We start from the raw sequence: 70,786 nt of genomic DNA, 5'->3' as shown, positions 1-70,786 counted from the left end.
AGATGACCCGGTCCACAGCACTCTAAGACCAAGCTGTCTTAGTCTAAAAACGGGAAAGCCCAGGTGTGTCCAGGTGCCAAGTGCCCCTATTGTTTTTCTCAGGAGGAATTCATAGGGAACTGACGCTCTGTAATTTGCAGACTTCCTAAGGGAACCACAGATAGCCATCGCTTTATAATTACCAGCCACCACTCCTCCATTGGGCTGCAAGCTTCCTTCAGTTCTATTCTTATGGTCCTCCCCAACCCTGCAAAACAAGACAAGATGCTTTAAACGGCCTCTTGATGAACGGTTTTACCTTCCAAGGACCCTTCCCTATGCCGTCTTTTGAGCGCCAACTTTAGCTCCTCCGCACATGAGATCATTTTGCTAAGTGAGGGAAAGGAAGGGAGCAGAGTTACTTTCCTGTCAGGAATAGACCTGAATGTCATCTCCTGACTTCATTCTTCAAAATGACTATGGGTACTTAAGCTTTCTCAGGAAGAGGCAGCCTGGAGTGTTTAAAAAAAAAAACAACACAGTACCGTCCTGATGTCTGGGCTGGCAGGAGGGGCCACACCTTCCCTGGAGATGGAACCCGCTGGAGAAATAAGGTTTAGACTAAACCAGCGTTTGACTTGGTGCTGCCGCTGTGCCACCAGGGATTGCAAGGTAGCACTTGGAAAGAGCGTCAACCAACCTTGAAGAAGGCAGTGAAAACAGCTGTTCCCTCTGCAAATAAATACCTCTTGGTCCTTAAAAATCATAAAGGGTTGGAGGAGCCTTCCATGCCAAGCGAAGGAGGATTGAAAACATTTTAAAATCATATTTATTTATTGTGGGTAGATGAGTGTGTACCTATGTGTATGGAGGTCAGATGATAACTTTTAGTAGCTGATTCTTTCCCTCTCCCATGTAGGCGCTAGACAGCAAACTCAGGCTGTCAGGCTTGACAGCAAACTCCTTTATTAACTGAACCTTCTCACCCGTACAATTAAGATTTTTTTCTACTTTCTAGTTATTTCATGTGTAACTCGTTTTCTGTTTATGACTTTTTGTTTGTTTGTTGTTTTTGTTAGTTTCAATGTTTTCTTTCTTAAGTTGGAGCCAAAGAAGGGGAAGAGGAGGAGGAGAAGAGAGAGACAGAGAGAGAGAGAGAAAGAAAGAAAAGAAGGAAAGAAGCAGGTAGTGAGGACAAAAGCAGGTTTTAAGGAAACCCATCTGATTAACTTCTCCAGGTATGTAGAAAGACCAGGAGCAAGGAGCCCTTGGGTACCTGCAAAGGCTGCTTGCTGGGTAGAAGATGGTGGAGTGTCTTGTAAATGACTGCCACAAATTGCTTTGTTATCCGTCCAGAAACATGTCAGAAACAGCCACATTCACATGACCACTTCTGCTATTTGAAGAATTGTGATGGACTTCTTTCTTTTTTAAAAACAATTTCATACATACATAGGCTCTAGGATTGTTTACTTCAAAAAAAATGGTAGCGTTTTTCATACCTACTCTCCTGAATTTTCTTTATCTGTTTCAACATGCTTCCAGGAAGCCCTTCTAAACCCACTACTATCACTTTTTTAAGCATTCATTTGCTTTTGTGTGTGCACATGTACATACTATGTGTGAACACATTTGCCAAAGCAACAGTGAGGAGGGCAGAGTACTGGATCCAGCTTTTACTTGGTTCTGTGACTCAAACCCAGCTTGTCAAGCTTGCAACTCCAAGTGTTTTCCTTTGAATTCCTTTTTTAGGTTCCTTTCTCATTCATTCATTCATTCATTCCATTCATTGAGAACAGAGTCTCATGCTCAGGCTGGCCTCCAACTTGCTTGTAAGTGAGGGTGACCTTGAAGTCTTCTTTTTAATTTTTAACTCTTAAATGTTTTTTATTGTACTGTGTATGGATGTTCTGCCATGCATGTATGTCTGCATATTGCTTGCATGCCTGGTACTCATAGAGGCCAGAAGAGGGTACTGAATCCCTTGGAAGTAGAATTACAGCCACCATGTGGGTACTGAGAATCTGGGTCCTCTGGAAGAGCAGCCAGGGCACTAAGCTGATGAGGCATCTCTCTAGGCCCAGACCATGTCCTCTTGATGCTCCTGCCTCTACCTCCCAAGTGCTGGGATTAAAGGCCCATGCCACCATGCCCAGCTTGTTTTATTTTTCTATCACTATTTATCAATTTAGCCTATTAATATATCATACCTGTTAAATACATAATAATATTTTAGGACACTTTATAGTTATAATGATATAATCTGTTATCTGACATGTATTTAGCCATACTAAATCTTAATGGTTTGTTTGTTTTTTTTAAATAGTAAATACATTTATCTTTGGGGCTAAAGAGATGGCTCAGAGGTTAAGAGCACTGGCTGACCTTCCAGAGGAGCCAGGTTCGATTCCCAGCACCCACATCTAGCTCACAACCATCTGTAACTCAAGTCCCAAGGGCTTCAGCACTCTTCCAGCCTCACAGTCACTCTGCATATGTGGTACACAGATGGGTATGCAGGTCAAACAGCCATATTCTTAATAAATAAATTTTAAATTTTAAAAAAGAAGAAGAAAGGAAAACAAAATGAACTAGAGACATTGGCTCAGTGGTTAAAAACACACATTCTTCTTACAGAGGACCTGAGTTCAATTCCCAACATCCACATCAGGCAGCTCATCACTGCCTGTAACTCCAGGTGATACTTTTCTGACCTCCTCTTGTACACACACACACATAATAATTGAGTGATTTTTAAAAAGTAAATCTGTCTTTCCTAGTTTTCTCTGTTTAAAAGAACCATCTTTCTGGGCAGTGGTGACTGCAGCAAAGGTGGTGCAGGCCTTTGATCCCAGCACTTGATAGAGAAAGAGGCAGGCAGATCTCTGTGAGTTTGAGGCCAGCCTAGTCTGCAGAGCAAGTTCCAGGACAGCCAGGGCTACACTGAGAGACCCTGTCTAGAAAGGAAAAAAAAAAAAAAAAAAAAAGGTCACACTTTACATAAAGAATATTCCAGATGTTAATGCTAAAGTTTCTTGTTTTATTGCTTTTTAAATGTCTGTGTGAGTGTGTGCAGGTTTATGGTGGGTGGGGGGAGGGTACACGTGTGTGGAGCCCCAGGGATAACCTCAGACCTTGCTCCTGAGGAGATGCTCGCCTTGCCTCCTGGGACGAGGTCTCTCACTGGGCTCCTGAGACACTGATTCAGCTTAAGCAGTGAGCCCCAGCAACCTCGTCCTGCTTCCAGCTCTCCCTGCTGGGATTACGAGTGTGCACCACCACACCTGATTATTTGCCTGGATGTTACCTATTGCACTTAGGTCCTTCCTTACCCTTGCATGGTAAACACTTTATCGGCTCAGCTTTCTTCCCTACCCACCTTGCTTTGTTCTTTATGGTTATCTTTGAGCAATCTGGTCTTTTTTAAAGATTTATTCTTCCTTTTAATTCTGTGTGTTGTGGGGGGTGGTGCACATGAGTGTAGGTGCTGGCAAAGGCCAGAGGTGTTGGGCCTCACGGAACTGGAGTTACAGGAGTTTCAAACTGTCTAACAAGGGTGCTGAGGACGGAACTCCAACACTAAGCCATTTCTCCAGCTCCCCTAAATTCATTTTATAAAGTATAAGAGATTGTGTCAATTTTTCACTTTTTCCTAGTATATGGCCTGGGCTATCAATAACATATTCCATAAGCCACTGGATTAGGGATAAGCCTATTTAATCATAACGAGTTCTCATGGGATCTGGAATCTATTTACAGATTATCTAATCTGTTTACAGTTTTCTCTCTCTCTGCCTGTGCCTTGATTTTGGTGAACTTGTACTGTTTTGGTATCTGTTAAAAACAGACTCCTTTCACTCTTCGCCTAGTCTTTTCTTTTCTTTCTTTCTTTTTCTTTCTTTTACCAATGTTCTTTTTCAATAACCATAGTTGTTCTGGAACTCTCTACAGTCTACATAGACCAGGCTGGTCTTGAACTCACAGAGATCCACTTGCCTCTCTCTCCCTAATGCTAGAATTAAAAGTGTGTGTCACCACACCTAGTCTATTCTTTTATACATTTCATTTTCTTGCCCATTTGACGGGGGTACTTATTATTCATTGACATTATTTTATTCTAATAAAATATTCCCATAGAGATATATTCCATCATATGCATATATTCATTTAGAAGCAAATTGTTGTTTATGATATCGTATCCCCCAAAAAGAAAATTATTTTTTTCAATACGATTTCATAGCTTTCTAAAAAAACGATGTGCTTTCTTTGTGCTAAATTTATTTTAGGCACTCTTTAATTTTTACTGGCCTTATAAAGTAAATGTCTTCCTGCTTCCATTTTTAGGTGCTTATTGCCAAAATAAGGAGAAACTATTTAGATACACAAATCATCTATCAAGCAGTTCCCAAAGTAGGTTTTGTTGTTTGGGATTTCTGTTGTTGTTTTGTTTTATTTGGGGGGGGGGTAGGGTCAAGACAGAGTTTCTCTGTGTCCTGAACTAGCTCTGAAGATCAGATGGGCTTAAACTCAGAAGTCCACCTGCCTCTGCCTCCAGAGTGCTGGGACCACTACGCCTGGCTCTAGACTATGTGGTTAATTGCAACAATCCTAAAATTGTCTGGCTCTTGTTGGTGAACTATAACACAACCTGTGTTGTTGCATTGGTTGTACCCTCCAGCTCAGCACAGTGGCACACACCTATAGCCTCAGCACTAGAGAGGAGGAGGATTAGGATTCAAGGTTGTCTTCAACTCATAGCAAGCTCAAAGCCAGTTATATCAAGGCGAAATAAATAAACAAAAAAGGGGCCCCCAATGTGAAGCTGGATAGCTGTGGTGTCAGCCGGCATCCTTGTCAATTTGCTAATTTTAATTGAAATTATTTTAATCTCTCACATGGTTGTCTGAACAAGACCGACATGAGACCACCAACTGATGTGTCAACCTGGGTAGGGGACTTTTCACCAAATGCCACCCCTATATAAAGAGCTACAGGCAAATAGAAGGCGCTAAGAGAGGCAGAATCAGTTTTCTCTGCTGACAACCCCCTCCTCCCAAATTAGGCTTTCCAATCCCAAGTGGTCAGTCTTAAACACACAAGCAACAATAAATGGACTCACTGAGTTGTATGTATCACATGGAAGGAAGTAGGGGGACAGGGGAGGAGCCGGAAAGACAACAGGGAGAGATGGGTATGGTATAAGCAGTGTACCCATATATGAAATCCTCGAAGAAATTAATTTACCAAAAATGTTTTGCTAAGATGTATTTGCTTGCCTTGTTAGCAACTTAGGATTACTCCTAAAGGTGTTAGATCCTGACACTGTGTAGTCAGTTATAGGTGATGGGTCTGTGGGGTCTGACAGCCATTTCTGGCCTTCTCGGAAACCGGGCATACACATGGTGCACTGCATGCTGGCAGGCAAATCACGAATACACATAAAGTAAGAACAAATAAATCTTTTTTTAATTCAGTGATTTTCAACGTCAGGCTGTTTATTTCTTGTTCTGTAGCTCGCTCATGGGTAACCCACATTTACACTTTCTTCTTCTTCTTCTTCTTCTTCTTCTTCTTCTTCTTCTTCTTCTTCTTCTTCTCCTTCTTCTTCTTCTTCTCCTCCTCCTCCTCCTTTTCCTTCTCCTCCTCCTCCTCCTCCTCCTCCTCCTCCTCTTTCTTCTTGATATAGGGTCTTACTGTGTAGCTCTGACTGTCCTGGAACTCACTATGTAGACCAAACTGTCATTGGACTCATAGAGATCTGCCTGCCTCTGTCTCTCAAGCACTAGGATTAAAGGCATGCATCACCACCCAGCTTCTAGGCTTATTTTTAACAAGTCAGGGAAATGATTTGCTGTATTAAATTTTATGATGCAAAGCAGAAAATATAAGCCTATGTGATTTTAGGTTTTTTTTTGTTTTTTGTTTTTTTTTTTTGTTTTTTGTTTTTTCTTAGCCACCACACCTGGCTTTACATTTCATTTTCTAGTGTATACTATTATAGACTTTTTATTTAAGAACAACACCTAAAGAAAAGAGCACAAATTCCCAAGTGAGCAAATACTTATATAAACAAAATGGAGGAGGATTCTGTTTGTTGTCTGAGTCTCATTTATGTTGCTATGATAAAAAAAAAAAATAACATAAAAAGTGGAAGGCTTTATTTAGCCCACAATTCTTGGTTATGGTCATTCAGCAAGGGAATATGAAAGCATCAGGAACTTGAGGCAGCTGGTCATACCACATCCATAGACAGCAGAAAGCAATGAATGCATACATGTTCACTTACTTGCTGGACAGCTGGATTTCCTACCCTGATACCAGTTAGAACCATCTGCCTAGGGAATGGTGCTGCCCACAGTGGGCTAGATAATCCCACATCAATTCACTTGACTAGGACAAGCCCCTCACAGACAAGCTCACAAGCCAACTCATTATAGATAACCCCTAATTGGGATTCTTTTTCCCAAGTTATTTCAAGTTGCCAAAGCTAACCAAGCACATAGTTCACATCAGGGTTGCTTTTTTGTTTTCTTGTTTTTTGGGGGGTGGGGAGGTTGTTTTGTTTTTGTATTGTCATCCAAGTCATAGAAGTTAACAAATGGGCACATCTGCAAATGGTTATGATATGTTCCCACACCTGGCCCCTGCTTTTTCTATGGCTTCTCTGAGGATGGAGTATATATTCCCCATCCCATTGGCTTCAGACCAAATGAATTGCTTTGACCAGCAAAATAGGAGCAAAACCATTACCTTCTTGCGTAAACTGATGACATGGCTGTTCCATGGTATGGTTTAAGGGGAAGGTTTTTCTAGTGTATATATGAGAGAGAAAACAACCAGAGGCGTCTAGAAGAGTCCAGAGCAGGGAGAGAAAGAATTAGACTGACTATGGCCAGCAGACTGAACCTGGCCATGAGAGAAGTAGGGGAAAAGCAGAAAGAGAGCGAATGGTGGGTGGTTGGGGAGCATATCAAAAATAGCAGGGTCATAAAGAGAAATGAGTAGCTGTGGAAAGGAAGCTTGTAAATTGGAGGGAATTTAGGGTAGGGGAGGAGGTGAGAAAGGCTAAAATGCTAGCATGGACTTTGAAATGTCTAACAGGTATTTGTGGCGCTGAAGGATCCTGGAGGCTGGCATGGGTTTTGATATGCTAATAGAAACCACAGGTAGCCGTATATCCTTCTGCCAGTGATAAGGGAAATGACTTCATTTGGTAGAGGGGGACCAGTTTCACAAGTTCCTGGAAAATGCTGGCTTTTATCTGACCACCAAAAATCCTCCTATAGTCTAGTTAGAGGTCATTTCTGGATCTTTGGATGGCCTTTTGGAGTTTGGGAAACTGGAGTCTCCTTTGGACCTAACTCCTCTGCCAATGGTTTATTGTGACTTCTTGGTTTACTATCCTCTTCCAGGGCCCTACATTTTCTTGGAAGCAACTTGTTCAGGTCAGTTTTCTGTCACTGTGACGAAAGACCCGAAACAAACATATTATGAAAAGAAAAGGCTTATTTTGTCTCATAATTTCAGAAATTTCAGTCTGATCACTGGGTCCTGTAGTTTTGGGGTGTTTGGTGGCTCAGTTCATAATGACAGAGCATATAGAAGAGGATATCTTTTTACCTCATGATACCCAAGAAGCAATGAAAGACATACAAAAGTCCTAGGCTATCAATATCCCTTTCTAAAGCTTGATTTGTTGACTGATCTTCCACTAGGCTGCAGTTCTAGAAGGTTCTATCATGCCCCAATTACAAAATAGCCTGGGGAATAATCCCTTACTTAAAATGTCCTTTAAAGGACATTGAACCTACTGGGCAGTTGTGACCCATGCCTTTAGTCCCAGCATTGGGAGTAAGGCTAAAGGACAAAGACAGGCAGATCTCCTTGAATTTGAGGCCAGTCTGACCTACAGAGGAAGTTTCTGGACAGCCAGGGCTGTACAGAGAAACCCTGTCTTGAAAAACAAGTAGAACACTCATGATCCAAAGTACAGCAGGGGTAAAATAAAGCTACCCCCATCCCATATCCTTCAGCCAATCTAACCAACCCAGACCTAACCTGTGCCTTCAGCCCATATGATTGCTGACATTGATTATCACCTTGTTTGCCTAGGAGACTGGTGAAACACACCAGTGGATTCATCAATGATGATATTTCCAGACATGATTAGATCATGAAGGCTATGACTAAATGAATGGATCAATCTCTTGATGATTTGATGATGGTTGAAAGCAATATGCATTCAGTACAGACCCTGTTTCATATTTTGATAATCCCATTGCAAAGCTGGTCAACAACATGGAGTTTCAGGTCCCAGTGGGCTTCTGGGTGACTCCCCAGTGCCCACCTTCCATCTGGCCCATAGAAGTGCTGAGGTTACAGATGCAAGCCCCGCCCTCAGGCCCTCTTCTTCTGGTTCACTAGCTCTACCTTCCTACATTGAACTTCTCTTTGGTTTCTGTCATTAGTTTTTGTGTTGTGCTTGCAGCATAACTTGATTACTGATCCAGGTCATCTTTGTTACTGAGTCATATAATGATGATTGTTTCCTCTCTTTAGCTGCATAATTGGGAAACCCACTTTTTTACTTCCGGATCCCACCCCCACATAAGTCCGTTTGTCATCTGCCTCTTTTAGAAGCTTTATATCACTGGGGATGTTTGTCCCTCCTAACCACCCCCCCCCTAAGCTCACTGAGGTGCCTGTCTGAGCTCTGGGCCCTCTAAAGGATGGCTATTCTATCAGTGCTGAAAGGGGCAGTCTCTGCCCTGACTGCGGCAGCTGCGAGCTTGCGAGACCTAGACGCTGGCACGCTGCCCATCTCCCACAGGGGCATCTGGAAGATGTTCCCTGGCCTGGCCTCTGCAGACTCTCCCATCCTCAGTGACTTCTTAGCACTCTCTCGGTTCTGGGATGAGACATGGAGTTGCAGATGTCTTCAAGGAATGCAATGGCAGCCTTTCCCTAGGGTCCCAGATTTCTCCACATTTCTAAAGCAAGCCCTCCCTAGGATCCCCTTTTGTTTGTTGGTTTGCTTGCGTTTGTCAACTTGGCAGACCTTAGGGTCATCTGAGAAGGAGAAACATCAGTTGAGAAAATCCCCCAGCAGACTGGCCTCCAGGCATGTCTGTGAGCCTGGTATGGAATGGTCCAGCCTACTAAGGGCAGTGCCATCCCTGGGCAGGTGGTCCTGTGTTGTATAAAAACCAGGCTGGCCTCAAACTCACAGAGATCCACCTGCCTCTGCCTCCCAAGTGCTGAGGTTAAAGGCGTGGACCACCAGGCAGGGCTCAGTAAGATTGGTTTCGGCTTCAGTTCTTGCCTCCAGTTACCTGCACTGAGTTCCTGACTTGGCTTTCCTCAGTGGGCTGTGGCCACATACAACCCTTTCCTCCCCAGGTTGCTTTTGGTCATGGCAACAGAAATCCTAACTAAGACAATCCCACTTCTCAGTGCTTGCTTAAGGCTAGACTCCTGGGTGAACGGTCAGCCCTAGCCGCTTCCCCTATGAGCGATTTTTTTCTCAAAAGTGGCAAAAACTCTCCTGGAAGCTTAGGAAAAGGAAACCATGTTATTGAACTTGGTGGAGACAACCTGTGCCCCGGGTCTCACTACCGGTCATCAATAATCCACTGAAAAAGAGTCAAATTAATAGTGTGCTTCTGTTTGTTGTGTAGTTTTTACTTGTCACCATACCCTGGGGGGCTGGGAGAGGTGCTCAGTGGTGCTCACTGTGGTGCATCCAAAAGACTCAACCAACACAAGTTGGCTTCAAAGTTAGAGCCCTAGGAACTGCGTCCTAGGGTCTTCACCAACAATACCATCCTGTCCCGCCTTGACGCGATCGGACTGACGGATGGCTCAGCATCTCCAGAGGACTCTGTTTAGGGCAATTGGCTCATAAAAATGCCTTCCTAGCTCTATGAAAGCCCCAGTCTCAAGGGATGGTCGGAGGGTGCCTGCCTTATGCTATCTACCTTATGCTATCTCTGTAGATACAGAGCAGAGGGGTTGAGCTTAATAAAATAGTGCTGGGGCCAACCAACCCAGAATACATCCTTTCCCTCCCCTCCAAATGGCAGAGCCATGGCCGAGCTGTAACCCTCCCCACTCTGATTTCAGGGTGCTCTGCCTCTGCCCCACCTCCCCAAGACTCCCAGGCTCTAATGGCTTAAGATGCTGAATTCTTCGCTCAACCCCAAATGCTTGCTAGAGCTCCTTGGAAGCCAGGTCGGGTCCGGCTGGATAGGGGCGAACGGTCCTCCGCGCCATGAAACAAAACATCGCCGCCTCCTTCTGCAGGAGTCTGCCTTGCCACTGCCGCCTTCCCCTGCCCCCGGAGTGTGCTGAGCGTGTGCACGAAGGTGCCCAGGAGCCCAGAGCTGGGGGATGGGGCGGGGGGTGGGGGGCGAAGGGGGAGACCCCCCCCCCGAAGGGCGCTGCGGGAGACCAGCAACGCACAGTAATCTGCTCTCTCCCCGCTGGCACGTGGCCGAGTACCCCCCTCCCTGGGGTGGGGGGGGCGGTGCGTTCCGTAGCGGTGGAGAATTGTCTCATTGTTCCTGGACTCAGAGGCCCCCCACGGGCTGAGGATCTTTTCACCCTGGCAGCCGGGCGTCCCTCGCTCCGCCGCCCCCCGCGCACCTGCCCCCCGCCCCGCCCGCTCGCCCGCCATCTGTCGTCTGAACGCCATTGTCAGCAGCCACGCCTGGCGTCCTGGACGACACCCAAGGGGATCCCGGGTCTTAGGCCCGGAGAGAGGCAAACAAGGAGGGTCTATTCCAGTCCCGTTTAGAGGTGACCTTGAGCAAAATAGACAAGTCTGGGGTGGCGGGGCGGGGGTCCTGCTCTCCCTTCTGCTGGCGTTTGCAAGGGGTTTCTTTGGGGCCTCTCCTGGACCTGGGGGCTGAGAGTACCCTGGCCTGCCAGCGCTGTCTGAGATGCTATTCTTTCCCGAAGGAGCTTCTCTGCAGGCTGGTCTCGCAGCAAGCTTCCCAGTGGAGACCCGGGTGGGAAGCCGGTTCAGACGCAGATGTTGGTTTGGTCTGCCTGCAAGTCTGACCCTCCGGTTTACCCCAACCATCCTAGTCTCTGGGGATGCCCAGTTGAAAGAAGAGCTTGTTTTTTCTGCCGTCATAGGTGCAACTCTTTCTTGTCCCACTAGCCCGCCCGCAGCTTGGGTCGCCATACTTAAACCATATATTTACACCGCCCCCCCCCCATCCTGCATTACTGGTGGAGGAAATATCAGGCATTTCCCTATATCCCAGCTAAAGGAAAACAATTGCGAACAGACCAAACCAAAGTTGCAGACACTGAGGTCATGGTGAGCTCACCTTTCTAAACCTCTGTGCTCACTCCTGGGCACCTCCCCACCCCGGCATAGGGACTTTCCGAACACTCACGCACATGCACACGCACACACACACACTCCTCACTCCCATCCAGTCTACCAACTTTTACCCTAGCTGGGAAAAGAAAACCCTAAAGACAGGCGATAGTGTAGACGGATGTGAACTTCGCCTCTATGCCCAAAAGGCCATGGGGACCAGGCCCGCTGCTCAATTTGGATTACTATTAGTAACCTACTTAGTACAGAGAGAACGGCAGGGATCAAGGCGGCCTTCGAAGCTAGTGTTTCCCTGCAGACACCTCCGTGGGAGTTATGACTCCCTTCCTGTGGGTCTCTCTACTCTGCACCAAGAAGGAGTATGCACCTCCGAGTGCCCAGACCCCCAGGAGACCCACTTGCACGACCTCCAGCTGTCTCCACTGGAGCACTCTGCCTCTCCTCTGCTTTGCTGCACCCCGCCCCCAAGACCTAGCCCAAAGCTTGGGGGTAAATTATTTACCAGACCAGAATGCATATAAAAGTTTTAATAAGCGGTATACACTGTGGGAAACAAAGCTGGCGGATTCTCAGAGAGAGGGGAAGTCGTAGCAGGAAAGTGAAGGGGGGGCCTTCTACAACAGACAAGAGAAGTCTCACACAGTTTTATCCACAGAGCCATTTTCGTGGGGATAGTATTTGCATAGATAAGAAGGAGGAGGGTTATTTTATAACACCCTTTGTCCTACCTGAGGCAGACTTGGGGTGGGGGAAGGTGCCCCGGGACATTCTGAGACAGGCTCTAGTTGTTTAAGGCATTATTGGATCAAGGCTCCAAGCAATGGGATCAGATTGTTTAAAAGTAGGGAACTTTTCTATGCATGTATGTATGTATGTATATATGTATGTATGTATGTATTTATTTATTTATTTTTGGCCTTGTTTGACCCTAAATCCTCTCCTAGAATTCCCATCTATAATTCTTCCTCCAAAGGGAGTCCCAGGGAGGGCATGAAATCAGACTGGAGGGGAATATTGGGGAATGCAGATGGCTTGGTGTCATACTGTACCTCAGATTTCCCTCTGTCAGGACTGAATCCCATTCAGACAAGTGTTCTCTCCACCTTCCCAGGCTGCGCGCACACGTGCACGAGCGCCTTGAATGTGTGCAGATAACAGGTACACCCGGAGTGGAACTCAGAAGGAACACAAACCACTCTGTGAAAAAACAAGTCTCCCTCCCACGGGCTTCCAGATGGCAGGGTTTGCTCTCCTTCCCTGCTTGTCCCCAAGAAGGACAACCTTTCCAACTCAAGACTCACTTTCTCCCTAAACCTGGCCTTCCTCCTCAGGAAAACAAAAATGGGAATGCTTACCTGCAGAAGGATCGAGGACCCAATGAGGAGGTGTCAGGCCTCGTAAGCGTGGAGCGCCCTGAGTTACCAGCGCTGAAGGCAAGTCCCAATTCCCTACCTTGTCTAGTGAGATCTGAGGGGAGAGGGTACTGCATGAAAAAAAAGGATGCATTCTTCTTTCTTTCCCCCTCTTTTCTTCCTGCCATTTTCATTTTTTGTTTTCTTTTTGAGACAGACTCTCTGGTTAACCCCAGCTGGCCTTCAAGTCTCCCCCTGCCTCAGCTACCCAAATATAGGGATTACAGGTTTGAGCACTGCACCTGGCCAAAGCCTTCTTTCTCGTTCTGCGCTGCAGGCCAGCTGCCGCAGCCTGAGGCTGGGGATTTGTAGGACAGCTGGGGCACTTCTGGTCCCTGTATCTGGTTCCTGGAAGAAGGCCCAACTCCCCCTGAGGATGTTCTTCCAGCAGAAGCGTGAGATGCTGAATTCACACAAACAGACTCTCCTCGAACTAACTCCTCAAGTCACATGGCCAGTGCTATGCTCTACATCTGAAATGTCCCCCAAAGAGGGGTGTGTGTGTGTGTGTGTGTGTGTGTGTGAAGAGCTTGACTGACAGCTGATGGGCTCTGGAGAACTGACTGGAGCAGGAGGACTTGGACATTAAGCAATGGATTAATCCTCTGAGAGGTTCAGAACTTGACCATTCTGTTAAGGGATGGGGACTAGTTCAAGGAAGTCAATCACAAGGGGATTATGGGCAAGTGTAGGGCCTCGGGGTAGGGGATTGTCCCAAGCCCGGGGCTCTCTGTCTGCTTCCTGATCATTAGAACGTTCACTTCCCCTCTGGCCCAAAGCAACAGAGCCTGCCAACTGAATGAGACCTCTGAAACCATGAGCCAAACATACCACATTTTAGATCACTTTTTGTTGCATGTGTCACCATGATGAAAGGTAACCCCCACATAGCCCAATCCAAAGTCAACTGGGCACTGTTTACTCCACCTGCTACAAAGCAATGACAAAGATGACCCCTACCAGAAAGCAAAAAGAAACAGTATTTCTGCCTCTTCTCTACATCCTCTTTTGAGATGACAGCACCCATCCCCGGATCCTAAATATTGTGATGTAGTTTGGGTCTTTGGCCATAGATTCACTGGGTAGCCTTGGATGCCCTTAAACTCCTTAACCTCCTGCCTCCAACTTGGAATGCTGACATTGCCAGGTGATTGCCACACCAGGGTTATGCAGAGTTAGAGAACTGGGCTTCCAGCATGCTAAGCAAACCTTAGCCCTGGGTACTTTGAGCCTTGACTCTTCCCCAAAGGCTCTAGTGTTAAAAGCTTGGTCCTCAGAGTGGTGCTGTTAAGGAGGTGGGCTCCACCTCTCCCTCACTCCCTGCTGCTTGGCCCTGTTCCAGCAACACAGCCCTCCCTCCTGTTCTGTGTGAATGTAAGTTCCCAGAAAAAAGGGAAAAAAAAAAAAAAGCTACACCTGTGTTTTAAAATGCTACAAGGCTGATTGTCCGATTAGAACGTCCTAAATGCGCAGAACTGGAGTGTTGCAGATCTGAAACCAAAACTACCCATATATATATGAATCCTTAGCCACACACACACCTAATAAACCATTGCATTTGTTACTTTGCTCTCACTGTGATTTAAAAACTATGACCAAGTCACCTTACAGAGGGAAGGTTATTTGGTCCCAGAGGAGTCAGAGTCTTCCATGGCGAGAGAGGCATGGCAGCAAGCAGCAAGCATGGAGGCCAAAGCAGGAAGAAATCATACCTTCAAATGCAAGCAGGAAGCAGAGAACGGGAGCTGGGGTAGGGCAAGGCCACGAACTCTCAATGCCCATCACCACAGTGATCCACCTCCTCCAGGAAGGCCCCACCTCGCAAAGGTTCTACAACTTCCTCCAACAGTGCCACCCACCAACTGGGGACCAAGTATTTAACTAGGGGAGCCTAAGAGGGACATTTCTCATTCAAGCCATCACGACCATTTATGCTCATCTTCTGTATCTAACTAACATTATTTCAACTATTAGGAAAAGCCTTTGGAATATATCAGCTTAGCGGGCCACGGATTTGCACCGAACCCTGACTGAAGTCTGCTGTCTGTTCTAAAACAACGCCTGAGACCTGGGGCCAAGACTTCTCTCAGGGTGCTTTGTAATGCGGTGCCCCCTGTCAGCCTCTATCTCCACTTCCATGTTGGCACATGTTTTTCAGAACACCTGTGTCTGTGTTGCCAGGCCACACCTACTCACATTTGACTCAGAATAAACTCCCTCTTATTACCTTTGTGGAAAGAACTGTGCTTTACATTGACATCTGGAAACTCTGGGAATCATGGGCCTTTGCATGAACTGTACCTGTTCCCTGGAGAGCCCTGCCCCAAACATGTGCAATGCTAGAGCCTCACTCTCTCAGAAGAACTTTCCACAGACACCTCATCCAAAACTTAACCGAATCCCAACCTCCATCTCCCCTTTCTTCTCACTACCAAACGTATGAAATAATTTCCAGGTTGTTCTGCTTCTTTTCTGTCTTTAGCGGGGACAGTATGTTCCTGTCCTATGCTTATCAGCCATCCTTACAGGCTAGTCTCAGAAAGGCAATTATTTGGAAAATGGGGCTGGCCAGCCACCCATGCTGGCAGATTTTTTCTATGATTTGTATACTGTATCTATTCCTAGGGCCTTAATGCAGTGTCTGGCGCCCAATAAATATAAATTGAATGAATGAATTAATTAATGAACAACTGGAGTGATCATTTCAACATTTAAATCTTACATTTAATATCACTTTTTAAAAAATAAAATCAGTGTTGGGGGCCTTAAGAAATGGCTCCTCAATTAAGCACATAAACTGCTCCTCCTGTGAGCCCAAGTTTGATTCTCATCACATGCAACAGGCTGCTCAGAACTAATAAAACTCCAGCTCTAAGAAACAACCTCTTCTGAGTTCCATGGATACACTTGTAACAGGCTCCTCTTCTTCCTCCTTTTCTTTTTCGTGCTTTCTCTTTCTCTTACATACACACACATTCACATAAACCTGGCATTTAATGGACAGAGGCAGATCTATATGAGTTTGAAGCCAGCCTGGTCTACATAGTGAATCCCAGGCCAGCCAAACAGTGGCTCCATGCCTCACTTAAACCAAAATCCAGACTTCCAGCCTTCCAGCCTCCACCTCTGGATCCTGCCTCTTCTGGCCTCTCCCAGATGTCTCATCCCTTCCTGCCTGGCTCGCTGAACTCTGCAAGCCCTGACCCCCTCTAGCCCCTGGGACACCCGCTCACCTCAGTTTCCTCTGGTCTTTGCTGTTGCTGCTGCTTGCTTGGCTTTCCTGGAAGGCGCCAGTCCCTCCGGGAAACTCAGTCCCAGAGGACCACTTCAACAAGGCCTCCCCAGGCCACCTTACGAAAGGGGCTTCCATGAACGCTCCAGCCCATTCACTCCCTGCGCGGTGCTGGCCACTGGCTTTAATTGCTTCTGTTCCTGTTTATTTGCTTACAACTCGTGGCCTACTACCACAACACTGCCCAGAACACATGCTCTCCAGCATCAGCTGAGGGACATCTCGTGGCCGGGAGAGGAGAAAGGAGAGTGAGAAATAGTCAATGCCCAGGGAGAGGAAACTAATTTTATTGTGCACTGCACAGGCTTATTGAACAGTGAAGACATTTCCTTGGACCTTGTCAAGAAAAACACTGACTGGAGGAAACACAATGTATTGCATCTGTCCAGCGTTTAACCTGGCCAGGGACAGTCTTGAGCACTGTCTATCCCTCACCCCATTGGATCCTCACAAACAATCTTAGCATTCTTTCTCTTTCCGGTGTCTGTCATGACACCCATTCTCCACGGCTTCCTTTCTGACAGGACCAGGTTTTATGCAGAAGGAGAATGCATTCAGCCCTAGTGGATGAATCAGGATCCCTTGCAGCTAGGTGTGGCTTTGTCACCCTGTTATGGACAATGTGAGCTGGAAGCAGTCTGAGAAAGCTTCTGCTCCACTCACATCTGTCTTCCTGCCTTTAAAGTGGTGTGTTGTCCAGAGCAGCAGCACCCAACTTCTAACTACAAAAAAGCAAGCTGAAAAGTGAAAGCCACCTGAGTAAACATTAGAGGACCAGAAAGACAGAAGCATTTTGGAATTATGGGCACATTGTCAATTAGAGGAACTAAAGCCACCAGCAACTTGCAAAATAAATGAATTAGGCACCTATCTGTCTAAGGAACAACTACCAAATTTGCTGTCACTTGAAGCAGGACACATCTGAAATTAATAAGGTATGGTTCAGGTGACATATGTATGTGTGTGTGCACATGTGTGTTGTGTGCGAGAGTGTGTGCATGCATATGTGTGTATATGCATGGGCATGTTGTGAATGACAGAGATCAATCTTTCATTGTTCCTCAGGAGACAACCACCTTATTTTTTGAGGCAGGATCTCTCACTGGGATCTGGATCTTGCTTATTAGGTTAGACTGTCTAGCATACACACACAGGATCTTCTTGCTTCTGTCCCTTTAGTGTTGAGGTTACAGACTGACATCACCACACTCACCATTGTGTGTGCGTGTGTGTGTGTGTGTGTGTGATGAAACTTGGGTTCTCACATTTGGCCAAGAGTTCAAAGATGAGAGTCAGGACCTTTACCAGGCCTCCAAAGCTCAGAAAAGCGAGCTTTCTCTACCCCAGAGGCTGTCTCCCAGATGGCCAAGCCCAATGGAAGAAGCTTTGAATATGAAAATTATAGCTGGAATAGCTAGAATTCTTCATATAAATTCCAGGAAATCCAGGGGTTCTGGACACCACATGGAAATAGGAAAGGGGGATCATGGCCCTCTTTCTGAGCAAAGTGAAGCATGTTTCTCTTTCCTTGGTGCTTGATAAGGCTGAAGTTGGGGATGGGAAGGGGAAATACTAGTTCTGCCCACCACTCCTGCAAGGTGGAGGTGGTCATGGTGCCCACTGAGGCTGGTAGAGTGGCACAGAGGAGATGAAAAGCCTGTGGGTATGCCAAGATGGGACAGACAATCCGGCACAGTGCTCTCATTCAGAGATGTGGGGAGTTTGCCTGCTCGAGTCTGTTACCTGTCCTTTTTCCTGGCACCAAGGAAAGAGGTGTTTGTATGTCACAACTCCCATTCCGCAACACATATATACCACATAGCTACCCTCTCTGCGGACAAAGGAGCAAGCCAACACCACTGCTCTCCTGATCCAGACAAGCTGTGCGAGCAGAGCCTGCTGGTTTGAAACCAGGCCTCAGCCATGTTATTGACTCCTTCCAACACAATGAATAGCAGCTGTCCGCTGCATGCCAGGGAATCTTGTAATCTCTAGGAGTCTTGGCCTTGCATTCTAGTGCGGACAAAAGCTGGACATAGGACAAATACGTGTAATATTGTGTGTATCGGGTCCAGCCACAGCAGATGGAAAGAAATGGAGCAGGGACTGGGAGCTGGAGAAAAGAAAAGAAAAGAAAAGAAAGAAAGGAAGGGAGGAAGGAAGGAAGGAAGGAAGGAAGGAAGGAAGGAAGGAAGGAAGGAAGGAAGGAAGGAAGGAAGCGAGCAGAGGTGGCAGGAGTCAAGAATGGAGTGACTGTCACGCTTTGTCACCTACAGTGGGTGTCCCCCTGATCCTAAAGTCGACCAAGAGTCATGGTGAGTTGTCATTCTCAAAGTGGCCATATTCAAGGCCCCTGCGTATTCTTAACAGCTTTTCTGGTCCACAGGAGGTCAGATGCAGCCTCCCCCACAAGGCCCCTCATGGCTGCCACTGCCAGCTGCTTAGCGTCGCTCCCAGGAGTAAGGTAATTTACCCCTCAGAAGGGAGAGCTTTCCTCAAGTTCCCTCCAAGAACCATTACCCACTAAACATACCCCCTAAACTCGGAGAGGTCTGGGTCAGTGTGCGCTATTTTCTGAGCGGACAGCACGCACCTCCATTTGTTAGGATCTGTTTCTATACCACCAGTTGTGGCTTAGTCCCCCTTGTTCCCCCGATTACTGTACCCCCTTCTCGCCAATTCCCATCTACGACACTCCATACAGTTCTAACATGGCTCATGCTCACGGCCTAAGCTCTGGCCCACCTTTCCTCCCTAATCAGAGAGTCCCAGGAATGCCCCCTTTCTTAACCTGAGACGGCACACCCCATGCACCCCACAATCAATCGAGGCCAAAGTGCATGTTCCACCGTCATCTCCAAAGGCCTCGGGAGTCCCTGCAGCCGGCCTAGGGAGAGTATCTCATGTTTTTATTTCTTCTGGCCAGCTCATGCTTGAGCACACGGAAGGTGTGCCACAAACCTACCTCCTTCCTCCCCGAGAAACAAGCCCCTGCTTTGTCCGCACTGCCGCCCCTCTGTCCGGGGAAATGGAGAGGGGCAGGAAAATTCCAGCACAGGAGCGTTCAGCCTAATTTCAGCTGTGTGAGTGGGAAGAAATATGTTTTTCAAAAAAATTCCTCAGCTTTTCCTCGGAAAGCAGTTCACAACTCCCTGAGCAGGCGTCCACGGGTGAACGGAGGAAGATGGAGTCACAGCGGAACCTGAGCCTTCTGGGAAATGATGCCGTGTCAGTGACATATGGGAAGCTCAAGGCCTGTGGGCCCCGGCTTGCTGATTTGCAAAGAGAGCTGTGTATCTGTTCTTCCTTAATATCTACCCAAATCACTCACTCACTCACTCACTCACTCACTCACTCACTCACTCACTCACTCACTCACACACTCATTGACTCTCTCATGCTCCTGGTGAAAAGAAGGCAGTGAAAGTACCAGATCCATGGCCAGTGCTCATTCAGAAGACGGTGTGTGTGTGGGGGGGGGAGGCAGGGAGAGAGGGAAGGAGCTTTGCATCTAGCCCATGTTACATCCATTTCTCATAGTGTCCCTACCTGGAGCCAAGAGCACTCTGCTTCTTTGCAAGTGAACAAACACACAAAGGCCACTGGGCTTAATCCTATCTGAACTGATAATTTCATTTACACAATTTGGAGAGATGGCTCAGTGGTTAAGGACCTGGGTTCAATTCCCAGCACCCACATGGCAACTCACAACTGCCTGTAATGCCCAATTCTAAGGGATCTGACACCTTCGCACTAATGCACATAAAAAAAAAATTCCTATTAAAACAAAGGACTATCAGGCTGTGTGTGTGTGTGTGTGTGTTTGTGCATATCTATGTGTGTATGTATAGCTATGTGTGTATACCTATGAGGACCTTAGAGGTTGAGACTGGGTTTCTTCTTCAATAGCTTCTCTACTTCATATTTTTTCATTTATTTTTGCTGTTTTGGGGACAGGGTTTCTCTGTGTAGCCCTGGCTGTTCTGGAATTTGCTCTGTAGACCAGACTGGCCTTGAACTCACAGGTCCCCCTAAGTACCAGCATTTAAAGGCATGTGCTACTACTGCCGGGCTTAATTTTCATTTTCAAGAAGACTGATTTAGAGACATTTAGTCATTGTTCTGCCTGGTTCTTCTTAGCCCTGGCTTCTTGCAATCTGAACGGTACTGTGTAGCTGGGGCTGCTGTGTCTATCTTAGAGCAGCGAGATAGTGGTTAAGGGATGAAGAAGGAAGATTAAAGAAAACTAAGGTGCTGTATAACCTGTGGGGCTTCTAACCACCCCTAGCTTACCCATCTGCTGACTCCATGCTCCACCTAAGAAAAAAAAAATATATCTGTCCCTGGCTTGTTTAAGTGTACAGTGCTTTTGTGTGTGTGTGTGGTGTCTGATTCCCACAGACAAATGCAATTCTTGAGCTAGAGGATTTGGGCTATCCATCAGCAAAGGCTAATGAGTGTGCCAATTTCAACTTAATTAAAGCTACAAGGCTGTGTATCTCATGAAGCCAACAATGAGGTTGTATGGCCTGACAAGAAAAGATGCTATGGGACCTACCCACCTCACAGGAACTTAATAGGTTCAGACCCATGTCTGAAGCAACTACTTCTCGCACCTAGGACATCCCTGTATATTCTAGAAACAACTTAATGAGATTTTCCAGCTTCCCTCAGGCAGCCACCAATCACAAAAGTCCAAGCTTTCTTCTCGCTCATTCAGCGAATATTCACAGAACACCTGCTAAGTGGCAAACATTGTTCTAGCTGTTAAGGATGGAGCCAATGATAAACAATAGACAACACTGGTCATGTGCAGGTTTATGTCTAAGTCGGGAAGAAAACAACCAATGAACGGCTGAGACAAACAGTCTCAGGATGGCAGAGAGTTGACATAGGAGAAAGTCAGTGACACAGAACAGGGACTCCTGGTCACGCTGAAAGATAATGGGTGATGAAAGATCAAAGGGGGATGGGGGATAGCAGACAAACAACTGAGCAAGAGCTTCAGTCAATTCACACCACAGTGAGAGGAGCCATCTGAGGACGGAGCCTGTCCTCCTGAACAGCTCACTCAGAGCCACCCTCTGAATCTTAGGAGAACTTGGCACATGGCAAGTCCCACCGCACAGCTGTGGGGCGGGGTGGGGTGCAGTGGGGTGAGAAGTGGTTGCTTTAGAAGGATCCATAAGTGCTCACAGTGACTGCACCTTGAAGAAGGCACCGCAGAATGAAAAGGAGGCTCACCATTTTGTCCAAGGTACAAAGGCAAGAAGCCAGGAGGGAGGGAGGCCATTTCAATGAGCAAGTCCTAGTCACCTTACCGAATACCTCTCCTATCCCACCAGGCAGGGGGCCAGCTGGAGCTGAAAGGGCACCACAGAGGGCCCAGAGGACCCTCCTACCTCACCCCCTCCTGCCTTCCCCCAATTCCCACCCATGCTGACACCAAGGAAGACTCTGCCCATGTGATGTTCTGGATTCAGCAGGCCCCTCTTCTAACTGTGGTCTGGGAGGGGCTTTGTGGTGGCAGCTTTTATGGAGAGCAGTGAGAAATGACATCTCAGCACTGAGAGCTTTGCAGTTACAGAGAATGAGAGGGCTTCCGCTCTAATCCCCTGGCAGGCATTCTTCCCCGGATCCTTCTTTAGCTATTACACCTCAGGGAGACAGATGGTATCCAGAAACCACTCCCAAAGGCAGGGCCTTGATATGTGCAGGGAGAATTAGGTCTCTCAGGGAACCCCACCTGAAGTCAGAACCCATCAGCCCCGATAGCCTGTTCCCCCCCATAAACAGAATAGAGACAAGGACTAACTCTGGCAAGAAAAATTGTCTTGACACAATGCGTTTCACTTTTTTTTGGGGGGGGGATGTTTTATTTTATTTTGTTTGTTTTGTTGAGACAGGATTTCTCTGTGTAGCCTTGGTTGTCCTGGCCTTGCTCTGTAGACCAGGCTGGCCTTGAAATCACAGAGATCCAACTGCCTCTGCTTCCCCGAGTGCTGGGATTACAGGTGTACACCACCACGCAGGAACATTTCCCATTCTTAACTTACCTGTACGACCTGTTAGAGCTGACATACCAGGAGTCCAGTGGCACAGGGTCTGGCCCCCTGTACCTTCACCCTCTGCACCGGACAATGTCACTTTGACACCTGATCCCAGGTGGCAGGATTGAAACAGAAGGACCCTTAAAAAACTGACACCGCTAAGAAGAAAGGGTAGCCAAATGTGTAACAATTACCTGGGTGATGATGGCACACACCTTTAACCCCAGCAGTCAGGAGGCAGAGGCAGGTGGATCTGAGGCCAGCAGGGTCTACAGAGAGAGTTCCAGGACAGCCAGGGCTACCCAGAGAAACCATGTCTCAAAAAAGAGGCGTAACATGTTTATATTTGTGGGAAGGCTCACACACGTGAGTGTGCAGGCCGTGTGCCCGTGCCCAGCCCCAGGGGTCTCCCTCTATCGCTTTCCGTATTCTTCCCTTGAGACAGGGTCTCTCTGAACTAGACTCTCGCTGTTTTGGTCAGGCTGGTTGGCCAGCAGGCTCTCAGTATCCTCTTGTGTCTGTGCCACATCAACACCAGGGTTACAGGCAAGCTCAGACAAGCCACACTTTTTCTGTGAGTGCTGGGAGTTCACACTCAGGTCTCCGGGTCCTTATGCTTCCAGAGCCAAACTCTTACCCACCAAACCATCTTCCATGACTCAGGTTTAAAATGGCCTGCTCTTGGGCTGTGGAGATGGCTCAGTTATTACACAGCTTGCTGAGCAAGGATGAGGATTTGGGTTTAGAAGTTCAATACCACCTACATCAATACCGCTAAGAGTGTAAACCTCTAATCCCAGTCCTGAGGAGGCAGAGGGGAATACGATGAGCCCTGAGGATTTCTGGCCTAACAGTCTAGCCAAATTGGTAAGCTCCAGGTTGAGTTGACCCCTGAACTCCACACAGATGCATACACACACACACACACACACACACACACACACGTATACATACATGCACCTTCCATACACACACGTATACATACATGCACCTTCCATACACACACACACACAATGGTATTTTTAGAAATTTAAAAAAGCGCAAATTATCTCCGTGTGTGTATTTGTGGTTTTGCTTGCTGTATTGTGTTGTGACAGGGTCTCAGGCAATTCAGGATGGCCACCACACCCAGCCTTGAAATGACAAAGACATGGTAAAGGCATAGTGGCAACTCTAATTTGCCATTTAATGTGATTAATGTATATTGCAAGAGATGAAACCAGTTCCTGACCCATGGAGTGTTAAACAGACAGACAATACAGTCAAAGCCTGCCATCCAATACCCCACTATATTCTCATCTAATCAATAAATAAACATGAAGAAAACTATCTCATTAAATTTTTAAAAAAGGATTTGTACAAATGTGACAAAGTGAGATTTCTTTTTTTCTTAAGATATTTATTAAAAAAATTATTTTTAGAACTACTAATTTACCAAAGAATTGGTCCTTTACTAAAACATCGCTGTAAATTTTCCTTCTGTGGCCACGGATTTAACTCAGTTGGTAGAGTACATACCCAGGGTTCAATCCCCAGCACTCTCTGAACCAGGCATGGTGACACACACATCTAATGCCAACCCTCAGAGAGTGAAGGCAAAAGAATAAATAGTGAAAGAGCATCCTCACTACCTAATGGAGTCTAGGACCAGTCTAGACTGCATGGGTCTCAAAACAATTTATTTTTCCTCTGTGTAATCATACAAGAGGGAGACGAGACCACAGATAAAGCTTGTGCAATATTATCAGCCTCGGCCTCCTCTGTGCCTGCTTCACCAGAGACTGGATGCTTCATCATCATCATCATCACCTGTATTTGGGGTTGGGACCTATGCATGTGACGTGGGGTGTGTGTGGAGGTTAGAGGACAACTCTGGGGAATCAATTCTTTCCTTCTAGCATGTGTGCCCCGGGATGGAACTCAAGTCATCAAGCTTGATAGTAGGAGCCTTTCCCTGCTGAGCCATCCCACTGGACCAGAGGCTGGACTCTGCTCTTTCAGCTGTTGCAGGTAAATTGTTTTTGGATTATGTGTTAGCCACTCTCACCTGCTCCCCTCCCCACTTTGAGATGCTACATTGTTTTACTAAAACATGCAGTAGGGTGGTAGAAAACTGTGGGTTTGGGTTCTGGGACCCAAACCTTACTTTGTAGCCTTGACCTAGTTGCTCCACCTCTCTGTGTTTCCTTTTGCTCAGCTGAAAAAATTGGAATACCTAATAATGGTTTATTCACACTCCCCACCCCCTGGCCCACCTCCTCACCCCCTGTGCATTTTCCAAGAAGATTTATCTCCCACCCCCATCATTCCCACCCACCCTGCCCTTTCTTTTCCACTTTCAGGAGCCTGGGTTTAAATGACAAGCTCAAAGTTCCCCCTCTGCCCCTTCTTGGATATTGTGGTGGTAGGGGTGTGAGTGGCGTACCAGGTGTGGGGTCTGTGGGGTCGTTGATGGCTTCTGAGAAGCCAGCTGCTGGCTGTCACCACTCCTTGACCTCCCAAGCTTCTCAGACTCATAAGTGACACTTTGTATTCTTAGCTTATTTATTCTTGGAGAGGTTAAGTCGTGGGTCACTTGTCCAAGGTTGCCCAGAGAGCAAGCAGTCCATCTATCTTTAAACAAAACAAAACAACCAAGACAGTCAGGAAAATGGCTCAGCAAGTAAGGGCACCTGGCAACAAGCCAGATATCCTGAGTTCCATTCCCAAGATCCACATGGAAGAAGAAGAGAACTGATTCCCACAGACTGTCTTCTGCTCTCCAGCCCTGAACTGTGGTGCATAAGTATTCGTGTGCAAACATGAACGCAGGCACACACACACACTAAGTAATAAACTAATCATTTTTTAATTTGATTTTTTGAGATAGGGTTCCTTCGTGCAGCCCTGGCTGTCCTAGAACTAGCTCTGTAGACCAGGCTGGTCTTGAATTCTACCTCTGTCTCCTGAATACAAGGATTAAAGAAACTTGCCACCACATTGGGTTCCAAAAATACCAGATATACATATAGTACACACATACAGACAGGCGAAACAGACAAACAGCCATACATAAAGTAAAATAATAAATAAATCTTTAAAAAGAGAAAGAATGCTCTTTCTGGGTATATGCCTCTAATTCCAATACTTAGGAAGCTGAGACAGGCAGATCTCTATGAGTTCAAGGCCAGCCAGGTCTGCATAGTGAGACCCCATCTCAAACAAACAAACAAACAAACAAACAAAAACAACCCTCTTCCTTTATTGGAATATGGTTATAAAATTCTATGCAATCGCCAAAAGTTCACCAAGCCCTACACTAAAAAGTCAAATGTCATTATTTCATAAAAGTACGTGCTTTTATATTAAATTCTATGATATCAGAAATGCAGTGATATCACAGATATCACAAATGTCAAACATCACATAAAGGTCTGTCTGTCCTCACTCCCTTCCCCTCTCCTATGTCACGCACTCTTCTTCTCTGACCTTCCAGGGATAATCCCCCTGTTCCTCTTCCAGATCAATTTCTCTGTTGAAGGGCCAGATTATGAATCATTTCCATTGGTACCTTTCATTTTGAGTATAGTGTGGCTTTGAGAGAATATCTGCCAAAAAAGGAGTTGGGACCCATCATGTCTTCTGCAGAGTTTAGCCAAGGCCCAGACTTCCTGTGGGGACCACAGTTCACTGCCCTCTCTGGAACTATCTTGAATTCTTTACTATGAACATGGGGGGAGGGTGTTTGTTTGCTTGCTTGTTTGTTTTTGAGACAGGGTTTCTCTGTGTAGCTCCAGCTGTCCTAGAACTTACTCTATACACTAGGCTGGCCTCGAACTCACGGCCTCCCAAATGCTGAGATTAAAGGTGTGTGCCGCCTCCACCCAGGGATGATAGCTGCTGTACTCTAAATCACCCTCTCCCTAATTTCCCTTTAGGTTAGTCTCATTTCTTTCCACAGCTCCTCACGAATGTGGCTTCCTTTCCTGCAGGCACCTACAGTCTCTTCACACAGGCTGGTGTTCCTCTGAGTCTTTCAGGGCGGCATGCTGACTGTGGCATCTCCCTGGTGTGTTCTTTCTACCAGTGCACACTCACCACACCTGGAGAGCCTCCACACAAAGCCAGGCCTTGTCTTGTCTCCCAAGAGACTCCAGCCCCAGCCCAGCTGGGCTAAACAACAGAACTCTTCCAAAGACGCTGAAAGAGGCTCAGCCCTCAGGAGGTGGCCACGGAATGCAGACAGCCTGAGGGAAGCAACCGCCTCTTCACACATGTGCTCTGATTACCCAGGAGGATCAGCTTGCCCTGCAAGAGAAGGGATATTTGCAGGCAGTGTCAGAAGCTCCCTGAGTTGCAGGTTCAGCCCTGGGCTTCAAAACTCTTAGGCCTGACTGAATCTTTCTTTCCAGGGTCATGTCTTTGGCTTCGGAATCCTGGACACCCTGAGTGAGTACCTTGCCTGGGTGGTTCTGAACTTTACAGAAACATCTCATTCTCAGGCCTGTCCTTGGCAGATGGATGGGAACCAGTCCACACATGGAAAGCAAGCTCTGAGGTAGCAGAACCAGCCCAACCACCCTGAGCTTGCCAGCTTTCTGTCCTGACAAGGCCTGGAATGAGCAAGCACAGTAGGCAAAACCAAAAGGAGGATGCCTGGGAAGAGAGAGCAGCGCCTTCACCTAGCCCCATCCCAAGCAGAGAACAGGACTAACGAACCCTGCCCTCAGCCAAAGAAGGCCCGACAATCCTCTCTAGACCAGTATATAGAACATCCTGGAAAGCAGGAAGTGGCTCCCACTTTCTCTCCGCTGTTGGGTGTCCGGGGAGGACAAGGTGCTAACTCAGCAAAGCCTCAGACAATCTCAGGAAATGGAGGCGCCGGGTGCTAGGAAGGGGCAGGGGGTGAAGGGAGGCTGCAAACAGGAAAGCTGATCAAGCTCTCCAAGGTGTAGGAGGTGCCCTCCTTCCGGTGTAGAGAGGCAGATAGATGTCTCAGCCATGTCACCCTGAATTGCTACAGAGTTAGCAATCTGGAGAGACTGGGGTGGTGAGGGTTGCCTGGCATCACTCCCCTTCAGCTTTCTCCCAGCCTGCTCCCACATGCATGAGCCCAGTCCCCACACCTGTCAGCTCAGTTTCCACAAGAAAGATTTGAAGCTTACTGCCTTCACCAAGCACTCAGGAGAAATGACCTGTGTGTTCTATTGGTTGAGTCACCAAGCAAAACCACAGCCTCATTCTGTGCTTTTTCTACAAGACTCACTGCCTGGACATAAGGCTTCCATCACTGCTAAACCCATCATGCTTTTGTGTGTGTGTACATGCGTGCATGTGTTCATGTCCGCGCTCGTGTGTGTGTGTGTGTGTGTGTGTGTGTGTGTGCATGTGACTGACAAGCCCCTAAGATACATTTGTTTTCCGCCCACCCCTCATCCCAGTTACCCTGCCAGGCTTTTACATGGGTGCTGGGGGATCTGAACTTAAGTAATAATGCTTTTGTGGCAAGACTTTACCTACTAAGCCATCTCCCAGCCCCTAAATGCCTTCCTCTTAAAGAGGATCAGACAGCCAGGAATCAAAGTTATTTGAGGGAAACTGTAACCATGAAAAATAGAAAGCCAAACAAACAGTGAACTCCAAGGAGACACAGACACTGTGGAGGCCAGGAAAAACGGAGGATTTCTACAAGATGGTTTCCTCCCAGAGGACTAAAAAAGACAAGTTATGAAACAAGAAGACGTTAGAAAAAGAAATATTCCTAAAAATGTAAGGTACTAGCAAAATATAGAAAGGTTGAAGTGAAAGGGAAGAAGAAGAAGAAGAAAAAAAAAACTTCTAAAAAAAGAAAGATACCAGGATAGGAAAAAAAAAAAAAAGTCAAAAGTGGACAGTCACTTTTGGAAGTTTTGACGTCCAAATTACTGAACTCCCGGAAGGAAAAAGAAAGCAACACAACCAACCCTATGTGGTGGCTTGTGACTATAATACTATCACTAGGGGAGGCAGAGGCAGGAGGATCTCTGAGTTCAAAGCCAGCCTGCTCTACATTTCAAGTTTCAAGCCAGCTAAGAGCCAGAGAGTGAGACCCTGCCTCAAAAAAAGGAAAGAAAGAGATGAAGGCGGTAAAGAGGAAGAAGAAGGAGGAAAAGGGGGAGGAGAAGAAACCTCTATGAGACAATCCCAAATTTCTTAGAGACTTGAAGTGCCCTATGAAAGAGGCAAATTAAGGACTAGAACAAAAAATAGACAGGAAGACATTCCAGACGTATTCCAGGACACTAGACATGCAGAGAAATCCCAAAAGCTTCCAGGGAAAGATAGGTCATTTAACATGCAGGGATCTGCGTCCAGCATCACGGTTTTTTCTCAGTGCAGCAATGGAAGAAAAATGACAGTAAAGTGCTCTTTCTAAATACAGAGGGAAGATGCTTTCCAACCTAGACTGCAATACCCAGCGAAGCCTTGGGTGTGACGACTGCATGAGAATAGAATGAAGACCCAGAAGAGGAGATTCTGCCGTTCAGAGAACTTGCTGAACTTGGAGAGGGCCTGAATTTGATTCCCAGCACACATCATGAAACAGCTCACAACTGGCCTGAAACTCCAGCTCCAGGGGATCCAATGCTGACTTCGAAAGCAGGGCACATGGCACACACACATACATAAAGAGAAATGCACTTACTTGTGTATGTTATACATACGGCTGCCGTGGTTTGAGCAAAAATGGCCCCCATAGACTCACATGTGAATACTTAGGGAGTGGCATTAGAAGGTACGCCCTGGTTGGGGGAAGTGTGTTGCTGGGGGTGGGCCTTCGGTTCTATTTTATTGTTGTTGTTTTAATTTGGTTTTTTGGTTTTTCGAGACAAGCTTTCTTTGTGTAACAGCCCTGGCTGTCCTAGGATTCTCTTTGTAAACCACACTGGCCTTGAACTCACGAAGATCCACTTGCCTCTGCCCCCCAAGTCTGCTGCTACCACCACCCAGGGGCTTTGGGGTTTCATATGCCCAAGCCAGGCCCTGTGGCTCTCTCCTGCTGCTTGCGGATCCAGATGTAGAACTCTCAGGTCCTTCTCCCGAATCATGTCTGTTTGCATGCCTCCATGCTTCCCACCATGATGACAACAGACTAAACCCCTGAACCTGTAAGTCAGCCCCAGTTAAATGTTTGCCTTTATAAGAGTCGCCACTGTGACGGTGTCTCTTCACAGCAATAGAAACCCTAAGGCAGTTGCTTTGCCTGTGTGTAAGTCTACTTATGAGCCTGGTCCCTGGAGAGGCCAGAAGAGGGCGTCGGGTCTCCTTGAATTAGAGTTACACACGGTTATGATGTGCCTCGTGGGTGCTGGAAATAGAATCCCAATCTTTAGGAATAGCAGCCAAGTGATTAAAAAAAAATGTGCTCTGAGTCAAGAACAGCTCCTTTAAAATTTGTTTTAAATTTGTAGGATCCCATTGTTAAGGATCCTACAAGACAGCAAACCTAGAAGGAACGCAAAGAGTTCGAGAAACACAGGGCAAAGAGAAGTAAATTAAGGGAAACCCTGAAATAAAGATGGAGGCGGAAATCTCCTACTGTTGGCTGGAACCACTGCCTACAGTCTCCAGGGAGTGCGCCATCACGATGGAGCAGGATTGACTGTGAAGAGGCAAAGCTTTGAAACCTCAAAACCTGCCCATACTTCCTCCACTAAGGCCACACCTCCTAAACCCATCCAAACAGCACTACCAGACTGTGGACCAAGTTTTTAAACACGTGAGCCCATGGGGTCCATTCACATTCAAATCATCACAGTTGGAAACTCCTTTAGCTCCTACAGGGTCTCTCAGTGAGTGCCTGGTCACCTATGTGAAATGTGTGACCGGAACAGATACCTGGAAGGGTGAACAGGTAGCTGTGGCTGGGTATTTCCTAATCATCAGAGCTCCTTGTCTTAAAGGCTGTGTTCCTCTGAAGACCATGTGAAAGCCCAAGAGAGGCTGAGATGGGAGGAAAAGTCAAAAACACAACATAAGCTATTAGGGTGCTTATTCAAAGGTCTGGATGCTGGGAATGGTGGCATACCAGTTAATCCCAGTACTCAGCTCCCCGAGGCAGAAGTCAGTAGATCTCTGTGAGTTTGAAGCCCGCTTAGACCAGCTGGAGCAACATGGTGAGACTGTTTTTTTGTTTGGTTGGTTGTTTTTGTTTTTGTTTTACTCTGAGAGATATCTATCCCTGAAGGAAACCTCGTCCCAAATGCTACCCTATCCCCAATACCCTACCCCAGCTCAAGATCCACCCTTGGAGCACATACCCCAACAGTGGAGATGCCTAACACTAGGGGGCAGTCTTCCACCACATTGACTGCCCCCCACCACCACCACGCACCAGGAAAGGGAAAGGGAGACCCGTTTCTATAAAGGCTGAAAACCCAGGACCTCCCCATATTGGATGCCGCCTCTTGTCAAAACTAGAGGGCCGGCCCTCCAGGCATCAATGGCTCCTCCACTAAATGAGTACTTAACCATTCTTAGTTTCACAGAAAAGGGAGGTGTCGGGTGCTCAATTAACCTGCCTTAGTGCGTTGGCCTGAAGGTGGCAGCTCTGGGCTCCCTTCCCCTTCCTCCGTGACAGCTATCTAGAGAAGAAACTGCCGTTTCTTCCTGGGTGTCAGCATCCATTAGACATGTCTTCCACGAAGAACCAGGCTCATGGATGGTCTGGGCACTCGTGGACCCCCAGAGAAGGGGAAGGTAACAGAGCGGTGGCAAAGCTTCCCCCTTCTTACCATTTTCACGGATGACCTACCGCTGTGCCATCACTGTATGGAAGACCCACGGAGGATGGCCAGAGACTCAAGGAGTTCACGCAGCCTGGAAAGTCTGGCTCCTTCGATTTCAGGAAAGCCCCTCAGTACCTTTCCCAGACAAGGAGCCTTAGTTCACAAATGCTCCATCTTTTGAGAGTTTAACGCGGAGGACACAGCCCCTTCCAAGCAAACCTGAGACTGTTGGTCTGAGGCCTGGGAACAAAAGGAGGAGGAGGGGACAGGGCTGAAAGGCTGAGCTTGGGGAATAAAATCGGCAAGCAGTGGTAGCAGGAGGGGTGGAAAGACATGAGGGTGAGCAGAGAACAGAAAAGGTCGGTATTTTCATCTCCCTGGCATTAACAACAACTCTGCTGTTGATTTGTTTTTCCTGTTCCCATAACCTGTCTAGTAGAGTGTCAAGGGAAGCTGGGAAGGGGAATTTCACAACTAGCCGTTTTCCTTTGATGTCGCCACCGGAGCCAAGAGTCCCTCCTCCATCAATCGAGCATTTGGGAAGTAAGGAAGACATTCTCTTCTTAGTTGCTCCGGGCAGGGGGCTCCACTGAGGATCTGCCCTCATATTGCAGCAGGGGGCTGGGAGATGCGGCTACCTGATCCAGATGAGGAGGGAGGAGGGTGTGAGTATCTGAACAATTTGCTGAACCCAGAACACACCTCTTTGGCAGCCCCACACCTGTGAGCTGGGCTCTCCAGAGCAATGGCTTTCTCTGAGAACTGGGTCAGCTTTGCAGATTTCCTGGGCAAGGTTCCAAACCCAGCCAAGTCACAGAGTCATCAGGGAAGAATCATTACCTTCAGGGGGTGGAGGGGGTAAGGGAGAGAGAGACAAAGGTGAGTTGGGAAGCCGCCGGCTCCCTACTTGAGTCTCTTTGGCCCTGTTCTCAGCAAAGACTGATATGCAAGAGGGCTGGCTAGCCCAGTGCCCACCTCTGAAAATGCTCTGAGATGAAGCCCCCTTCTCTCACTCCAGCACCCTGCAGAGCCAGGTGTGGCTACCAGCTCAGGCAGATTCCACTGAGGCCCCAGGCCTGGCTGTGCCTGAGAGGCCCCACCCTCTGTCCTTCTTGCAAAGAAGAGAAAAAATGTGTATAAATTCCACTTGGGAATCCCTCTCCCCACTCTGTCCCTCTGGGCTACCTATGGAAACTGACGTGGGACTTGTCTTGGTCTGAAGCAGGCTTGCCCACTCCCAAAATGTACCTCTGGACTCTAGCTGCCTTAGCCTGGCCCCTTTCCCCAACTATGCCAGGAATGCTTGTTTGTCAAACGTCTTGTCCGGCGCCCCTTCAAGCACCAGTGAACCACAGGACTGCGCCATAGGGCCTTTCCCCTGGTTTTGTAACCCAGCACGTGTGCCCGCACCTACTCTCATGGGTGCCTCTCACCAAGGGTTTCCAAGAATGCTGTCCATGAAGTGAGGGCACCTGGGAACCTCTCCTATCGTCTTTGTCATAAGGCTCCCACCTACAGCAGCTGGGGGCAGGGGGCGTCAATGGTGTGCGGGCCACAGCTTCTCTTGGTAAGGTGGCCTTTAGCTTGGCACGTTTGTCATTTGTCTCTTTGGCCTCGGACACAATCCGATTCTGAAACGCAATGTTTAGATTTCAAGTAAAACACATACACATCCTCAGAAAAGGCAGGGAGGGCTGTTGGCCATTTAGGACTCCACACTTTCAAAGCGGAGCTTGATGAAGAACTGGCCATGTCCCTGGCTATTGAGCTGGAAAGGTTTCTTGTCTCTGGTCCCCTCCTGCAAACTTGGGAACTGAGAGCGTTGTGCTGAGGGAAGCAGGGGAGGACCAGCCCATCCAACAGCGGAAATCAGCCCTGATTCTAGGTGGATGGCTCTGAGGAACGAATGCGACCTGGAACCCTTACCCGAGGAGGGAGGAAAAGGGGAGTCAAAGCGGCCTTGCTTGTGGAGTTTGGGGGGCCGGGAGGTAGAAGGAGGATCCAAGAGACATACAGAGGAGAAGATTCCACGCCGAGGTAGAACAGCAGGAGCCAGAGAAAAGGACAGGAAAGAAGGCTGGCCGCGTGTAGGAGAGCTGGAAAAGATACTGGAATTGGGGACAGGTAGGAGGAAGCAGAGACTCTCTGGGCCTGCCCTGTCCGGTTAGGGAACCTGGATTCCGGTGACGAAGAAAAGAGACCAGGCTTCATCAGCTTCTTTCTGTGTGACCCTAGGTAAGTTGCTTAAACTCTCTGAGCCTCGGTTTCCTACTTGCTACAGAGATGATGAAAGAAGAACACCATCGGAGGGTGACTGGAATCAGATGGCCCAGTAAACAGCAAGAGGTGACCCGCCGCTGTGTGCTTGGCTTAAAGCGGAGCGGAGCCGGGGAGGAGTTGGACCCGATGCCTAGTGGAGGGTGGTTCATTTGGGTAGTGGGTCAAATCCACCAGATTTTCAGCCCAGATTCACACTTCCTACAGAGGCAGGATCTGAAAGAGCTGGCGAAGGTGTTTGTAAACAATAAAAGTGCAATTCAAAGTTTGCCGCTGGGGGGTGAAATAGTAGGAGTTGAGAAAGAGGCCGCGCAGCTGCCGGCCAGGAATCTGTTCTCCTGCAGCACGGTCAAAGCTGGGCGTGTGTGGACTGCCTTGCTGCCCTCCCGCCATCTCCTTAACGGCAGAGACCCCTCCCGCAGCCACCAGAGGGGCGTGAGAGGCATATCCCTCGGTGGACGTAGGGATGACGGGTGAGAACCGGACGGGGACAGCGGTGGGGAGATCCTTGAGCCGAGTTGGTTAAGACACCCCCCAGCCCCCACCCCAAACAGCTAGGATGGCAAGACACGGGGCAGGGAATGCGGTACGGTCGTCAGAGCCCAGGGTGGCAAGGGGACAAGGCTGAGGCCAGGCCAGAGGCCAGCCGCAGCGCCGCCTCCCGAGAGGAAGGCGGGGGCCGGGCCGGGGAGCGGGGAGGAGGCGGAGGGAGGAGGAGGGCGGCGCGCTGAGAGGTTATTTGTGGTTCGCTTTGATCCCGAGGGGGAACCTGAAACTCTCACATTCCTGGCATAGCAGCCGCCTCCAGCGCGGGCTGACCCAGGAGCTGCGCACTGGGGCGCGAGCGGGCAGAGCGCCGGCGCCACCGACCAGTGCGCACCTCCGTTGCAGACCGTGCCTAAGCCGAACCGGGTCTGCGCGCGCCGGCAGCCGCGGGCCGCAGCGGTAAGAAACGTGCCCCGGCGCTCCCGGCAAGCGCGCGAGGCCCGCGGGGGGACGCTTCCCAGCGACACCCCGACATCGCGATTTAGCCCCGGCCTTTTCTAGAAATAGGAACTGGGGTGAACAAGCCTTCCCCGGGAGCGGGGAAGGGGGGAGACGGTGCACCTTTTCGAGGACCGATCTTGGGCGTCTTATCTAGCCCGGGCTGCTCGCGCTTTGGGGGAGGAGAGGGGCGTGAGGACACGACTCTCCGACCTACTGGGGCTGAAGGAGGGAGAGAGAGGATCGGTGCTGGCGAGTGTGGGTATCGCGTCTGGGGCCAATGGAAAGCGGCTGTGGGCAAGGTCTTGGTGAATGCAGGGTCCCGGTAGCTGCCTTTGTCTAGATTGGGCATACAGGTGGCTTTTACCCTCAGCAAGCTCCAGAATTCCTCTTTGTCTTCCTTGGAAAATCCTCTCCGGAGCCACGAACTGGCTCTCACTTAGAAAGAATGCAGCCTGCTGTCCAGTCCGGTGACGTCAGCGCTGGAGTATTTGGAAAACAAAGAGGGCTAGGGAGAGAGGCGGACCCGCGTTGCTTAAAGACCTCGCGGTTGCGGGCCCTGCTGGCCCAGGGCACTCGGGCAGCCACCGGTGCTACTGGTCCTGCTCGGTCGGGGTGGGCGTCGCGGAACCCCGGCCTGGCTGCCTTGGAATTGGTTCCTTTCGCTAGGGAGAGCCCAGGCCAAGGCCAGAGAACTCGTGTTTGCTTAGAAAGGCGGTTTTCAGAGTGCAGCGCGCCAGAGCAGCCCAGGTGCAACGCCCGGGTGAGGAAGCTGGCTTTTTAGTAACGGCTCGACCGTAGGTGTTTGGAAGATGGTGCATCTAGGGGATTAGATTGGGACTTGTGCGATGAAAGGCCTTGGAAATGTTCCGTGCTCTGGGAGCCTGGCTAGCAGTTGGCGCGCCTGGAATCTGTCGGGAAGGCTCTGCATTCCTTCTAGCCGCTCCCGGATCCTCCGTAGCGGAGACAGTGATTAATTTGGGAAATGCCGTGTTTAAAAAGCTGCGTGTTGCGAACAGACTCCTCGAGTCTTACACATTGTAGAGTGCAGTAGGGGGAGGCTTAGGTCCCAGGAAGCATGGGTGCATTGCATGTCCTCAGGGTTCATTCCCTTACCCCCAGCTCTGCCAACATAGCTTTCCCAAACTGAGGCAGGACACCGGGGCTAGCTAGCATCGTGGCACAGAAGGGGGCCACGTTTCCCCACCCTCCCCGTTCCCCGTCTTTCCCCTCACTTCGTTTCCCCATCAGTTGGCTCAGGTGGTGCTTACTAATGTCAACAGAGATGCAGAGGGACCGTCCCCTGTGTACCTAGGGTCCAGGGTTAAGAGCTTTTCTAATCGAGGGTGTGTCGCTGGTTCCGATTGCTGCAAGCACCTCTCTGCCTCCTCACAAAAACATTGTCCTGTTGTTACCTTTCCAGCTGCGCTTTGCCAATTCACACGCAGCTTCTCCTGCCTGCTCGCCTTGCCGAATGACTACTAGGGTCATCCATGACAAGGAGACTCGGGTTTATTTTATTGGCAGCCTTTGAAGAAGCTGAGCTCAGGGTCAGGTTCCAGGAAGAGAAGTGGGTGGGGGTGGGGTGTTGTACTTACTACCTGTGGCTCAAGCATCCTTATCCTGAAGAGTCAGTGGAGGTCATTTGCGGAGGGCTTATTTCTACTGGGCTGCATTCCTTCTTTACCACCTGCTGGGCAGAGAACTGCGCCCTATTCTGCTGAGTCGTTGAATTCAATGGAGGCCTGTCTTAAGAGTCGCTTGTGTGGCTGACTACAGGGGACGGTGATCCCTATTAGAAAAACCTTCTTGGTTTCTTCCTGTTGTATTTCTGTAGGATCACTTAAGTCTCCATATATTGTCATTGTGATGATAAGCATTTGCCAAGGATTTATAGTTTCAACCCCTAGAGGCACACTGTGTGTATATGTATGTGTGTGTGTGTATGTATATATACATGTAAGTGGACAAACTGAGGATCAGAGGCTCGGTAACCAAACAATTAATAGAAGGCCACATTGACACTTGCATGGGGGCCTGTGGAAAATCACCTGCCTATCCGACCTCCTCTTTCAACCGTAGTGTTTTGGCAAGTGCCGCCTTCCTCCTATGTGCTTCCATTGATTGCTGTTCTTTCTGTGTCTTAGGTGCTCTGGGACCAGGTGCCTGCTGGCCATTGTCTAGGCAGGTGTGTGCAAGCCAGAGAAGCATGAGGACACTGGAAGACTCCTCAGGGACAGTCCTGCACCGCCTCATCCAGGAGCAGCTGCGCTACGGCAACCTGACAGAGACTCGCACATTGCTGGCCATCCAGCAGCAGGCCCTGCGGGGTGGGGCTGGAGCTGGGGGCACAGGGAGCCCCCAGGCCTCTCCGGAGATCGGAGCACCTGAGGACAGTCAGGTGCTACAGCAGGCCACCAGGCAGGAGCCCCAGGGCCAGGAGCATCAGGGCGGAGAGACCCACCCAGCAGAGAACAGGCTGTACCGGCTGTGCCCACAGCCCAGCAAGGGAGAAGAGCTACCCACCTATGAGGAGGCCAAAGCCCATTCACAGTACTATGCAGCGCAGCAGGCCGGGTCCCGAGATCCTAGAGGGGCGTCAGGAGGCAGCAGGCGACAGGATGAGGCTCTGCGGGAGCTGAGGCACGGCCACGTCCGCTCCCTGAGTGAACGGCTTCTGCAGTTGTCCCTGGAAAGAAATGGTGCTCGAGTGCCCAGCCACATGAGCTCTTCCCACAGCTTCCCTCAGCTGGCCCGAAGCCAGCAGGGTCTCCAGCCCCGAGGACCCCCAGCTGAGGGTCCTGAGCCCCGTGGGCCCCCACCTCAGTACCCACACGCCGTAATGGCTCATGAGACCTCTGCCATCACTGACCCAAGATACCGTCCCCGAAGCAGCCCACACTTCCAGCATGCGGAAGTCAGGTAACTAACAACCCCTCCCTGGATCTCTTCTGATTCAGTCTCCCAGGAGTCTCCCAACTTGCACAGTGGCAACCCCACTGCTTCCCCACCAGCTCCTGGGGCTGTCTGATCTAGATCTGTTCTCCTCCTGTCTTGAAAAGAGAGAGCTAGGGCCTGGAGGATAGGGGGGACTTAGCTGACTCAGTCGTGGTAGCACATAACCGTAATCCTAACACTTTAGCAGGGAATCACAAGTTGACCGCCAGCCAGGGCTACGTAGCAAGACTGTCTAAAACAAAAAAGAAACTGACATCATTGCTTTAACTCAAAATATAGCTGGCATTGTCTATAGCATTCAAGTAAGTAGGGCTCCCAGGGGATGTGAACAGGGTTTAAGGGTGAGAGGTTTTTATTGTTTTGTTTTGTTTTTAGAAAGAACTAAGGAAAGACAATAGGAATCCTTCCCAAATGGCTCCCAAGTCAAGTAGGCCAAAGGTGGGACTTCCTGAAGGCTTTTTAAGAAAAGTGGACATTGTTGTTGTCATTTGGAAGTGTTGCTAATGAGGCTGGAAGAACTAGGTGGTCACTTAATCCACTTAACCTGTCACTGTTGCCTTGTCTACCAGTTAATTACTTGTTATGTTTTCCCTTGTACTTTCATCTTGAGGGGATTCTAGGCCTAGATGAGCCTTTTTTTTTTTTTCTTGTTGGACCAGGGCAGTGACTTGGCTTGCCTGAGTATGAAGTCTTAGTGTGGATGTGTTGCAGGGGTGGGTGATGTGATGGACTCTTTAAAAGGGAGGTACAGCACAATAACCAGCCTTAGAGAATGGGTTATGAGAGCTAGGGTGGACACACGGAACCCAGTGAGTGCAATCAGGAAGCTAGATGGTTGCAAGGTTCCTAGAAATGAGGGGGCTGCCTTAGTCATCGTGATTGAGCCCTGAACCTTTCCCAGGGAAACAGGCTTCTTGGAGCCCCCACCTGGAGGACCCAAGAATTTGCAAACTCTATGGGTCGAAGGTCAAAGTCTGGCTCACTTCATGCTTGCTGAATCTTTGTCATTCGATTTCCCACCAATTGGTTTTTCTTTACTCTGGACAAGAGTGGTGTCCCTGGTCTGGAGGGACCAGGGGATGGAGCCTCGTGGGTTTACTCTAGCCTGCACACCCCAAGACATCCATCTTATCTCCCTTCTCAGGGCTGGTCCGGAAGAGTTTCTTCTTTTGGACCAGCCCTGTTGAACCCTGCCAGGAAAAGATAATATCCAGGCAAGGAAGTGGACTGTTTGCAGGAGAACAAAAAGATGGGGAGGAGGGGAGTGGGAAATGGAAGAACCAGGAGCAGGGAAAGCAAGCTTGAAAGGAAAGGAGTAGCCATTCTTACTTGGGGCTAAATCATTCTCAAAGAATGTCAATCCTGTCTGTCTGGCCGGTGCGGGTAGGAGGTGGAGGGAAAACTACACTATTCTAAAGCCACCCTGAGTGTGACCATACTTAACAGCAAGGGAGAGTTTAGTCAGTCCAGCGGCAGCCCTCTGCCCTGCTCTCCCTGGAGCTAATGGTAGAAAAACACAATGGGGGCCTTTCCTCAGCTGACTAGATGAGGAAGAGTTGTTCGGGACTGAGTCAAGGGTTCAAAAGCCACAGGTCGGAGGGGTGATCTTGAACACTGGGGATGGGGGAAGGAGTGTGGTAGACTCTTCTCTAGGATTTAGGAAATTCTTAGTACAGAGGAGAGGACAGTTGTGACACTTGGAATCACAAGGGCCCTCTGACTACCCATCATGCCTCACTCTGCTCTCTTGACATAGAGCCCAAGGATGCGTTACATCTATGCCAGAGGCCAGTAGAACACGGTCTTGAGCGCCGCTACTGAGCTAATCCAGAGGTGGCCTCTTGTTTTTTATAAACTGAGGTGCCTGCCAGTGGAGACAGGTGCTACACAGTCATAGGTGTGTCTGTCATCTGCCTGCCATTCTGTCAGACCTCACTTTCGTGACCAGAGACCCTTTTGATTTAGCAAAGATGACACTGGGCAGCCAAGGCACTGATTGGGTGAAGGCCCAGCAGCTGGGGCTGAACTCTGCACCCCCGTTTCTCAGGCTGAACTCAGGCTTATTTAAGCGGTACTTCCTTAGGAAGGCCCAGGGTTACTTGGGCTGATCCGTGAGGCCTTGGTAACTGTGGGGCAGCTGTGAACAGAACAAACACCTGGATATAGTGCAGTGGCATCTCACACTTGTCCTGCTCTCTGTCTCAAGCAGATACCTTGTGACATAAGCCCTCCCCACTGATGGCTGCCTAACATTGGGGGTGTGTGGGGAGGGAGGGGCGCAGTCATTGACAATAATAGCCTCTGTGTATGTGTGTGTGAGAGAGAGTCAGTCTCTGAGCTTCCGCCTCTTCTTTTCCAGGATCCTGCAGGCCCAGGTACCGCCGGTGTTCCTTCAGCAGCAGCAATACCAGTACCTGCAGCAGCCCCAGGAGCACTCCGCACCCCTCCATCCAGCTGCTCTAGGCCATGGTCCCCCAAGCTCCTTCAGCCCACCCGCAGTGGAGGGACCACCAAGTGCCCAGGCCACCTCGGGCAGCGCCCACCTGGCTCAGGTGGAGAGTGTACTGAGGGAGAACGCCAGGCTGCAGCGGGACAACGAGAGGCTGCAGAGAGAGCTGGAGAGCACTGCCGAGAAGGCCAGCCGCATAGAAAAGGTGGGGGCTCCCAGGGCACTCCTGGGGGGTGGCCAGTGCAGAGGGAGGTCGGGGAGCAGGAAAGCCTATCAGGCTGCCTATCTGTCCCCCCTGCCCCCACCACACACACACCCCAGGCTGACTCCAGACAGCTGAGGAACAGCCGAGAGGCTTGCCCTGGTGTGTTGAGCAGTTGCTGGCCAGTGGTGGTTAGAAAGAACTCATTCACTAGCTCCCTGCACACTTGTACCCTCGCCCTGCACACACAACCCCCCGCCGCCGACTTTGGACACCTCCCACAGAGAACCCTTTGTGCACCCACACAACAGCCAGTCTGTTCCAGGCCAGCCCTGGCCAAAGAGAAAGCCCCTCCTCTTAGCGAAAAGAAAAAGGCAACGTGTTGGCAAAGCGAGCCAGCTAGGAGCACGTGTAAGACCTGTGGCTTCCAAGTGGGAGGGGCAGCCACATGGTCTGGGCGGAGGCAGCTCAGGCTGGGGTCCGGCGCCACCCCCCTCCCTTCCTCCGTGAAGCCTGGCCAGTTGTGTACTAAGGTTCCGCTTTAGCAATACCCTCAGGCCTTCCAGTACTGTTTATGTGCAATGTTCCCGATAGGCTGAACCACCTATGTGCATCCCTGGTCCTTTGCCAGACGATGCCAGGCAGACATGAAGTGCTGCTTGTAAACAGTGGGCATGGGCAGGCTGTGGGCAGGCCCCTTGAAGAACATCTAGCCCAGGTTCCAGGCAGCAGCCAGCCCTTCCTCGGGAACAGCCGGCGTGGCAGTCTGGCCCACCTACGAGGTTGCAGGCCTCTCTCCCTGCATGACAGGGACTCTTTCTGTCATTCACTTTGTTGTCTGTCTTCTACAGCTGGAAAATGAAATTCAGCGTCTCTCTGAGGCCCACGAGAGCCTGATGAGGACCTCTTCCAAGCGTGAGGCCCTGGAGAAGACTATGAGGAACAAGATGGACAGTGAGATGAGGCGGTTGCAGGACTTCAACCGTGATCTTCGAGGTGAGAAACAGGCGCGTGGGTCGGGGAGTTGAGGGCACCTGCGGGACTTTGGGGGCTCTGTTTTAGAGGGTGTAGGGGGGGGTTCAGAATCTCTGATCTGTGCTGAATAGGCCCTCACTAATTAATCCCCATCGTTGGGCCCTGGTCTGAGCCGGAACTTCCCTCTAAGCCCATCCCCAGCATGGGGGGTGCAGGCTTCCAGTTAGGACCCCAGGGTGAACCCCAGGTTGGCAGCATCCCTTGATACTGAAATATCTTTTCTCCTTATTTGAAACAGAGAGATTGGAATCTGCAAACCGCCACCTGGCAAGCAAGACACAGGAAGCCCAGGCGGGCAGTCAGGACATGGTGGCCAAGCTGCTTGCTCAGAGTGAGTAGGGGACCTGCTCAGAAACCTGGCTGAGTGTACTGGCAGTAAAACCACTGTAACACACGCACACTCCACTCCCCTGGAGGTTTATCTCGCTTTCTTACAGAGTAGTACTTCAGGGACAGGTTCACTGAATGGCTGCTGTGGGGAGGGTTGATTTTTATAGGGACTAAGAGACAGTGATTGGCTGAGCAGCATTGACTCTCAGCGCAGCACTAGTCTGTCCTACAGGGAAGCCATGACAGCTCTGGCAATAGTTAAATGGAGGCCAGCGGGGGATCTTCAGCGTTTCCTAGGAATTCCAGGCAGCAGGAAGGCTGGGAATACAAGAAGCTGGTGGAGGATCCTGGGATAGTCACAGATGGGGTTAGTCAACAGTCTAGAGGAGGCATTCAGAAATTTTCTCTTTAAACAGGGAGGTCCAGGGATCCTGGAGGCTCTATAGACAGATCCATTTGCTCCTTCCTTAGTGGAACTGAGCTAAGCACCTGGCCAGTGTTGGGCAGAGGGTGGGAATTCACACAGAAAATGGCAGGGAGGTGAGATAAGCTTAGGGCAGGAGCACCCGGGTTCCCACAGATTCAAGGGAAAAGGTGTTCATGATCCCTTAGATTGGTGATTAGGAAGCCCCTGGTGGCCTGGGGAAAATCCGTGGGAACAGCAGAAGCATGGCTCCAGGGGAGAAAGTATCAAAAACTGAGGGGGAATGGCAGACTTGTAAGTAAGAAGGCTTTTAGGAAGGAAATGTGTGAGAGTGTTTTGTTAAGGGGAAGATGGCTTCTGGCTGGCAGTGCACCCTTCTTCCTTCAAGGACTTAGAACTAGAATGCTCGGAGTGCTTACCAATAAGCCTTTGGCAGAAAATGGGTTCAGATTGGGCAAGACTTGGACTATCCACTACTACCTTTCAAAATGAAGTGACAGTGGTTAAAGGTCTCTGGAACAGAGGTGAAGGGAAGGAGGTGTGTCCCCCAGGAGTTGCCCTTGGGAGTCTGCAGAAGACCTACTGCTAGGGGAAGATAGATTTGGGGGTGGTCTGGTGGGAAGGGTGGCTTTTGGGCCCGGGCTCTGGCAAAGAAAGGAAGTCTTAGGAGGGTTTCTGGAAGCCTGCAGAGGGGGAGGGGGGGCAGAAGCAGCCGGGAGGCGTTTCCGCTCCCCGGGGAGCGAGCTAGCGCCAGGCTGTTCTTGGCTTCTTGCTGGAGCCATTAATCTCGCAGCCGCGGGTGACCTGGATGCCTGGCATTCCAGAGCCGCTGGGCTGTTCCGCTCCCGGCCCGTCCCCCTCCGTTCCCTCCCGTGTGTGCCTGACAGTGGCGCCCTTCGGCCGCGGCGGCGCCCAGCCCGGCTTTGGAAGGAGAGAGGGTGAACACAAAGGGAGGCTGGAACCTGAATGTGGGAGCCTGCTAAGCAGGCTCAGCGCCCCCTCCCCCCCCCCACTCCCCAAGGTGTCTTAAAGGTTGTGCATGCAAAAACCTGGATCCCCAGGCCCAGTTCTTTTTTTCCTGTGACCGGCATTCTAAAGGGCTGAGCTTGACCCTTTTTTGTAGAGGGTACAGGATCCTCCTCCTCCCCGCCCCCAAGCACAAGCTCCTCCCCCTTTTGAAAGTCATAGCAGCCTTCAGCTCTGCCTGTATTGTCTGTTTGGGGCCTTCAGGTGCTCACTGTGAGGCCTGCCTCCTAGCCCTGCCCCTTTTTGATAGGTGTCAGTTGTGGACTGAGATAGAGGTCTCTATTCCTAGTACTGCTAGCTCTGGAGTGAGGCCTGGGTGTTACTCAGACACTAGGCTGTAGGGCTCTGTGAACCCACCTGAGAAAGGATAGTGTTCCTGAGTCCAAACCTGGCTTCTTCCCTCCACCCCACTCACCAATTGGTAAGCCAGCTGAGTATGAACAGTCAAATTAAAGTGGTATTGAATTGCCCGGTCTTTTCCAAGAGCTTGGTAGCCAAGTGTTACTTGCTAGTTACTATTTTGGGTAATGTAGAACAGTCTGCTGTAGTCAGATCCCACTGTTGAAGATACGTTCCACAGTTTGAGCACTGTCCAGCTGCGAGGCCAATTTAGCTTAGTTGTTAGCAGCACGGGTCACAAAGTTAAGGCTCTGACGTTTCCTTTTAACCTGCATCTCGCCGAAATACAACACATAACGCCCAGGAATTTCCAGAGGATAGAGCAGTTGTCAGCACGGAGCCCAGTAGTGGGTAAGGGGTGGCTGGCCGTCGTCGCTGACCGCTCTCCCATAATGTCTCCCCAACAGGCTACGAGCAGCAGCAAGAGCAGGAGAAGCGGGAGCGGGAGATGGCGCTGCTGCGTGGTGCCATCGAGGACCAGCGGCGGCGCGCGGAGCTGCTGGAGCAGGCTTTGGGCAATGCCCAGAGCCGCGCTGCCCGGGCTGAAGAGGAGCTGCGCAAGAAGCAGGCCTACGTGGAGAAAGTGGAGCGGCTGCAGCAGGCACTGGGGCAGCTGCAGGCCGCCTGTGAAAAGCGGGAGCAGCTGGAGCTGCGCCTGCGCACGCGCCTGGAGCAGGAACTCAAAGCCCTGCGTGCGCAGCAGGTGAGCCGGAAGACCTGCCAGGTGGCTGGCAGAGCTGGGCAGAGTCCAGGGGATCCCCGATCTCTAGTCTCTGTCCGCCTGGAAAGATGATTGCCACTTTGTCCCTCTCAGTCACCTTGTACAGGAAAAGGTCTGCTGGGAGCCCTACCTTGGCAGTAACAGAAATTTGGTAGCAGATAGTAGTCAGTAATGATGTTCTTGCAAGAGTGGACCACTCTCCTCTATCTTACCAGGATAAGAAGGAATGTGTCTAAGCCCGGAGTCTGTGCTTGGACATAAACATCTCTTGTATTTTCAAACCAGACAGAGCTCTGTCTTAGTCGCCCCGATGTGATTAGCATTAGCATTCCCACTTCAGAGAACTACTTTTCAGTCATGTGTCCCCCACAGCCCAGCCTTTACCCTTGACCATGATATTCTTTGCTCTCCAGAGACAGGCCGGCACCCTCCCTGCTGGTGGTGGCAGCAACGGTGGGTCCACTGAGCTCAGTGCCCTGCGACTGTCAGAACAACTGCGGGAGAAGGAAGAGCAGATCCTGGCTCTGGAGGCCGACATGACCAAGTGGGAGCAAAAATACCTGGAGGAACGGGCCATGAGGCAGTTTGCCATGGATGCAGCTGCCACTGCGGCCGCCCAGCGGGACACCACCCTCATCAGGCACTCGCCCCAGTCTTCGCCCAGCAGCAGCTTCAATGAGGGCCTGCTGGCGGGCAACCACAGGCACCAGGAGATGGAGAGCAGGTATTATGGGGTCAGGCAGGGGCAGCCGGGGTTGGGGGATGAGATGATGGTATCCAGTCTCTGTCCAGTCCCCTCATCTCTGGTAAACAGAACCCCACCCACAACCGCTCAGTATGTTTGGCATTCCAGAAATTATAAACAGTTGTTTCCCTAGTGAGTCCCTAGTGTGCATAGGCTGGAGGTGGGAATTACCATCCAAGCTCCAGCCACTGTTCCTTCTCTGTAAGGGGTCTTCAAGCCTGCTACTGGCACTAGGACCTGAGTGGGCTCAGAGGACATCAGTTACAGAGCATCAGGACTGTCCCTCGAAAGGGTCCTCCCTGCCTCAGAGAGGGATGGTTGTGTTGGTTTCTCCTGGCTTCTGTGAGGTGGGGAAAATGAAGGAGCTGAGTCTGTGGGTCTGACAGTGTGGCCTCCTCCCCTACAGGTTGAAGGTGCTCCACGCGCAGATCCTAGAGAAGGATGCGGTGATCAAGGTCCTTCAGCAGCGCTCCAGGAGAGACCCTGGCAAAGCCACCCAGGGCACCCTACGGCCCGCCAAATCCGTGCCATCCATCTTCGCGGCTGCAGTGGGGACTCAGGGCTGGCAAGGGCTATCATCCAGTGAGCGGCAAACTGATACACCTGCCAGGCTGACTGTCGGTACGAGGAGGCTTGCGGTGGGGTGGAGAGGAGACTGTCGGTACGAGGAGGCTTTTGCGGTGGGGTGGAGAGGAGTAGGAACTTTTGAATACACAGTACTGGACTCTCAGGATACACACAGGACCACTGAAACCAGGGCTTCCTGACCTGTCTGCTAGGGGACCTGGCTTAGCCTTTGGCTCCCACAACCCTGAAGCCCACAGAGGTTCCTGCTAGTACAAAGTGCATGCTGGACCCTCCCTCCCTCCCCCCCCCCCCACCCCAGGTGCTTACAGATAGATCTGGGGCAAGGTGCTGTGGTGCCTGAGCCTGAGCGAATCCTAAGAAATCCTAGATTCATCTACAAAGAAGGGGGACAAAACACTGACCCAACCTAACCTGACTCCGCTTGTTCCCACTTCAAAAGAGGGGCCTTTTATTTGACTAGACATCTTGCAAATTAGGAGCTACCCAGTTCACTTGAGTGTGCCTGGGATGCCTTTTATCGGGACCTCATCTCCTACATCGGTCCATATTCATCAGTGCCCTTTCATTCCTACAGACCATGTACCAGCAGAGGAGCCCCTGGCCACAGCCCCTCTCCCTGCCCACACCAAGCATGGGAGCAGAGATGGGAGTACCCAGACTGACGGCCCCGCAGACAGCACCTCTGCCTGCCTGGCCTCAGAACCTGACAGCCTCCTCGGGTGCAGCAGTAGCCAGAGGACAGCCTCTCTGGGTAAGCACCCCACTTTCCCTGGCCTGTGTGTTAGACGGGGGAGGAGGGGAAGTCCATTTCCCCCAAACTCCTCCACCATGGGAAACTCCACAGTGTGAACTGAGGGTTGCTGGAGGCGTAGGTCTGTCTCGATGGGAGAGAGACCGGTAATTCAGAAAGCAGGCAAGCCACCAGGAAGCACTGTGCCTCCCCCGGAGTTTTCCTCACATAGCCTCCTGCCAGACCAAACAAATACCTAAGATACTTGGGTGCTCAGTAAGTGACCCTGATGGTGATCTTGGGTTGGGAAGCTATTTGGAAGAGCCCAGAAAGGAGAAACTTTAGAGGAAGTCTTTTTCTACTCTGATTTCACATTCACCCTTGCATAGCTGCCTGTGTGTGCCCCATGATCTCAGAAAACCACAGGCATGACAAGAATGCTACAGCCAGCTTCTAACCCTGGGGCACCCCTCCACTGATCACTCTAGCCAGTTCAGACTCTAAACACAGGCATACTGACTTCCTCGGCGGTCTGGGCCCCAGCTGAGGGAAAGGAGCATGGCATTGTGCTTAGTTGAGGAAGTGAACAGGAACCGGCTTAGGGGAGGGAATCTGATGAATTCAGAAAGCTCCTGTCTTTGAAATGTGTTAGGAGCCGAAAAGAACATGTGGATAAAACTCACAGCAAAGACTTGTCTTGTGTTTCTCCAGACTCTGTAACTTCAACCAGAGTCCAGGATCTGTCAGACATGGTGGAAATACTGATCTGAAGGAAGGAGGAAGCGCCTCGGGGACCCTGAAACCTGGCCTCTCCCTGGCATTCCTGCGGTCATTTTCAAACGTTGCACCTCCAGCCATTGATGTTGTGGTGCGTGAAGCTCAGAGGAGCGCAACAGGGGAGCTAGAAAAGTCTGCACCCCCGGAAGACTGCTTCTTGGCCCATATTCCTCCCGTGCCCATGAGGAAGGTAGAGCCAGACTTCCCCTGCTGCCTGAGGTCTGTTGCTGGAGCAGAAAGGAGCTGAGCGCTGAGCCCCCTCCATCCTGCCAGTTTGTATTCAGGCACGAAGGGAAAGGAGAGCGGATTCTGATTCCCAAAGGATGGCTGGGTACCAACTGCTGGTCTGCTGGGATAATCAGGCCTGCCATGGTGTTCTGTGGCTAAGCATGGCCCCAGCCAACCCCGTCTGCTCTTCAGTTCCTCACTGCCTCCTTTAGATCAGTGAGACTTGAATCCCTCGCTTGGAGTAGGTTAGAGGCCGTTTGAGGGGCCTGCAGAACAGTGTGTCTTGTATATAGCTCTCTTTCCTTGGGAACAAAAGGCTGACTACGCATGCTGGTTCAGACTCTCCTGCCAGGGCTGTGCTGCCTGCCCCTGCTGCCACGGTTCCTGAAACATCTGACAGGTCGGCCAGGCGTCCTCTGCCTCCAGTTCTTGGCCGTGGATTTTGATACTGGTTGCCTTTCCGCCATTTTGAATCTCTGTGTTCAACGCCCATGGGACTCTTGTCACCAGCCTTTTTGAATGACTCTACAGCTCCTGTCCCTGGGGCGTCCTGTCGGTTTGGCTATAAACTGAGCCAGATATGATGAGCCACCACGAACGGACATCTGTCATGCCCAGCAACCAGGTTCTCTTGGAAGAAACTGGACACGAAGTTTGTTCTCAGAAATGTGTTAGTTCCCACCCGCAGGGACTGGGAAGAGGGAGCTATGCTGTTGAAAACCAATCAGTGAGCTTGAAAGACTTGATTCAGAGAATTTCCTCACTATGGTGCCCCCATCACCAAATGGCACCCACGAGGCTGGCTCCTCAAGCTTTGGTGCCCCAGCCCGGAAGCAGGGCCAGCCACTTGGAACTGGGTGAAGTCCATCGCATGGCAGCCTGCCAGCAGCAGTAACTTTGACTTCTGGTCTTAAAGCAACCCCCAGTCAGCTCAAAAAGCTGATGGGTGGGTTTCGGCTCTTTTGTGTTTTCTCCTTCAGTTGTTTTGTTTGTTTTTCTTTCACTGTTTTGAAGTTCTCTTTGTTGTTTCATTCCCATGGTTCTCTGAGTTTCCTTTTTAAACATTTGCATTTGCTGGGCAATTGCATATTTTTTTTTAATTCCCCTTCCCCTGTGTAAAGCTGAAAAATGCATCTGGTTCATGTGCATTGTTTACAAAGATAAAGGTTTAAAAAAGAGGGGGAAAAGGCAAAAAAAAATATTGTGAAAGGAAAAAAAAAACAACTTAATATATTTTGGATTAATATTTGGTATTTCTTTTAAAGTATTTTTTGTGCTGTGAACATTTTCTGCCAAAGACCATGACGTGTGTCTGTGTGTTTAAGTTATCATGAATATTTAAAGTGTAAACATGGCTGTTTTGTTACGCCACCCTGTACCAGGATTGCTGCTGCATTCCACCAGGTATGACAGTATTTTAATAAAAAAAGCTTATAAGGAGAGGTGTTTATCTGTCTGTTCATCCATCGTTTATGTCCAAGTCTGTGTTTACCTCTGCCTCACTAAAGGCACCGGGGTATGCCACCACCTCCAGCTACATGACTGGGAGAGAGGGTGAAGATTTTGAAGGGTCACCCATGTCCACTCTCTTCAAGGACATGTGACAAGTCCTACTAGAGGTTTTGTGAAGTGGTGTTAAAGACAAGTGTAAATGATGTGGCTACCCTTGCCTCCACGTGCATGCCACTTTCACAGAGACCATCTGTGAGGGTAGTGTTAGTATTTATTTAAAGATGATGACACATACACAACACATCTGATAGGAAAGAGTTTATTGGGTGGAGGTGGAAAGAGACATGGTGGGACCCCTCCAGGAGAGAAACAAGCTGAAAAAGTGCAAGAGAACAGAGTTAGCAGGTGGGAGTGGCAGACCCCTTTTATCTGAAGCACTTGAGCCAGGTCATGTCCTAGGACCTATGTCAGGCCCCTAAGGGCAGGCCAGTTGAATTGCCTGCACGACCTAACAGGTAGGGAGGGTGTAGCAGATTGGAAGGGACAGTTCCCCAGTAACTGTCTAACCAATTTTGATTTTGGTTGCTGCACAGTAGTGAATACAAAGGTGCCAATACATTACCTACTCTATCCTCTCATTCAGCACACAACCTCCTTGTTAAAGAATCAGGTACCATGTTGACCCTCCAACCGTGCATGTGCAGAGTATGTTCAAGAGTGTGACAAGATCTCAGGTATCTGTCTTTAGCCCCCTTCTTTTGATACCGTAACCATCCTTCCCAATGTTCACAAAGCATAATTCTCCAACTCAAAAAAAAAAAAAAAAAAAAAAAAAGGGAAAACCACCTCTTAATCTTGGCATTGACTCTCCATTCAGAAAACGGGGCTGTAAGGCTGACCATGAGGCAGCAGGCCACCAGATGGGCCATAGGGCACGTGACAACGGGTTAACCTGTGACCACAGGTGAAGAGTCTTCGGGGCAGGTGTAGGGACTCAACAACCAAGTTGAGGAATGACCAAGCTGGGCTTCTCAAAGGGATAGCTTGTGGCCAACCTGCTTGTCCTAAGAATGGAGCAGGTAGGAGAATGCAGAGCACGCAAAGACTTTCCCAGCAACCCTGCAAATGAACCCTGCTGTCTGCCTTCCGTGGGCTCTAGTCTATAGTCACCTTTATATTTTCTTCCTGTTGACCAAAAGGAGGAAGCAATGAATCCCAAAGTGGCCAGCATAGCCATACATGTATGCGTGTATGTGTCTGGCCATGTGTCCCAGAGAAAGGTGTGCGAGCAGCAGTATTTTCTGGTTTGTACCCCTTTGTGGCCACATGTGCTTTCTTGTAAGTCATCTCAGGAAGGGACTGAACAGGTTGCTCAGTGTACACTGCAATCTACCCCAGGTGAGCCCTGAAAACGGAGAAGCTGCAGAAAAGCTGCAACTTTCCTGGTGGAAAGTTGGAGAGGCTCTGAGGACAGAGGTATTTGCCCCAGGTACATACCTGCAAAGGGGTGGGGCCCTGTGCTAGAACCTGGGTGGCTCCGCTAGGCCCTTTAAAAACCAAATTGATCTCAGGGGGCAACCTCACCTGAGCCCTAACCTTCCTGACTTGCCTCCATGTAAGATGACTGCAAAAAAGCCGATGTGGGGGAAGGTGACTCGGGGTGTGTGTTGGGGTGTGTGTTGGTGGATGGTCATATATGAGCTACTGGCCTGGCTTCTCTCTCTCTCTCTCTCTCTCTCTCTCTCTCTCTCTCTCTCTCTCTCACCTTCTGGTTAATTATTAACTCTCCCTTGGCATGAGCATGTGCCAGGTTCAAAGAGCTTGCTAACAATGTGCCAAAGACAGACAGTAAACAGGTACAAACCCACAGATAACCAAAGCCTCTCTCTATGGTCCCTGGGAACCCCAGCTGGACAGGAAACTTGTTTTCAGGGATACCACCTTGTCTCTCAGCCCAAGTGAGGCTCTAGCAGACACATAGTCACCCCTTTGTAGACGTGGCTGGGTGACCAAGCCTGCTGGAGGCAGTCCAGAGACCTCATGACAGCAATGCCTTCCCAGACGGGCTATGTGTGGGTCTAACCCATGCCGGGTGCCACAGCAACTGAGCAGTCAGCATCCTTTGGAAAGAGAAAGACTTCATGCACCGTGAAAGCTCCCCCTTTGAAGTGCGCAGTTCAGTCTTAGCCCATCTCACAGAATTTGCTTTAAGCCAACGGTCAAGCACAGGTCAGCACTAAATGCCCCATCAGTAGACCATATGAACACTATTAAAGTGTCATTGGATCCACTTTCCCCTTTCCATATGGTCTGTTACTTCTCAGGACTCGCTGAACTTTCTATAGCTGACAGGATTCCTCCCTGCATCCTGGACCCAAGCTCTGGAATGCTTCTACCAGGCTGCAAAGATGCTGTTTGCTGTAAGTGGGAGCCCTCTCCCACCAGAGCCGTCCATCATGGATCCAAGCCTGCTATGGGGCACAAGTTCTTCCTGAGCTTTGGCCAAAGGACCAGTCTTGGCTCTACAGAGAGGTTGTTTTGTTTTGTTTTGTTTTCCCCTGAATCTTATTTAATTGGAAAGAGCGTTTCTAAGAAAAGTGCTGCGAAAGGTCGAGTCTACCCAGGTTTTATAAAGGACCTGTTAGGTGAGTGATCAGACATAGCTTCATTATTAACTTCCCATTAACTCTACTTAGGGGCACTGGGCATCATGCCTGCCAAGGGAGCTGATATTCTGGGAAATGCCCATTAGGGCTTACCTTTGTCTCTTCAAGGTTGGGCTTGGAACTGGAGACAGAGGAAGCTGAGGTCCTAATTGCTATGGCACTAGCAGTCTGGAAGCCTGGACAGCTTGGCCAGCCTGCCAAGACCTGAATCTGTGTCTGGCCTGTGTCTTTGCCCTCTGCTGTCTATCCCAGCAAGCAAACCTCCGGTCCCCAGCAGCAGCAGCAGGATGGGAATCAACTGACAGTGGCTAGTACGTAGTTATAGGGACATGTTAATCTTCTACTCCAGTGATCTACAGCTTTGAATTTGGAGCAAGGCCAATGTCATAATCTGTCTTCAGTTGTCTTTTGCAAGTCCAAATGCTCCTACCTGAGGACACATTCCGGGCGTATTAGGCAACCTCACGCTCATTTCCCAGTCAGGACTGACCCTTCTCGCATCTGTCTGGCCCTCTATGACAAGGCCATTTCTACCTGGGGGAGGCCACTGTCCAGACTCTCCTCCACAGCCTTTGCTTGCTCAACGTCGTGCACTGTGGCAATCCTCAGAGCGGATTGCATCAGCAGCAAGCGCGCCAGCCTCTCTCCAGCACAGTGACAGCTATACAAGCCACTACCAAGGCTTGCCCTGAAAACTATAGAGACCTTAATTTTCACTTCTGCGTGTGCATTGTGTGTTCATATGTGGGATATGTGCATGTGTGTGTGCGAGGTTCACCCGTCCATGTGATGAGGCCAGAGGAGGATATCAATGTCTCCTGCTTTATCACTGTCTCATTCCTTCAAGACAGGGTCTCGGGCTGGAGTGATGACTCAGAGGTTAACAACACTCACTATTCTTTCAAAGGTCCTGAGTTCAATTCCCAGCAACCACATGGTGGCTCGTAACCATCTATAGTAAGGTCTGGTGTGCAGGCAGAATGTTGTATAAATAATAAATCAATCTTTAAAAAATAGAAAGACAGGGTCTCTCACGGAACCTGGAGCTAGGCTGCCTGCCAGCAAGCTCCATCAATCCTCCTGTCTCCGAACCTCGCAAGGTTGAGATTACAGGCATGCCGTGACCATGTCCAACTTCCTGCATGGGTTCTAGGGATCTAGATTCAGATCCTCACATTTGAACAGCACAACAGCCTTCCTTCCTAAGGCGTGAGTTCTCTGCTTTTGCATGGTTGACTTCTCTCTCCTCCATCCTATTTCTCTAAGATGGCTGTGACATCTCTTCCTTTCTTTCTCCCTTTAATCACCCATTCATTCATGTATCAGACATTTACTGAAGCAGGACAGTCAAAATAAAGCAAATTATGTTTCCAAACATTTTCATGTCCCTGCTGTTTGATCATATGCGCTATTCCCAAGCTCCAAACAGGGTTGTCCAAAAATGTTGGATGAATGAGTAAGTCTTCTAGACAAGAACTGGCCTGCATCTGCTTCTCCGGCTCCAGATTTGCACACACCTAGCATCTAAATAATACTCAGAGGGCCCCAGCTCCTGGTGGTCCTCGGCTACAAACCTCTCACACATTATTCCATCGCCCAGGAATGCCTTTCCCTTGCACAGCATCTTCTGCTATCAGTATCACATCCCCTCTTGGGTTCCTTTTGTGGCCCCACATGAGCAGAAGAAAGAAGAGAGTGGCATTTCCACTGAGGCTGAGGGACCCCCTTGTCAGGGGACATTCAATGGGGCTCTGGTTGGTTGAGAAGGAGCCTCAGGTGACATGACGCGACCTAGCAGAGGCATGTGCCCTGTCTGCACGGTAGTCACATGTGGCCCTGAGGAAGATCCAGACAGTAGTCCCTGGGGATGTTTTGACCAGAGGTCCTAAGCCCCTCCCCACCAACCAGACCCTTGTCAGTCCTTGGAGGTAAGAGGATGACAGGGACTTTGTAGGTGGAGTCCTCCAGGTCAGAGAAGGAGAAGCTGAGCCCCGGGGCCTGGGCTGAGCCACAAGGAGTACAGGAACAGGCAGCTGTGGGTGTGTGAGCCCAGAACTGGCCCCACAGGATGGCTGGCGTCTGAGTCAGGCCCAGGCACTGACAGCATGTGAACCTAGGCCAAGCCAGCCGTGGGAACAGCAGGTCCTTCCACACCAAGAGAGCTGCTCCTGCCTGGAGCCACTCCTGCCTGCCTCTGCCAGCCCTGAGATCCCTCTGGGTGCAGGTCAGAAGTAGAGTGGGAGCAAGCGTGCAGGTTTATCTTCTGGTGCTAAGGTCCCAAGTTCAGATTAAGAATCAAGGCATCAAGCCATTGGGGTACAAAGGCTTCCAGATCATCCCTGCTACTCTGGAAACAGAACCTCTGAAATCAAGGTGCAGGGAGGGGGATGGATTGCTCCTGGAGCCAGCCTCAAATGAGCTATGTTGCCAAGGAAGATGACCTTGAACTTTCATCTCCACCTCCATCCTCTCACCTCCACCTCTCAAGTGCTGGAATTACAGGAGTATGCATACCATCATGCTCCTTTGGTGCTACTCAGGGTTGAACCTCGGGCCTCATGCCCCTTTGGTGACACATGCACAAACGCATGGCTGTGTTTCGTTTGCATGCATAGATGTGTACCGCGTTTGTATGTTACCCACAGAGGCCAGAAGAGGAGGTCCTGGAGATGGAGACAGCTGTGAGTTGCCGTGCGGGTATCTGGAACCAAACCAGCGTCCTCTGCAAGAGAAGCCACACTCTTTACGACTGAGACATCGCTCTAGCCCTCACATATACATTCTTGTGGACTTGCATCTATGCCGACAGCAGACACACACACACACCCTGACACTACAGACTCCTGTGTGCTCGGAGCAAACGCCAGCATCTGCAGTGAGTGGCAAGCAGGTGGATGAGATGAAGTTCATGTATCTGTCCAAGTGGTACCCCACCTTAGCTCTGGGGGGGGGGGCAGGCAGCAATCAAGCTCATCCCCTCTCTACCAGATGCAGGGAGCACAAAGCAAGGGAGGATCAGGTTAGACGGGAATAACCTCAGGACTCCCGGGTCCTGACTCAACACCCGAAGCAGACAGCCATACGCATTCTTGACAAGTAGGTCACCCTGGCCAGCCCACATGCTGGGACCTAAGGTCTACTGAAAAAGATTTGGGAAAAACCCAGGTGTTGTAGACAGGCAACTCGGGTCAGTTGGTGTCTGCTGCACTGGGGCTGGGAAGCGGGTTTCGCAACATCACTGGGTATTGTCATGGGGTTCAGATGGCAGCTTAGGAGGGGCTCCAGCGTGGAGTAGAGACAGGATGAAGCCTGGCTGTGCACTTCTTGGGCCCAGCTGTCTGCTCGGCACTAAGCTGTGTGTTCTGGTGAGACACAGCCCTGCACTTCACTTTTCTTGCTTCCATTTGATAGACATGGGAACTGAAGCTAGAGAAGAGCAATAGGTCAGTCTAGGTCAGAGCTGCTTAAACTTTTCACACACATACACAATAAATAAATGTAATTACAAAAAAATTATAATAGGAAGACAGGCTAGAATACGGAAGGTGACTAAAATGAATTCTAGGGCCTTACTGGAGGGGCCAAGGAGAGAATATATGAAGACCCTTTAGCATGACACCTGGAATAGGGCAACTGGTTCAGCCCGTGGAGACATTGTCATTATGACTATTTTACTAACTTTTTAAATCATTATTCTAGAAAAAAAAAAAAAAAGTCCAGTAGACTCTCTTGCAGCTACGTTTTCTTAATAACTTCCTAATCTAAACTGAGTATGGTAGCACATGCCTGTGATCTCCTCACTGGAAGGTAAGTAGAGACAGGAAGATAAGAAGTTCAAGGTTATTTTCAGCTACATGGCAAGTTTGGTGCCAGCCTGGGCTACGTGAGACCTCCCACGAAGCAGCTGGCACCTGACAGGAATGGCTGGAAGGGTACCCCTTGACCTTCCACCTAGACTTACATGGTGGTTTATTGAGGACAAGAAGGAAAAAAGTTTCCCATTGTCTCTCTCAGGGACAAAGAAAGCCGCTCTGCCTCTCCACCCTTTGTCCCCATCATGTCAAGCTGGCCTTTGACTCTCATAGTAACAGTCCAGTTACAACACAAAGGCAGTGACACAGAAGAACACTGGGGAGAGCTGGGACCAAGGCCCTGCCTGCCAGCTCTAGGGTGGACCTCAGCTTCTGTTCCTGTGCAATGTGAATTCTCTGGGTTCAGGCTTCGGTACTCTAGGCCCTTATGTCTTCCACACCAGCCTCATGTGAGCTAGGCGATGAATCTACTAAGGATATGTTACTGTTGTGCTTATCAGTGTGCTTCAAGAATTGACCTTCAGATCAGCAGAGCCAGCAAGGCCAGACTTTGGCAGGGAATTCCCCCTCAAGCCAGGACCAGCTGTGCCTACTCCCAAGGACTTTTTGAAGGACCAAATTCCCATCACCTCTCAGAGCCTTTAGTAATAGTGTTTCATCATGGCCCCAACAAAAGGTGACTGAGGCCTTGAGTCACTTGAACAGACAGAGAATGAGAGCATCTTAGAGCACTTTGAAAGTCTACGAAGGGTGAGTGACACAGGGTCAAGAGAGGGAGAAGCCACAACTTTTTCTATTTTTCTAAAAATACATGTGGGTTCCCTAGAGGGCCAGCAGAAGGTGTCGGATGACCTGGAACTGGAGTGGTCGTTGTGAACAGTCTGATGTAGGTGCTAAGACCAGAACCCAGGCTCTCTGCAAGAGCCATAGTAAGCATGGGGCCATCTCTCTAGCCCTGAGCAAACTTTCCCAGTTAGAGAAGGTGTACAGGCTGTCCTGTCCATTCCCAGATGTTCATTCCAGCACTGTTCATAACAGAACAACTGAAAAGAACACCAAGGAGACAGATGAAGAAATTATGGCTCAGCCATGCACAGGTGAAAAGCTGGTGGCCCACGGGTCATCTGGTTTTTAAAGGTACATTTGGTTACTTGATAACACTGAGAAGACGAAAGAAAGAAAGAAAGAAAGAAAGAAAGAAAGAAAGAAAGAAAGAAAGAAACAAAGAAAGAAAGAAAGAAAGAAACAAAGAAAGAAAGAAAGAGAAAAAGAAAGAAAGAGAAAAAGAAAGAAAGAAAGAGAAAAAGAAAGAAAGAAAGAAAGAGAAAAAGAAAGAAAGAAAGAAAGAAAGAAAGAAAGAAAGAAAGAAAGAAAGAAAGAAAGAAAGAAGCCAGATGTTCAGTTTCTCTACAGAAACTCTGGGCATTCTAGGCCCCCTTTTCTGCTTGGTGTGACTTCACCAACAAGAAGAAGCCTCTGCTGTCTCCAGGTGAGAAAGCTGTTACAGGCTGCCAAGTTCCCTGCCTCACCAGGGTCACACACCATTTTCTGTCTATATCAGTGCTGGGTGGAGATCCTCTGTGCTTGCTATTCCCTGGATCTGGAACATTCTCCATGCCCCTCCCCTAGCCCTCTGCCCTGATAAGTTCTTCTGACCCTCTGGTTGTTAGCATTAACGTCACCCATTTAGGGAATGTTTTTTGACTATCCCATAATGAGTTAGGTCACCCTGTTTCATGTTCTCGTTGTATCCTTGTAAAACTTCATTAGTGTCATTTAAGAGAGTATTTGTGACAACTCTCGCTTGCTGAGGCAATTCCACTTAATGGAGGTAGAGGAATGTGGGCAATCCAAAGTCACTGTCAGAAACAGCTCTCCAGGACCAGTGTCACCCTTAGACATCCAATCTGATAGCTGCAAAGTTTGTGAAACAATAGTATTCCCAGAGTCTAGAGATAATCTTCCCTTGCTAAAGAGATAACTCACTGGGTAAAGGGGCTTGCTGCATAAGCAGGAAGACCTGAGTTCTCATCCCAGCACCCAAGAAAATATAGGCTGTGACCTCAGAGCTATGGGGAGGCTGTGGGCATGAGAAGGTACAGGGATCTCTGGGGATCAGTAGCCACAGCCTAGTTCCAGTTCAAGAGTTCTCAAACCTCCTGATGCTAAGCCCTTTAAATGCAGTTCCTTGTGTTGTGGTGACCCTCAACCAGAAGATTATTTTGTCGCTACTTCCTAACTGTGATTTTGCTATAGTCATGAATCATAGTGTAAATATCTGATAAGCGAACCCTGTGCCCAAAGATTGAGGACCATTGTTCTAGGTTCGATGAGACACCTGTCTCAAGGGATAAAGGCAGTGAGTATAGAGAAGAATCCTCAGTGGCCCCTGTGGACTCCCACTTCCATGAGCATGTACCTGTCCCCCCACACCCCCCAAAAACGCATATATTTTAAAAGACAGCATCTCACAATGTTTCTCTGCCTGGCTTAGAACTTACTGCGTTGACTATGCTGACCTTGAACTCGTATAGATCTGCCTGCCGCTGCCTCCCAAGTGCTGGGATTAAATAGGTGCGACACCAAGCCTGACCCCCAAACATTTTTTTTTTTTTAATTACAAAGGAAGAAAATTGTAACTTTAGAGTGGAGAAACCTTAAGCCAAGGGACCAAGGTGAACACGACCAGTAATTGGGCATAGTGACATCAGGAGCTCTGGATTATAACGGTACTAAGGACAGGTCACGTCTGTGAATTCTAGCTTTCAGGGGGCTGAGGCAGGTGGACCTCTGAGAGTTCCAGGCCAGCCAGTTAAAATCAAACAAACAAAAACCTTCTGTTCTAGCAGAAGACCCTGGTTCCATTGGCAGCACCTACATGGTGGCTCGCAACTGTCCATAACTCTAGTCCCAGGGGATCCAGTGCTCTCTTCTATGGGCACCAGGCATGTTCATGATACAGACATACATGCAGAAAAATCACAGACACACGTAGAACAAAGTAAATAAAAGGTGTGTGCCACCAGTGCCCCACGCACGCTTCATTTTTACGACCTAAAATTATCTCAGAACTTTGAAAAGTGAAAAGCTGCTGTTGTGTGTAAGGATTTGCTTCATGTCTGGGTAAATGGTAGGCCATCAGCTTCATGGAGTTCCAGGCCGCAAATACTGTCTTTTCATTGTTATCTCCTGGCATGATGCATCCAATACCTGTGCATCCAATAAACAGATTCAGTTATGAACATGGGGGAAGAAAATGTTCATGACGTTGTCCATGGCAAATGTCCAGGACATGTATGTGGGGCTAGGTTTATAGCTCTGTTGGCAGAGGGCTTGCCTAGCCTGCATGAAGTCCTGGGATCCTTCTCCATCAGAAGATGGAGATCAGAGAATCAGAAGCCCAAGGTCATCTTCAGCCATAGTTCAAGGCCAGTCTGGGTTTTGTGAGATGCTTTCTGAAAACACAGAACATTTAAACAACAAAGAAATGTGACACAAAATAAGTCATATGAGCTAGGCGTAAGGGTACACTCCTGTAATCTTAGTAATCAAGAGGCTATAAGTTGAGACTAGTCTACTCTATTCAGTGAGTCCCAGGCCAGTCAGAGCAAGACCTGTCTTAAACGTTAATTGCTTAATTAATTAAAATTGCAAAAGTCAATGAAAACAAACATAAATCCCACTTTTAACTTTGAAAATACCTATGTCAGTGTTTGCACAAATAAAAATACCATAAATAAATAGTGTGGTGGTGGTGGTGCACACCTTTAATCCCAGCATTTGGGAGGCAGAGGTAGATGGATCTCTGTGAGTTCCAGGCCAGCCTAGTCTACAGAGCAAGTTCCAGCATTTCCAAGAGAAATGCTGCCTCAAAAAAACAAAAACAAAACAAACAAATGAAAAAGACCATAAAGATTTAGAAATGAACTGTGGACTGGCTGTCACTGGAAGGAATAGTCAAAGATGATCTTTATTTTGGTATTTTTCTATTTCACTAGATTTTTTTTCTAAGCATAAAGCTTCGTAAACTGCTTCTACATGCAGAGCAAAGGGCACCTGCAATCTCACGTTTCAAAAAGAAAACTCCTCAGTTTGCACTTGGGTCCCTATGTATAGACCTGACCTCCTGTGTATGCACAGAGCTGGAGCCAGTTCCTGTGAGGTGGGTGGACGATGCAGGGGGTGAGCTCAGCAAACTGGCCCCCATGCGCAGGATGGCTATAGACAGCACTGAAACACAGTAGTGAGCGAAAGCAGTAATCCAATCCCCCTCCATTTCTCAGCTCCGTGATTCAGGCAGCTTGTGTGTTCTGAACACAGCTTCTAAACTGGCACATACATTTCCAGGAGGCCGCAACACACAGCCATTTGTTTTGTGCTCACAGGAGTTCTTCCTCCCACAGTTCTAGAGGCGAGCGTTCTGAGGCTCAGATGTCGTCCAGGACATACATACACACACACACACACACACACACACACACACACACACATATATATACACACACACACACACACATATATATATATATATATATATATATATATATATATATATATATATGTGCTTCTTCTGAGCTTCTAACCCAGTGGTTTCTCAATCCACCTAATGCTGTGGCCCTTTAATACAGTTCCTCATGTTGTGGTCGCCCCCAACCACAAAAAATATTTTGTTGCTACTTCATAACTGTGATTTTGCTATTATGATTTGTAACATTAATATCTGCATTTTCCCATGGTCTTGGGCAACCCCTGTGAAAAGGCCATTCGACTCCCAAAGGTTGAGACCCACAGGTTGGGAAACTGCTCTAGAAGCTCCTGGAAATTCTTAGCATTCCCCTCTTACAGCTGAAACACGTCCATCCCTACCTCTGCATCTCTAGATCCAAATCTTTTTCATGTCCTTTTTCTAATCCAATATGACCATATATGGCTTGTTTCTTCCTCCTCATTCTTCCTCTTCTTCCTCTTCCCTCCTCCTCCCCCCCCTCCTCCTCCTCCTTCTTCTTCTCCTTCTTCTTCTTCTTCTTCATCCTTGAGTCTCATGTAGCCTAGCGTGGCCTCAAACTAGCTATACAGACAAGGATGACCTTTGAACTTTTGCTCCTCCGGTCTCCACCTCCTGAGCATTGGGATTACAGGTACATAACACCATGTTGAGTTTATGTGGTGCAGGGGAGAGAGCCTAGTGCCTTGTGTATGCTGGAACATTAAGCTATAACTTAGTGACATCCCCAATTCAGATCTCATCTGAATTTGATTACACCTTCAAAGTTTATTTCCAAATAAGTTAACATTCACAGGTAAAAAAGGTCTTGAAAATCTGTTTTGGCGAAGTAATCCAGTCAATCCAGTCTACTTCCAGTAGGAACTGACCTGCACCCATTTTTTATTGCTTTAGCAGGCCATTTTAAAATTAAGCTGATTAAAGTAACGTTGCATTTACTAACAATTCCATGTTCCACAGTTATGGCTGGGCTCAGCCGGGAGGTTCTGCTGTTTTCTCCTGGGGTAAGTAAGGCTGTGTTTCTTGGTGGCTGTCCTGAATATAAAAGGACCAAGATGTCCTTATTCTTATATTTAACTCTCCGTACTTGCTCTAGTCACTCACGTGACTGGGATGGCGCCCATCTGCTACCACACAGCCCCTCAGGTTCACCTGGTAGACCAGATGAGGTTCATCTGGTCTGCAGCTTGAAAGAGGATAGAAGCAAAAGCTGTCGTGCTGACGTGTTTTCATGGTTCATTCAAGCTGAGGCAAGTTCAAATTCAAAAGATTTTCGACCCCTCTGTAGAAGTGACAGAGGCAGATTATAAAGGGGTGGGCTCGCACAGAGCAGAGGTGGAAGCCCTGAAGCCATCTTTGTAAATGACCTCCATAGATCCCCAGCTCTGGAAAGGGAAGGTGAACAGATCCAGGCCTTGCTCATCAGAACCCAGCATAGCGGCTGACCAGGATCCTGTGGGGAAACTGCTGTGAGTTATCATGGCGATGCAAAAGAAAGCAAGGCGCGACTCCCATTCCCTAGGCCCTTGTGGCCCCAATCACAGACTGAGCTAATCATTTCTAGGATCGTAATTCAACTGTAAAGCAGAGATGGCACAACTTTAAACCTACAGAATCAGCTCAGATTCATAGGCAATGCTCGCGGAGACACTTTGTTGACAAGAGCTGGTAGAGAAATGAGAGTGGAGTTACTCCTTGGCACAGTCCCCTTTCCCTCCCTCCCGTCCTGCCAGGCGAGCACTCGCCCCTTTCCCCAGTGACTGTTCAGGAGAGGTCTGGCAGCCCACGCTGCAGTGGGAGGAAAACCCTCAGGGAATACATCCATGTCATAGGAGGTGAAACTGTGTGACCCTGAGCCTGTTTCCTCATCTGTGAAATGTGGGCTCTTGGAGCTTTCGTAAGATCCAACAACGCTTTGCCAGTGCTGCAATCCTCTGTGAGGACCACACAGCCCCTGGCTCACTCATCCACGCATGCGTGCCCTCATGCAATGGTCAGCTCTGTCTGCTTAGAGCAACACACTCTTGCTCCTAGGACTTCTCCTCGCCTTCTTCGTCCTCTGCCAATCAGCTCCAGCCTGAGCTTTGAATGAGAACCTACATCTTCTTAATCGTCCTCTTCGCTGTGGATCTTAGGTTTCTCCCCTGAGGGGGGAGGGGAAATTTTACTATATTAAAACTTTATTTTAATTTTTATTGTTTAAAATTTCTTTTACTTTTTAAATTAGGTTTCTATGTGGTGGTGGAGGAGGATGCACATGTGAGAGCAGGTGCCCACAGAGGAAAGTGTTGGATTTAGAGTCCCCAGGGAGCAGCCTCAAGTGGATACTGAGAACTGGACTCTGGGTTACCCCTGAGTCATTTATCCTGCCTGAGTTTCCTTCCTTCCTTCCTTCCTTCCTTCCTTCCCTCCCTCCCTCCCTCCCTCCCTCCCTCCCTCCCTTCCCTCCCTCCCTCCCTCCCTTCCCTCCCTCCCTCCCTCCCTCCCTCCCTCCCTCCCTTCCTTCCTTCCTTCCTTCCTTCCCTCCCTCCCTCCCTTCTTCCTTCCTTCCTATCTTTTTTCTTCTTTCCTTCCTTTTTTTTTCTATCTTCCTTCCTCCCTTTCATTTTTTTTTTCCTCATTCCCCTAAAATGGGGACTGATCTCAGGGCCTCATACAAACACTCTACCACTGAACCACATCCCTAAGTTTTTTTCTTTTTTTCAGGAGACAGGGTTTCTCTGTGTAGCCTTGGCTGTCCTGGAACTCACTCTAGATGAGGCTGACCTCAAACTCACCGCCTTTTGCCTCCCGGAGTACTGGGATTACAGATGTGTACCACCACCGCCCATCCCTGAAATGTCTTAAAGTGAATGTGTAAAGAATAGGAGGTTTTAGAACCAGAAATCTCCAGATGGTTGTCCCTCCACACCACTCATCCTAAGGAGGAACCAGAACAGGAACGGAAGAGGCAAGTGAATGCTGGGGCTGAGTCCAGCCAGCTCCCAGAGCCCCAGCCAGCTCCCAGCTGTCAATGAAGATTTTTTTTTTCCAAAGAAACTTCCACTTAACATAAACTTGCAAGGAAAGGAATCTTCACTAAGACAGTTGGTTTGCTCAATGTTTATTAAGCAATTTAACCTGGCTTGCCCTGGAGACACAGCAGAGACACCCTGAAGACAGAACAGGCACGAAGTGTGAGGGGGCTGACGCCTGTTATACTTAGGTTCTGCACAGGCCTTGTGGAGGGGATGTCTGCCCTGAGCCTTAGGTCTATGGATGAGTCTCCCTGGAGGTGGTGAAGTTCAAAGGGAGAAGCCTCACAAGAGGCTGGAAATGTTTTGGTTTTATTTCCATTTATTTCCTTTTAAAACAAAAACAAAACAAAACAAAATTTAAAAAACCAGGATCTCATGTAACCCAATTCTCTACGTAGCTAAGGATGACCTTGAATTTCTGGTCTTCCTCCTCTGTCTCCCACATGCTGGGGCTACAGGAATGTGTCCCCATAGCCAGAGACTAGAACAGTTCAGAAAAGCCTGGCAGCTTGTGTAAGGGCACTGAAAATAGATAAACATGACTTTCTTGGAACTGAGGTGTTCCTATGAGCATGGGCTCAGGTAGAAAAGTGGCAGGGGTCATTTTATGTGCTGTTTTTTGTTTTGTTTTGTTTTGTTTTGTTTGTTTGTTTGTTTGTTTTTGTTTTTGTTTTTGGTTTGGCTTGGTATTTTGTCATTGTTTTGTCTTGTTTTCCATTTTATTTCCCCATATATTTTTTTTCTCCTGTCTTATGAGGGTGGCTCTTCACATGGGCTTTGGTGGAGGTCATGGGGCAGCAGCGAGAGTCTAAATTGTGTTGAGCTCAGTCCTCAGAGCTTCATGAAATGTATTCTGACTGCCTTGCTATGATTGGCACAGCTCACTGACACAGAGCTTGGGAAGCACATAAGCGTCAAAGACACTTGCTTTGGAAACATCCCTGATTGCAACAGCCTCCACAATGTTCTGAATGATGAACTTCTCAATGGCCTTGTCCTTGGGCACACAACGGTATCAGTTTGTACAACTTTGCTGCACAAGGCTGAGGCCTTTTTGACCTGGTCTATCTTTCTTTCTTTTTCCTTTTCTGTCTCTTTCTTTTTTTTCTCCTTTCTTTCTTTCTTTCTTTCTTTCTTTCTTTCTTTCTTTCTTTCTTTCTTTCTTTCTTTCTTTTCATCTTGCTAAAACCTGAAAAGTTTTGTGGGTTTTGTTTTTGTTTTACTTTATGTGGCTGGGTGTTCTGCCTACATGTGTGTCTGGACACCACATGTATGCCCGGTGCCTGAAGGGATCTTTGAATCCCTAGAACTGAAGTTACAGATGGTTGTGAGCTGCCATGGGCACGCTTCGGATTAAACTAGCAAGAGCAGCAAGTGCTCTTAACTGCTGAGCTATCTTTCCAGCCCACATGGTATTTGTTTGTTTTTGCTGTTCTGGTTCTCGTTGTTTTTCAGATTTATTTTATTTTTCATCACATGTTTATGTGTGTGGAGTGGAGTACCGGTAGGCATGTGCATATGTGAGTACAGGTTATTGGTGTGTCTAGAACAAGGCATTGGATGCTCTGGAGCTGAAGTTACAGGCAGTTGTGAACCCCTCAGTGTGGGTGCTTGGAACCAAACTCAGGTCCTCTGCAAGAGCAGCACATGCTCTTGGAGACATCTCTCTATCCCCCAGGCTTAGCCTCTTGGACCAGGTTTCCAAGCATGGCGGTAGGGGGCAATTGGAAGGAGATCTGCCTATATTCTCTGTGTCTTGAGACAGTCCCATGGGGGTACCAGAAGGTGATAATGGACCTCAGCCATGTGGATGAGCTCAGCTTCTTCAGAGACTCATGCCTAGGCCCTGTCATCTGGTCGATGGGGTTTGATGATAGGTATTGTACTCTCTGCTACCCTGAGATCCTAGAGCAGTTGGCTTAGCAACAAACATACCTGCTCAAAATCATAAAGGCCACAGCAGCTGAGCCCTTCAGGTTATGTGGGAAGGGGATGGAGAATTTAGAAGGATGGACTTCATGGAGGCCTTCTCAGCTGTCTACCTAGGAACAGAGGGGTGACTTTCGTGTAGGGGGCCAGAGACCTTCTTTTCCTAAGCAGTTCCTGAGTGAGAGACACCAGCGTAGGGGTTTATTGAATCAAGCAGAAAGACCCTTCATCTAAATCGGTCAAAAGGCTATGGTGCTTAGAAGGAGGTATAAGAGCAAGTGGGTAGCTCAATTCAAAGGAACTACCTGGACATATGTACTCAGAGTGTATTGTCAAAGAGCAAGGACATCACAGATGCCATCGTGAGGCACTGTGAACAGGTGAAGGGTCAAGGCAACTAGCCAGAAAGCTTGCAAAGGCTCAGCTCTCTCTTTCTGGACAAAGCCCTGTTTGCCAATCCAACCCACAGAACACCTTGTTCAGCTTCTGCAATACTAGGAGGTGTGATGCTCCAAAATGTTTGTCATCAGACGGTGATAGCCCTGAGGACAGGGCCTGGATTGTTCCTCTGGCAGCCCACATCCAGCCTAGGCCCAGCATGGGGCAGAGGCTGGCAGTAAAAGTTGCTAGTAAATAAAAAACCACTTCACAACTTCCCAGATTGCTAGCAGCTGATGTAAGCAGGGGAGTCCTGAAGACTAGAGTACAGAATTGCAGGAAATCGCCACAGGACGCAGCAAGCTCAGACCGGGAAAGCATGATCGGAGCCAAGCTCAGAGACAGAGGAGGGGCAGATTGAGTCAGGAGACCTGCTAGGGTATCAAGCTATCAGGCTAGAGCTGCAGCGGGGTGGTGGCCCTGGGTAGGAGGGACTCATGGGCAAGGGACTAAGGACAGACCGGGAAGCTAGGCCCTGTGCACCCACAGAGAAGCTCAATAGGGCCTGCGAAGATGGCTCAGTCAGTTTGATCCCAAAAACCCATGTTTAAAGATATGCAGACTCAAGCATGGAGGTACAGGCTTTTAATCCCAACACTCAGGAGTCAGAGGCAGGCAGGTCTCTATGAGGTTTGAGACCTGTCTAGTCTACATAGTAAGTTCCAGATGAGCCAGGGATACAGAGTGAGAGGGGAAGGAGAAGAGGAGGAGAAGAAAAGAAGGAGGAGGAAAAGGAAGAAAGTTGTGTTTGGTGGCAGATACTTGTGACCCTAGGGCTGAAGGAGTTGAGACAGGGTACCCCTGAGGGCTCACCCATCAGCCAGCCATGTCGTTGGCAAATGGCAAGCTCCAGGCCAGAGAAAACTCCAGCCTAAAAAAAAAACAAAAAAGAGGATGGTGTTTGAGGAGGCTGTTCTTTGGCCTCCACATACATTAATACCTGCCCCTACACACACACACACACACACACACACACACACACACACACATATGCACACGCAGAGCTTAATGGAAACAGAGCAGAGATCTGAGTTCTGGTCCAGCCATCTCTGGAATGTTCACTATGATCAGGCCTTGTCTCTAACTAAGCTCAGTAAAAGCTCAAGAACAGGGTGACTGGCCAAGATCCACACTTTGGAAGCCGAGGAGATGCTGGTAGAGCAGGTAGGCATTGCAATCAGGTGAGCAGGAGCAGGGTACTTGCGGCTTGTCAGAGTGTGGCCACCTGGGCTCTTTCGTCTGGGCGCTGGGTCGATAGTGGAGAGGCAATAGGAGCGGCAGGAGTGTAGGCAGGGTAGAGCTTGACTAGGATCAGAGTTCTTGTCGTGGACAAGGAAGTGCAGGGTGAACATCTGGGCAGTGAGAACCACTGGCAAACACTCAGGCACGTGAGGCAGAGGGAAAGAGTCAGAAGTATGGCTAGAAAGGAAACTGAGGCCCAGTTGAATGCTGCCCTGATTGTACATGGGACACCAGAGAAGGGCTACAGGTGGGGGGTGATGTCAGGCCCGCCATCCATGATTCCAAAGCCTGCCGTGCTATGCATTGTGGCCCTTCTTTGGCAGCAGACTGAGACTCTCGACAGTAAACTCCACGAAGGCTGCGGGGCATCCAAGAACAGGAGCGGCCAAGTAGCCTTGGTGGCCTCTTCACCCCTAGGCACATCCCTTCTCGCAGAGTCACGGTGGGGCAGTAACCAAGAGGATAATGAGACCCAGGCTTTTCCAGACCCAGAATCCCAAGTTGTAGAAGGATGCATGGCCAGCAAGCCTCTGACCTTTTCTAGAACGGAATTCTCTTTAGCAATCTATTGGGTTCTCAAGCAGCTGGATCTAGTCTCAGACCTGCTCCACCCTACCTAGTCCTCCCAACCCAGGCTTCCCGTTGGGCTGGTCCTGCCAAGGTAGAAGGCTCCAGGGCCACATTTTGGGCCGTTCCCTCCCCTCTACCTGCGTCAATGCCTCTTCCTGCCTTCCGCCCTAGCTTTAAGGAGGTGGCTCACCGTAGGCTTGGCTCCTCATCCACGACCTGAGACTCTCCATCCCCATCACCTGTCAGGAAGATTGGGTATGGCTGTGTTTCTGATCCAGGTTCAGTCCCCATCTCGACCACTACCTAGCTCAGCACCTGCCAGTGATGTTCAGGTTCCCAGGACCCACTTAAGCCCCTCTACACAGCTCCAGTTGGTGGAGGCTAAAACATGCACAAGGCAGGAGCCTAAGACTTCCTACCTTTCCCCCCCACGAGCAGACGCCTCTACTGCCCCTCACCTGCATCCTATGCAAAGACCAAGCCATGGTGTAAAACACTTCCTCTGAGCTCTTAGGGGGAAGATTTTTATGAAGGGGGAGGACTAGAGGGCAGGTAATACCACTTTCAGAAGGTTGCTACAGTGTAAAATCAGTTCCTCACCAGAGGAGGAAAGAAGGGTGACATCAGCAGTAGGACTAGGAGGGGCAAGAGAGCAGGGAAACACCTTCAAATATTTACTTCTTTTATTTAAAATGTTCTGTTTTTTAGTATCTTTCTTATTTTTAATGATGGGTAGGAGTGTGTGTGTGTGTGTGTGTGTGTGTGTGTGTGTGTGTGTGTGTGTGTCTGCAGGTAGGTATCATGTGAATGCAGGCGCCTGCAGAAGCCAGAGGCATTGGGTCCTCTGGAGTTATAGTTACAGAGAGGGTCGAGGGTCGTGAGCCACTTGGTATGGGTGAACTCAGGTCTTCCGGAAGACAAGTGCTCTTAACCTCTGAGTTGTGGGGCCGAGGTACTGTGGAACTTGGAGGAGCCGGTCCAGAGCAGGAGTGAGGTCAGTTGCATCCAACCCCAAAAATCTCATCTGGAGAGAGGTAGGAGAGAGCCTGCAAGTCCTGGTGGGCGGAGTCCTGTGGCCCCCACCTTTGCCCACACCACAGGAGGTCACGTAGTCCCTGCCGAGTTAAACTTCTCTCCTTATAAGGTCATGTCCAGCAAACACCTGGAATTCCTCTTCATGCAAATAAGGCATCCGAGCAGCTTAGCCCGGGCCAATGATGTACAGTCACCCAGAAAGCCTCTTACAACTCCCTAAAGGTTTAAATAGCCTTTGTTCCTCTCCCCCACCCCCCCATTAGAGGAGCTGCTCAACAAAGCCTGCCTCCTGAGAGTCATTCTTGTCATGCCCACCTGAGGTCTCCATCACCCCTGGCCATTTCCACCTCACTTTCCCTCTCAGGCCAGATTGCCAGCAATCACACCATTATGGGAGGCAGAGTGGAGTAGGAATGACACTGAGCCATCTTTTCGGGCCCCATAAAATGTTTTAAATATGGGTGTTTTGCCTGCACCACTTGCATGCCCCATCCCTATATAGGGGACAAGAGGACATTGGATCCCCTGGAACTGGAGCTACAGATGGTTGTGAGCCACCATGTGGGTCCTGGGAATCGAACCCAGGTCCTCTGCAAGACTGACAAGTGCTTTCAACTGCTGAGCCACCTCTTCGTTCCCAAGCATCATTTTTCAGGAGCTACCTGACTGTTGTGGGGCACAGAGGATAGCAACTCTTGACAGTGCTCCATGGGGCTAGAGGCAGATGATAAGACCCACAGCATGGGAGCAGGTGTGCCCAGCATACCTGCTCATACCTGCTCAAAAGCAGAGCTACTGAGGCTGGGTACCTGGGAGCAGCCAGAAGATCCCACAGCACAAGGACATCCAGTAGATGCGCTTCGTGAGGAAGGGGAGGGAGGACAGCAGATGGACCAGGCTGATCAAGAGACCCGCAGAATTTCTACACAGCTAGAGTGGATCCTGAGGAGAGGACAGTCAGGACTGGTGAACCCCAGGAAATGCATGCTGTTTGAAAGAGGGCTCTTTGGCCAAGTGGCCATTTGATAAAGGGGGGTGTGGCTTACCATTGTGGATTCTGCTCATGTCTCAGGATAATTTCCTTCTGAGCGCTCACTCCTGCTTTGGCCCCATGAGCCCTAGACCACCATAAAACTTACACACACAGTGTGTCCTGGATGCATATGGGTGTTTTTTCTTGCATGAATGTCTGTGTACCATGTGTGTGAAGTATCCAAGGAGGCCAGAAGAGGAGGACATCAGATGCCCTGGGACTGGAGTTACAGGCAGTTATGAGGCGTCATTTGTGCGCCAGGTCTTCTGCAAGAGCAACCAGCGCTCTTACCTGCTGAACCATCTCTTTAACCCCACGTGACCGGACCTTCAAGGCCACCAGAGTGATATCAGCTGTTAATCTGTCCTCCTGGCACAGAAGTGGCAAACCTGCGGACTTCACTTTCTTAACCATGTAAGGAACTTATTTCCCAAGCGAGTATCTGGGAGCTCAAACTGACCCAAGAATCTGACTGAAGTCACACATCAGACACAGAGGAGGTTCAAGCCTGCCCAATATCCAAACTCTGAGTAATGTAAATAGTTGATAATACGCTTGTCACACATATATTCAACAGATTCCCTGGGCATGTAAACTTGGGAAATGCTGATTTCGGCGAACTTGAGTGCACACTTTCTTTTCAGAGCGTGGAGAAGAAAACTTCTGGCCATGGAATGCTTCTGTCCCTGCTGGAGCTGCTGTCTCTAAGGAGAACACTCCAGGACCTCCTGACCTGTAAGGTCAGAGGTGGGGTAATGGAGGCTTTTTGCTGTTTATATCCTCCCCCAACTCCCACCTTATGCTTGAGTAGGGAGGGTGTTGATTTTCAAGAATCCTTGGATAAAGGATAGTAAGGGAGCCAAACACCCCTGACCCCCAGGCTTCATAAGAGACCCCTTCATTACATGCACAATGCCTGGGGCCTCCATCACCTATGGTGACATGTCTCCGGGACGCTGCCAGACGAAAACGCCTTTTCATGCATCAGGAGCACCCGCATGTTTGGGAAGGACTTCTGAAAGGGGTAACCTTATAGTTGGAGGCTGAGAGGAAAGAGCAGCAAAGAAGTGAGGCCCAAAGAAAGGAGCCACATTTAGAAGGAAGAGCACTGGCCTGGGAGAAGCCGGGAATGAAGCTGTTCTCGGTGGTAGGTGCCTTGGAAGTAGCAAGGAATCGGATTGGATCTACAGACATAAGAACTATGAGAGATGCATGAGGCAGAGGTTGTTTGATGCAGTCTAGGAGCAGGGGCTGGGATGTGACTCAGCTGGTAGAATGCTTGCCCTTCATGCACAAAAGGAGGCCTTGGGTTGGGTCCCCAGTACCACATAAGCAGAGAGTGGTGGTTCATGCCTATAATCCCGGCACTTGAGAAGTGGAAGAAAGAGGATCGGAAGTTCAAAGTCATTCTCTGTTACACAGCAAGTACAGAGACACACAGACACACACACACCCCCAATACACCTCCACCCTCACTTTCTGTCTCATTTCTTCTTTTTTTCTTCTTCTTCATCCTCTTCCTCCTCCTCTTCTTTGTCTTCTTTTTCTTTTGTTTTTTTGAGACATGGTTTCTCTGTGTAGCCTTGGCTGTTCTGGACTCACTCTGTGGATCAGGCTGGCCTCATTTCTTGTATGTAGCTATTCCACATCTTGCCCAACCTCCCCCATCTCCTCCCCTCCCCCAAAGCCTCCTTGGTCCAGTGTCTATGTCATCCTCTGGTTCCCTGCAGATGGCTGCTTTTCCTGAGAACCTTGTACCAAGCAATCCTCCACTGTATGAGGCACCTTTCTGGAACTTCAGCTGAAGCAGAATAGCTATTGTGGACAACAAGGAATGTCTGGTGGTTGAGAAAGTGTGAGCAGATGACCTCCCTACCTGAAGAGCACCATTGGCACTCTTTTCCTTGGCCCTTTCTGGCTCCTGAGATCAGCTTTCCTGAGCCCATCCATCACTTCCTGGGAAAGGAGGACACCCATAGGCCCCCAGGCACATTCTCCCCAGCTATGCTGGACACTGCCCCAACCCCCAGAGCAGATACCAAAAGAGGAAGGGTGAGTGGAGAGGGAGGGTGGAGAGGGAGGGTGGAGACAAAGGAAAGGGCCTGATCGAGGAAATCAGACCAGTGACCCCACTGCCTGCACCCCACACTTGGTCGGGCCAGGTGGCTGGGGTAACACGGATATCTCCTCTCCGGCGCTCTGCTTGAGTAACTCCTTTGATGTGTTTGTTCTCTGGCCTCAGAGAAGCGGCTTCTCCTTGGCAGCTCCTGATAGCCTCAAGTACAGCATTCCGAGGTCACCAGGCCCTCTCTGTCTACACAAATCCCTCTCTCCTTTGGCTTTCAGGAAGGACTGAGGCCCCAGAGCCTCATTAATCTGTTGTCA

At 49.3% G+C, this 70,786-nt stretch overlaps 1 protein-coding gene across 3 annotated transcripts; it reads left to right on the top strand.

Moving 5' to 3' along the window:
- Positions 1-33,428: 33,428 nt before the first annotated feature.
- On the top strand, positions 33,429-48,143 carry Amotl2 (angiomotin like 2). Of its 3 annotated transcripts, none has more exons than XM_021653249.2 (10): positions 33,429-33,580; positions 36,239-37,013; positions 39,409-39,703; positions 40,552-40,696; positions 40,974-41,066; positions 43,322-43,617; positions 44,049-44,359; positions 44,787-45,001; positions 45,543-45,719; positions 46,410-48,143. In XM_021653249.2, exons 1-10 carry the CDS (start codon positions 33,574-33,576, stop codon positions 46,466-46,468), a joined length of 2,373 nt encoding a protein of 790 aa, XP_021508924.2. In that variant the 5' UTR covers positions 33,429-33,573; the 3' UTR covers positions 46,469-48,143. The 3 variants fall into 3 exon arrangements, with proteins under 3 accessions (XP_021508924.2, XP_021508925.2, XP_060241401.1); XM_021653250.2 differs by lacking the exon at positions 33,429-33,580 and adding an exon at positions 33,858-34,052; XM_060385418.1 differs by lacking the exon at positions 33,429-33,580 and adding an exon at positions 34,683-34,854.
- Positions 48,144-70,786: the final 22,643 nt, after the last annotated feature.

Source organism: Meriones unguiculatus, chromosome 6 (genome assembly GCF_030254825.1).
Source record: "Meriones unguiculatus strain TT.TT164.6M chromosome 6, Bangor_MerUng_6.1, whole genome shotgun sequence".
NCBI lineage: Eukaryota > Metazoa > Chordata > Mammalia > Rodentia > Muridae > Meriones > Meriones unguiculatus.
Note: the sequence above shows the minus strand (reverse complement) of the source record. Positions and strands in the feature narration are given on the sequence as shown.

Bases quoted from the DNA above. Each gene is read 5' to 3' on its own strand.
- Amotl2 (XM_021653249.2), top strand. The intron at 39,704-40,551 runs GTGGGGGCTCCC...TGTCTTCTACAG, and splicing joins AGGCCAGCCGCATAGAAAAG to CTGGAAAATGAAATTCAGCG. The intron at 43,618-44,048 runs GTGAGCCGGAAG...TTTGCTCTCCAG, and splicing joins AAGCCCTGCGTGCGCAGCAG to AGACAGGCCGGCACCCTCCC.